The sequence below is a fragment of the Camellia sinensis genome, chromosome 11, assembly GCF_055761805.1.
Source record: "Camellia sinensis isolate YWXY chromosome 11, ASM5576180v1, whole genome shotgun sequence".
In the NCBI taxonomy this organism is placed as follows: Eukaryota; Viridiplantae; Streptophyta; class Magnoliopsida; order Ericales; family Theaceae; genus Camellia; species Camellia sinensis.
The window spans coordinates 42,450,001-42,522,089 of record NC_138971.1 but is presented as its reverse complement, the minus strand read 5'-3'; the positions used below and the strand labels follow the sequence as shown (position 1 = coordinate 42,522,089).

At 34.6% G+C, this 72,089-nt stretch overlaps 3 protein-coding genes across 4 annotated transcripts in view; 2 read left to right on the top strand and 1 right to left on the bottom strand.

Moving 5' to 3' along the window:
- Positions 1-985, top strand: part of LOC145802292 (alpha-mannosidase I MNS5-like) — a 1,166-nt gene extending 181 nt beyond the window's left edge. The window contains exons 2-5 of the mRNA XM_082894979.1: positions 1-66; positions 147-208; positions 395-495; positions 639-985. Of these exons, the coding sequence (XP_082751105.1) occupies positions 1-66; positions 147-208; positions 395-467 (201 nt within the window). The 3' untranslated portion in view covers positions 468-495; positions 639-985. The remainder of the gene's footprint in view (positions 67-146; positions 209-394; positions 496-638) is intronic.
- A 19,206-nt stretch (positions 986-20,191) lies between these two features.
- LOC114255808 (putative clathrin assembly protein At1g03050) lies at positions 20,192-22,610 on the top strand. The gene is made up of 2 exons (XM_028195357.2): positions 20,192-20,750; positions 21,439-22,610. Exons 1-2 carry the CDS (start codon positions 20,192-20,194, stop codon positions 22,371-22,373), a joined length of 1,494 nt encoding a protein of 497 aa, XP_028051158.2. The 3' UTR covers positions 22,374-22,610.
- A 2,084-nt stretch (positions 22,611-24,694) lies between these two features.
- Positions 24,695-68,769, bottom strand: THO2. Of its 2 annotated transcripts, XM_028195356.2 has the most exons (33): positions 68,303-68,769; positions 67,981-68,106; positions 62,860-62,901; positions 56,608-56,667; positions 56,446-56,508; positions 54,154-54,234; positions 52,369-52,440; positions 52,242-52,289; positions 52,047-52,115; positions 51,755-51,888; positions 50,812-50,887; positions 50,185-50,378; positions 45,300-45,380; positions 44,878-45,085; positions 44,529-44,771; positions 44,367-44,447; positions 44,153-44,272; positions 43,935-43,994; positions 42,224-42,351; positions 39,117-39,213; positions 38,904-39,032; positions 35,640-35,743; positions 35,120-35,300; positions 34,612-34,793; positions 33,787-34,393; positions 33,556-33,660; positions 30,575-30,730; positions 30,378-30,458; positions 29,755-30,198; positions 29,327-29,438; positions 28,239-29,245; positions 25,657-25,958; positions 24,695-25,077 (listed from the first exon to the last, which is right to left on the bottom strand). In XM_028195356.2, the coding sequence occupies exons 1-33, from the start codon at positions 68,435-68,437 to the stop codon at positions 25,008-25,010; spliced, it is 5,598 nt and encodes a 1,865-aa protein (XP_028051157.2). In that variant the 5' UTR covers positions 68,438-68,769; the 3' UTR covers positions 24,695-25,007. The 2 variants fall into 2 exon arrangements, with proteins under 2 accessions (XP_028051157.2, XP_028051156.2); XM_028195355.2 differs by having other exon boundaries at positions 28,239-29,438.
- Between the last annotated feature and the right edge of the window lie 3,320 nt (positions 68,770-72,089).

Sequence of the window (72,089 nt, the reverse complement as noted above, 5' to 3'; positions counted from 1 at the left end):
CATGATGAACTAAAGCCTCTAGCCAAAACATTCACCGACTCCCTTGTCGAGCTGGGAAATTTGAAGGTAATTATTTATTTTTGAAATCTTTTGCAGTGTTAAGCTTTAAATGGATAATTTAAAATACCTACTATTTCAAATTTTAGCTCGAACATTTGCCACAAGAGTATCATGGATCTGCCCTCACACTTGTAGAATCGCTATCCAGGTATGATATACTCTTTCTTAGAGACAACGTTCTTAAAAATCAATGTAGTTATATTTTTATCTTATATGCCCTTCTTATGCTGTCACCAAATATCTTTTTATTTCATTTCATTTCCATATTATTACTGATTATGCCATTGAAGTATTTGTAACAAAGTATTATGTTAATACTATTTCAGTTTCTCAGCCTTGTTATCATGGGGAACAACACAGAATTTGAAAGGGTTGTTCTTTGGCTTTCTGCAAAATCTAACTTTTGATGTTGATGCGAGGATAAATCTTTTTGAGGTATTTTAATTTTTTTCATTTAGGATTTAGTGAAGTTGTTTGACTGAAAGTTTCATTTAATGTGGCCTCAGTTTGCTAATGAAATAAAGCTTGAGCAATGTCACTTTTTCTTTTTCTTTTTCTTTTGTTTTATTCTTTAGCAGGGAGTGCTAAATCAAGTTGCATTTGAAGTATCAGATTGTGTTTAATGGTGTTTTCACTGTTGTGTACTGCAACATAAGAGTTCTTGGAGGACTTGTTTCTGCTCATATTCTTGCAATTGATTCTACAAACAGGTTAGTCCAAAGAAATTATAAGAATCAACTTCTTATCCTGGCTGAAGATTTAGGGCGGCGCTTTCTACCTGCTTTTCATACCCCCACTAGATTGCCATATGCATGGATTAACTTGAAGGTACTTCTTATATCATGCTTAAGTTATAAGACAAATTCCAATTCCCTAATTGTTTACAAATTGTGATGTATCCAAGATGTTTTATTTAACCTGGTAAAGTAGCTTTGAATTTTTTGTATCTCTTCTGAATCATCAATGGTGCTTTGCATTTGCTGTAGTAGTATGGTTTCAAATGTTTGCATTGTGTTAGTGTTAATGTTTAGGAATTTTGTAGTGTATACTATGTAGAACTCATGCCATATTGACTGTACGATGATATTTCCATTGTGTTGGCGTTATTTGTCACACTTAAGTATCTTATCAACATCACTTATATATTCATAAGTTTTTATCCCTCTTCTCTTGTAAAAACTTGAGGTTTACACTGAGGTTGATTTCTATAGTTGAAAATAATTTCTTTAAAAGTCAGCCTCAGTTGAGAAATCTGTGGCCACCACATAAGAAATTAGGATTACAAACTGTGATTAACATACCAAACTGTATGAAAAACTTGAGGTTTACACCGTCGTTGATTTCTATAGTTGAAAATAATTTCTTTAAAAGTCAGCCTCAGTTGAGAAATCTGTGGCCACCACATAAGAAATTAGGATTACAAAGTGTGATTAATCAATAGCCTAAATACTCTCACATCTTTCTACGGCAAACCTTTGGAACTCCATAGAAACAATAGAGGATAATCTGCTCAATATGATGATTAAAGAACATGGTCGTCCTTTTACGCATAATTCGTTGAAAACAAATGAAAAATAATCTCTCTAATCTCCTGGGATAGCTGTACCCTTTCAACCATACCGTTGATTTTGAAAGCACCTAACTTGACAATCTAAGTTGCACTATCTTACTGTAGAATGGGGACAATAATAGAATGGCAATGGCCAATGTAAGGCACCAAACCATATTCTAACTACATTTCATTAGTCTAGGCCCTCAATAGGCTTGGGCCATCTCTAGTTCTTGAGTGCTCCTGTGCTATTGTTTAGTGTCAAAATTAGAGTGAAAAATGTTAAACTCTAGTTCTTGAGATATTGTTTAATATCAAAATGAAAGTGAAAATGTTTTGAAAATATGTGAGAAAGAGTTTTACAAGTTACAGACAAAGTGTTTCTGAGATTGATGAAATTTGTTGTTTGTTTCTGTTGTTGTAATTTTTTTGTGGTAATCTAAATTGAGAATATGAGCTATGCAATAATAATAAACCCATTTTATAATGACAAGAGAGTGACAGCGGCCATTGTTGATGTTCCTATCTAAATGTATCAAGGGTTCAATCCTTCTTTTTACAAGAGAGTGACAGTGGCCATTTTTAATTTTTTTCAATTTTCTTCTTTGTTAGATGATAGTTACAAGGATCTCCATTTCTATTTGTGCATCATGTGTGTTTTGAACTTCTAGTTTATGTACTTAGAATAATGATATATAAACAATGTTTTTATAAAATTAAATAAAAATATTCATAATGATGTAACTTCTTGTAATCATTTTATTTTCAATCAAAATATCCATAATTATTTTCATAATTTTATAAATGTCATTGATAGATTATTGTGGATCTAGTTTCTATATAAATTTTTTGTTTATAAATCGTTTTTCATATAGATATATCTATATTTAGGATTTAAAGCTTGATTTGGTAGGAATAGAATAAAGATACAAATACTAATCCAAGAAGCTAGAGTGAGAAGAAAATTTGAAAAAGATTAATGATTTCTTATAAGCTTTGTCATTTTGTTTGGATGATGGAAATTTAGCTTTTGTCCTTAGAGACAATTTAAGTATTATGAAAATTATATTATAATACTTTTTAATCTCACCGATTTTATTAAATTTTATTAAATTTGGTTAGGATTATTTCTCTCCTTCTAAGATGACTTCACATAGAATTGTGAATGTATGTCACATTTGCGTGTGAATACATGCCAAGTTAGTAGTGAAATTAGCCAACTATATGCAATTAAAAATTGGCAAAAGATCCCGATCTATTATTACTATTTTGTTCATTTCAAAAAACAATGCTAATTGAACCCCTAAATTTACTTAAGCTCTCTTCCATTACAGAGTATTTTTCCAAGTTGTCGTCCATTCACAGGTTCATCTTCGCTTCATGTCTACTGTTCCAATAATGGACAAGAGTTGGATGATGATAACGGATAGGCTAAAAAGTAAAGAGTATGTACAAGGTGTTCAGTCATTTATTGAGTTCGCTACGAAGAATTTAGGGCCACAGGATGAAATCCGTTGTCCTTGTGTTGATTGCTTGAACAGCACGAAATTACCTCGACATGTTGTACGGTTGCACTTGATTCGAAGAGGAATCGCATGTTCTTATCGAACTTGGGTCCACCACGGGGAACGTGTTCCTATGTTTCGTGCTCATCCTATTATGCGAAACAATGATACTCAAACCGACCGAGCTAGAATGACAACCAATCACAAAAATGTGGATGAACTTCCAACCATGTTACAAGAGATTTACATGAGTGGTCTCATGGATGATCATATCGACGAAGAATGTACTTGTTCGGAGAGGCACAATTTGTTGAAGTTCATGAAGTTGTTCGATGATGCTCAACGTCAAGTATATCCACAGTGTCAGAAGTTCTCCATCTTGTCCTTCGTAATTAAGATGTTTCACGTGAATGTGTACAATAAATTGAGCAACAAATCTTTCGATATGGTTATGCAAGTTTTCAAAGACATTTTACCAAAGTGTGATGAAAATGTTCCATGGACCCTTTATGAAGCGAAAAAGTTCTTACGTGAGTTGGGTTTGGGATATGAGGTCATTCATGCATGCAAGAATGATTGTACTTTATTTTGGAAGGACAACGTCGCATTGGAGAATTGCCCTACATGTACGGAGTCTAGATACAAGTTGAACGACAAGACGGGTAAAAAAATTCCACACAAAATTTTGAGGTACTTTCCTTTGACACCAAGATTGAAGAGATTGCATATGTCGAAAAAAACAGCTACATATATGAGATGGCACAAGGATAAGCGACTGGATGATGGAGTATTGCGACATCCAGCTGATGGTGAGGCATGGAAGGACTTTGATAGGCTGCATCCTACATTCTCTGCGGATCCTCGGAAGGTACGGCTAGGGCTTGCCACGGATGGTTTCAATCCATTCGGACATATAAGTACATCGTACAGCATGTGGCCCGTAATCTTAATGCCTTACAATCTACCCCCATGGAAGTGTATGAAAGATCCATTTGTCATGATGTCATTGCTTATTCCCGGACGATCCACACCTGGAAGGGACATCAATGTTTACTTGCAACCATTAGTAGAAGAGTTAACTAATTTGTGGGAGCATGGTGTGCAAACATATGATGCCTCAAACGGCCAAATATTTACAATGCATGCAGCAGTCATGTGGACCATCAACGATTTCCCTGCATATGGTTCCTTGTCTGGTTGGAGTACAAAAGGTTACCTGGCCTGCCCTAATTGTAACATTGATGCATCATCTCAAAGTTTGCGAAGTAAGATTGGGTATATGGGTTTACCTGAGAACCATAATTGGCGTAGAAGTAAGCTATTCAACGGTGAAATTGAGAATCGGTCCAAACCTGTGGAGTTATCGCGAGAACAAATACTGCAGCAAATTAATTTGGGGACGTACAGGCCGTATGGAAAGCATCCAACCAACCAAAAAAGACAACGGACTGAAAATCCAACTCCGAACTGGACAAAAGGAAGCATTTTGTTCGACGTACCCTATTGGAAAACACTTAAACTTCGACATAACCTTGATATTATGCACATAGAGAAGAATATATGTGACAATCTGCTTGGGACACTATTAAGCATTGATGGCAAGAACAAGGACACCGACAAAGCACGTTTGGATCTGGAGGACATGCGAATATGAAAAGAGTTACACTTGATAAGGCATGCAAATGGCTCTTTCCAGAAGCCTCCGGCATTATACACATTGTCCCCGGCAGAACGAATAGGGTTTTATGATTTCTTGCAATCAGTTAAGTATCCTGATGGCTATGCGGCAAATATATCCAATTGTGTCACGGCGAAAGATGGTAAGTTAGTTGGCCTCAAGAGTCATGACTGTCATGTCCTTCTACAACGACTTCTTCCCATTGGGATGCGAGGATACCTTCCTACTGAGATTGGGACCACGTTGTTTGAGTTTGGAACTTTTTTCAAACAGTTGTGCTCAAAGACATTGAGGGTGACTGATTTGGAGAAATTGCAAGAACAAATCGTACTTATACTTTGTAAGCTTGAAAAGATTTTTCCTCCTACTTTTTTCGATGTCATGGTCCACTTGGCAATTCATTTGCCTTACGAGGCTAGGCTTGGAGGGCCTGTTCAATATCGATGGATGTATCCTATTGAGAGGTATAACGAGTCAGAACTTTTTTTTTTGTAATTATAGTTCAATATGAACATACTGACGATCACGGCGATGTTTACATGTAGGATGCTCAGTCTGCTTAAAGGATTTGTGGGCAATAAAGCTCGTCCAGAAGGATCCATTGCGGAGGCTTACATATCGAAAGAGTGTACGATGTTTTGTTCAATGTATTTGCATGGAGTTGAAACGGTGTTTAACCGGGAAGAAAGGAACTACGATGGGGGTGACAATGGCCCGGGATTGGCGATTTTCACTCAAAATCTTCGTCCTTTTGGTCAACTCCCAAGGGCAATTGATGTGTCTGTAGCTAACCGCGAATTGGCTCATTAGTTTGTCCTACACAATAGTTTGGAAGTGGACGAATATCTAGAGTATGCTTCTTCATCATATGTGCAACATACATTTTCTACATGGTTTTTATTTTTTAAAGTCTTCATTATTCTAATTACTTATGACTTACATCGTATTAACTAAGGAACACAAGCTCGTGTTGCAACAAAAATATGGAAGTTCATGCAACATTGCAATGCGACAATGCAAAGAATTCCCTAAATGGTTCAAACATCGCGTAAGATTATGTAACGTGTTACTGTTAAGTGTGGAGATAACGTTGAATTATTCTAAGTTTGAATTGACATGACATGCTTTCTTGTGTAGATGAACCAATTGCGAAATGAAAACTCACCCGAAGCAACCGATGAGATGTGGTCATTAGCCAATGGACCTAATGCCTTAGTGAATACATATTCGGGATGCATTTGTAATGGCGTCCGATTCCATAATATCGACGGTGATAACCGCCGTAAATGTCAAAATAGTGGGTTGGTAGTGGAAGGCGACCACGAAGGCCAGTTGATAAAGTTCTACGGCTACCTTTGTAAAGTGTGGGAACTGACATATTTGTTTGGACATCGGGTTGTTTTGTTCCAATGTGAATGGTATAACACCGGTAGTAGTCGAACTTTGCGCGTCGAACCACGTGTGACAACTGTTGACATAAGAAGTCGATGGTATAAAGATGACTCGTTTGTGTTCCCAAGCCAAGTTCAACAAGTTTTCTATGTTCCTGATACGAAGTTAGGGCCGAATTGGCGAGTCGTAGAAAAGTTTCAACATCGAAAAATTTGGGATGTGCCAGAGCTGGATGTGCCAAAGTTTGATGAAGTGTTACAAGATGATGAAAATAGTACTGTTGTACCAACTGAGCCTATTGATGATGTTGTTGTTTTACGTCGGGATGACATTGAACCGCAAATTATTTCAATGGAAGTTTCTCAGTCCAATAAGCCTGTACAACCGGAGGGTGTTATGGATGATGCGTTCATCTGCGATGACGACGATGAACTAACAATCTCGAGTGATGATGAAGAAGATGAGATGGAAAGTGATTTTGATACAGATACGGACCTAGAGTTTTAACTCAGTTTGTTTCTTTGTTCGGGTTGTTTTGTTGATGTCACAGGGGCAATTAAGAATATTGATGAAATTGTAATTTGAATTTCATGCCTACTCTTGAATTTCATGTAATTTGAACCTTGTACTTTTAATTTCCTCTACGATTTCTATGCACTGTTAGAGCAAATTGAAAATCAAATTCATACTTAGTTTAGATTTTCCATTTGGACAGCTGTGTTGAGTGGCTGCTTTTCCCATAATCTGTGAAGATTTGCACAGCTGCTCTGTCTCTGTTTGCTGAGTTTGACAATTCGCTGCTGTGTGCTATGTGCTGCTCTGTCTCTGTAACATGCTGTGTGCTGCTGTTTGGTTGTTACATTTTGCTTTCAAAATACTACTTTGCAATTACTTTATGTTGTTAGATTTTGCTTGGTGTCAATTCTTTTAGGCTAACATTCTTTTAAGCTAAGTAGACTGCGTGGCTATGGGATCAAGATGGAATTTCACCCGGAATAGTTCTCAAGGGGGCACTTTGATTCTTTTTACTATGTGTTTGCACAAAATTTTGAGCATGTTATATTTTTTCCTAAAGTGCACACAATTTGTGAAGCAAATCAACCATCTAGTTGCTATTACTTTTGAGGTCATTTAGATATACAGTTGTTCTGTCCTAAGTTCCTAACCTAAATTAGTATTATTAGTCGGCACTGCAATGGACTTCTGTTTTCTTGGTGGGAGATTTGCAAAGAACATTTACAAACAGTGTGTTTTAATTAATAGAGCAACAGTTCAATTCTTTACTGGCATGCGGTTATAGGAAATCCTTAAAATAAGATGCAATGCTGTGTGGACACATCAATCTTCACGTACGTGTTATGTATAAGACAAGATTGCAGATATATGTGCTACTTTCTTTTCTTATAACTTTATTTGGCCATTCATTATCTGAGGCTGATCTTTTCTTTTCTTAATGCCTTTAGTTTACTATAATTTTGCTGATATTATATACATATATATATATATATATTGCTGTCAATTAACTTCGGGTCTCCACTTATGTATCCCTGCACTAGGGTGGAAACATTTAAAATGATGGCCTTCATTTCAAGCCTAGTAGATATGATATCATTTTTCAGGCCTAGCTAATGCTTGAAATTCAACTCAGAGAAGCTCCCTTTGTCTTACTTTCCTGTTCTGTGACTTTCAGTTTGGTGGCTCCTGGAAAATAGTTCATAACCACCCTGTCTGTCAATGATATTCAATCAATCAACAAGATGAAGTTATATGGACAGTTTCTCTCTATTTTTTTTTTTCTGAAAGTAGTTCTAGAGCAGAAGATAATAACATGCACCCTCATTTGTCTATTGTTTTCATGCACATTGCCTCCATGAAGTCCCTGCCTTAATTCCTAGCAATACTATCTGGGGTTGGTTTGGAGTACAATTACAATCAGACTGCAAAAAACTATGACATTAGAACCCTAGTAAAGTTAGAACCCTAATTCTATAATATAATATCAATATCAACTTGATTCTATTAAAGTTATGCTTCTTCTTATTTTTAATTAAGTTGCTGCACTGATCCTTGGAGTTCTATAAGTTGATATTATATTTAAAGGAAAAGGAAGAGTTACAGTATTTCACAATACCCTCAACATAACATATATATTATGGTATATAATCTTCATGGTTTATCAAAAAAATATCACTGGTCTCGTCCTATCAAATATATGTATATACATACATATAATATATTTATAAGGTTTAATGGTATATAATCTTATCCCCATTGATGACCAACTGTAATGGTTTTACAGTTTCAGAATGTAGAAGAATTATGTAGATGGCAAATTGAAGATTAATGAAACCCAATTGTAAATCCTTTGGAACTAAACATGGTACCATTATCTAGATACATGAATGTTTACCACCAACAGGATATGATGGTGACCAACACTCATCCTATGATTTTTTTTTTTTTAAATAAGTATTTTCGAGAAATTCCAAAGCCGTAAAAGCATCAATTGTTCCCAAAACAAAAAAGAGATGAAGTTGTGTGTGTGTGTGTGTGTATGGTACCCTTGGCTTAGGCCTTACTCATCCCATAAATTAGCCCCTAAATCTGAGCCTTGTGTTTTACTCAATTACCTCCCCTCTGTCAAAGGCTATAGATGCCTCAACCTTCTTATTGGTAAAATTGTCTTATTTAGGCATGTTAGGTTTCAAGAGTCTACTTTTCCCTTTTCTTCTATTACTTCTCTCCCCACCCCTCATCTGTCCTCTCTACAGTCCTTCTTTTGGTCTCCCTCCCCTACCTTGGTATCCTCTTCCTATCAGCCTACTTCTTCACCTACCACTACTGTTTTCCCTCCACAGCATTTGTCCACATCAGTTCAGCCTTGTCCTGCATCTCAGCCACCTCACCACTGGTCCTCACAGGCTTACTTCTCAGCCTACTTATGTGCTTCCCTCAGACTACCCTACCGCTTATCCTCCCACACAGGTTAATCTACAGTATTCGCATGTCCCTCAGTCTCATTTTTCTTCTCCAACACATGTTTCTACTTCACCTCTTGCCTTCTTTCCTATTCCCATTGATTCTTTTGCTATGGTTTTACAAATCTATGCATAAATGTACATAAATAATGTACATCTGTTTACTGCTTTGAAAACTTTATTAGTTAATGTACTTGGTATCAAAATATGTAGTTTAACTGTTTAATTCAGTGATGCATGCAGCTTTTAATTCAAAACTTTATTGTTTAATTCAATAATGTACATCTGTTTAATTCAGTTTAACTGTTTAATTACAATTTCATATTATGTAGAGTTCTAAATTTCTCTTTTTTTAACCTTTCTATTGTTTATTTTCTGTAAGTTTCAAGGAACAAAGGATAAAAGAAGTACAATTGTAGCTGTGGATTATGCTCATAGAAGCTTCTTTCATTCCTTTCTTATGAGATGGCTGCTTCAGTGACTTTGGATATGTTTTAATGTGAGTAATGATTCTAATGTCTTTAATATTCTACAGAGAGTGGGTAATGAATAAAGATATTTGTTTTGCACTAATGTGTATTATGGTTAGGCTGTCAGACTAATACATTTTATTTTATTTTTTTGTAAAGAGAATGGAAGGAAATTGAGGCATTTTCACATCTACTAACATTCTTATCCACATGTAATTGTCACAGAGGATTGGGGCTTCTTTGTGCCATACTTGATTGGGAGCATTTCTGTAGTAGTTTTGGCTGTGGGAAGCATTTCACCTGGGTAAGTTGTTAGGCATTAACTACGTTATTTCCTTACTACAGGTTGTCTTCAATATGTCAACAAACCTTTCAATTTTGAATTACCATGATGTTTAAATCAGAATATTGTATAATTGTTAGCTCAGTTGGGCACTTTTAAATTGCATAATGAATTATTGAAGAAGAGCACAGTTGAGGGTTGACAGAGAATTTCGGGATCCTTGTTCTAAAGATGGGAAGGGTAATGTTCATTATTGGCTATATTACAGTTAGTTCATTAATGCTTCTCTCCACATTACCTTTCCCTCCACAAATCCCTTCCCAAATCCAAAATCCAAACACATCCTTAGGCTAATGAAGGGCATACCTTTGACCTTCTTGTTTATCCAGATTTCTGCCAGCATCCCTGCACCAACTCCAGCAACAATCCATGCCCCGTAAAAGGCAATTGCAGAGGGTAATGATCTCCGAGGAAGAAAATAATAATCTGGGATTTGCCTAACCTTTCTTGGAAGCCGTTTCTTAGTAACAGGCCCTGCACTGGGCTCATTATGGATAGAATCACCAATACTGTTCTAGTCCATTCCTTTCAATTGATCTGTTGGTTCTTCAAATCCCATAGGAGAATACTAGCTTCTACATGGCTAAATTACACATAGCAGCAAAAGTTTCTGACTAGTCATCAGAATTCATAGTACTAGGGCCCTGAATAGATTCCTAAGGTAAGAATTATGGATACTAATGAAAAGAGTAATGCCATACAAACAAACTGATGTTGTCCTTGAGTTGTTCTTATCAATGGTTTGTTATTGCAGGCCACAACAATTTATTACAAATTTTGTTGTTAATAATAATTCCAAAATTTGTTAGGGTAATGAGTATATTAAATGAACAATGGACAACTGAGAAGTTTGTTTTTGTATCATCATCATCATGTTCTCTTAGTTTATTAGTTACCATTGATTAACGAGCAATTTATAATTGAGTAGACATTGTTGTGTCATTATTGCAGCAGTTACACTACTAATGTATGCGATGTTTATTACTCATGTATGTTTGTTACGTAATGTAGGTACAATGGTTCCGGGAATCAAGCGAGGCGACGTAAGAGAGCAACAAGTGGCAACGTACTATCAACGTCTGAAGCATGTGCACAGGAGATTGGCACCCCGACGACGTTCTCTGATGAGACGCAACCACCAGATGATACACAAACTGTGGTGGAGGAGACGCAACTAGGTGGAGTGGGTAAGAGCATACTATTTAGTTGTTTAAAAAAAATTTGGTTTTGTTTTGTTTGTAATGTTGACTACCTTCCCCTTTTTGTACCAGGGAAAATGAGGTCAACTCGTGTTCGGGGACGTACATTAGGCAAAGGCGTGCAGAAAAAAATTACTAGGAAAAAAGGGGAGAAATTACACGTCTATGTCAATCGGGTGTTAAACGTAATCACAGGAGGAAATGCCACCCCAGCGACGAATGAGTTAGGCCTTCAAATTAGACGGTTGTGCCCTCTTCAGAGCGTGAAGTCATGGATAAAAATTTATCAAAGTACAAAAGATGCGATCATCCAAGCGGTGCTAGTATAAGATTCATCTTGCCATAATGTCTTTATTATGTAATTTGTAATTGTTTAAATTAATTGTTCTACTAATTCTCTTACTATGTTTGTAGGACAAGTTTGTTATCGGCGATGATTTTGATAATGATGAACAAGCTCAACAGATCCTCGATAGGAAGGCATATTTGCTATACAAGGATTGGAGGTACAATCTAAAGCAAGAGTTCCTCGAACTTGAGGAAAAGGGTGTTGATGAACCCTATAGTCATCCACCTAGTGGAGTGAGCTTGGAGGACTGAAAATACCTTATTGATGTTGCTTGGAAAGACGAATCTCACTTGGTAACAAATTAATTAGAAACCCCATTATTGAAATTAATTTATGTGCTAATATGTAAAACTTTTTCAATAATATATGTAAAACTTCTTCACTGAAACTAAGTAAAGCATGGTTTTTTTTTTTCATATTTTTTTAGAAACGCTCTACGGCTGGTAAAGCAAATAGGGGTATGCTCCCCTATAATCATACAAGTGGATCGCGATCATTTCCTATAGCAATGTCACTTATGGTGAGAAGTTAATTTAGTAATGTAATGGATGATTGATTCTTCTTCATTTTGAATATTACCATGTACTAATTCGTCAATGGAATTTTTCCATACGTAACAGGCAAATGAGGATGGAGATATAGATTTTCCCGAATTTTATAAGAAAGCACACAAGTCCAAGAAGATGGGAGATTGGATTGACCCCAAATGTGGTGAGCTACATGTGAGTATTGAATGTTGAAACCAAGTGTGATGCATATCAATTAATAAAGTTGTTTTAAATTCCTTCTCCCATCTTGACTTTATTGTTTTCTTGCCATTACAAGATGATATGGTGAATCTACAACTAACAGCCACCGATGCGGGGTTGCCATTGACCCACGAAGAAATATCAAGGCAAGTGCTTGGGGAAAAAAAAATTACTTGCGTGGATGTGGGGTAGGCCCACAACCCTCTTCCACAGCTTCTAGTGCGGCACGAGCACGTGATAAACATATGGAGTCAATGAGAGCCGAACTAGAGGTTCTTCGTATGCAGCGTCAAAGTGATCACGAGGAGTTGTTGAATGAAAAAGAGGAGCATCAAAGAGATCGAGAAGAGCTATTGAAGGAGAAAGAGGAGCAGCAAAGAGATCGGACGGAGCTATTGAAGGAGAAAGAGGAGCAGCAAAGAGATCGGGAGGAAATTACGAGGGAAAGAGAGCAGCTGATCAAATAAGTCGATGAAGAAAAAAAAGCACGGGAGGCACAAGGTGTACAACTCAATCATCTGAACGACGTGGTGTCACGGCTCACAACCCTCTTGCAAGGTTCAGATGGTCATCCTACTATTCAGTAAACAGAATTTTCTTAACAAGCTACTGCAACTTCTACAAAAAATATGGATCATATTGGCATAGAATTGTTTTCTAAAGTTGGTATGTAAATATTTTTTCGTGATGTGCTTCGAATAGGTTTTGAGGCATAATGTGAGTAGACATTGCAGCAGCCAACTTGGTGTTTTGATACATTACAGAAAGGACCATAATCTGATTTCCATAAGGTAACCAAGTCCAATTGAATGTCATTTCAGATTTAAGAGTAATTGAAGAAACCAAGAGAAAGTAGAATGAATTTTGATTTAGTACAATATAACTAGTATAATATAACTAGTACAAAGGAACACTTGTGGTTGAGGCTGGCCACAACAGATTATCAACCTAATTTGGCCTAGTTACAGGAGCTGATGCAAACATAGTTTTGATCCTTAAAACGTCCACATTTTCCCAATCATAAGCTGCCTTCTAAGTGTGCCATGCATTCTAATCACCTTATCATACAATTTCTTTGGTTCTTGGTTGTTTTCCAAGAGCTTATTGACTCATAAGAAGTATATTCAAACTAGAGAATGAAATCAAGGAAATCGGTTACAATATAGCCATAGGAATAAACAACCAAATTTCATTGAAGTAAGGGAGAAAAATCCATGAATCCTCACCTTGTTGCCTACACTTGCATCCACCTGTACAATTGCAGATGCACCTGTGTTCAGGCTAAAATCAATTAAAAGTGTTCTCCCACATGCTAACCAGGTGGTGGATTGGCTCATATAAAAATGCCATAAACATAGCCGAAAAAAGGCCTTCGAGGGCCGAAAATTGAAAGCAACCCCCGAACCACTGCGAGGATGGCACGGGTAGCTTCCTTGTGTGAAATAGGACCCGTGGGGACAGATGGGACGTAATTAGCGCGTGTACGTTGGGCGTTGGCGTGAAATGCGCCATGAACTTAGCCGAAAAAAGGCCTTTAAGGGCCAAAAATTGAGAGCAGCCCCTGAATCACTGTAAGGATGGCACGGGTAGCTTCGTCATGTCAAATAGGACCTGTGGGGACAGACGGGACGTAATTGGCACGTGTACATTGGGCGTTGGCGTGAAATGCGCCATGAACTTAGTTGAAAAAAGGCCTTCAAGGGCCAAAAAGTAAGTGCAGCCCCCAAACCACTACGGGGATGGCACGGGTAGCTTCCCCGTGTTGAATAGGACCTATGGGGACAGACAGGACATAATTAGCACTTGTACGTTGGGAGTTGGCATGAAAAACGTCATAAACTTAGCCGAAAAAAGGCCTTCGAGTGCCGAAAATTGAGAGCAGCCCCTGAACCACTGCCGGGATGGCATGGGTAGCTTCCTCGTGTCAAATAGGACTTGTGGGGATAGACGGGATGTAATTAGCACATGTACGTTGGGAGTTGGCGTGAAAACGCCATAAACTTAGCCGAAAAGAGGCTTTCGAGGGCCGAAAATTGAGAGCAAGCCCCGAAGCACTATATTGATGGCATGGGTAGCTTCCTCGTGTCAAAGACGACCTGTGGGGACAGACGGGACGTAATTAGCACGTGCACGTTGGGAGTTGGCATGAAAAACACATAAAGCTTATACAAATATATTAAAGCTTATATATTAAAGCTTACAAATATATATATGTTCTATAAGCATCTCTGTATATGTACAGTTATGAATAAAATATATATATGTTTACACATTAGACTAAACTTGACTTGGGGTTTACTTGGAAATTTCTTTGCACTTTCAATACAACTTTCGGCTAAGTTTATGGCAATTACAATTGACATGCTTGCAATTTGTGTTTTGTAGATGGCTATAACTTTTTGTTTACAATGGAACTAATGGTGTAATTTTTGTTGTGTCGATGGCTTTTGGCATTGACATGTGGATCTTCTATTTTTTTGCCCGGAAGATAATTCACACTTATGCAAAGTTGGGAAGTTTTTTGTCGTCCTATACTTTTTATGTGGACTGTGGATGCATCGAACATATAATTTTTGGGGGGGTACAAACTATTTTTGGAGCTTGTATTAATTGCTCTGGTGGTATAGCATCAATGAACCGTGGAATTTGGATGCATCGTACATATAATTTATAGTGGGGTACATAGTATTTTTGGAGCTTGTATTAATGGCTCTAGTATTAATTAATATAGATTACCTTTTGTTGTGGTACATATTACCATAGTAATTTGTACCTTGTCAAATGGTCATTACAATGCATAGTATATAGTAAAAATGTTGTGTATAGAGGACATTGTTTTGGTAACATATTTGGAATGTATGACATTATTTGTAATTGAAATATATATGGTTGGTTCGTACATAAGTTTACATTATTATTTGTAGCTGGAATATATATAGCAGGTGTTCATTTTTGTTTTATGGTTCTAAGTGAAACATGCATTACGGAATAGGTGAAAATATATATAGATTGTATACGTACAAGTTGCGCTGGATACATACAGGTTCGGACAAAATTTAGTAAAATGAAACAAACAAAACAATAATATAAAATGACGCTTTTGGTGACAAATCAATTGGTAACTAAAAAGAAATAAATCTTTTGGTGACTAAATATTTAGTAGCCAAAACGAATTAAAAACAGTTATGGCGACTAAATGTTTAGTAGCTAAAACACAAACGACTTTTGGCGACTAAAACTTTAGTAGCCAAAACAACTTAAAAACAGTTATGGCGACTAAATGTGTAGTAGCTAAAAATCAAAAGACTTTTGGCGACTAAATATTTAGTAGCCAAACAACTCGAAAACATAATAAAACAATTATGGCCGACTAAATTGTTTAGTAGGTAAAATCCAACATATTATTGGCGACCAACGTTTTAGTCGCCAAAACATAATAAAATAACTATAGCCGACTAAACATGTAGTAGCTGAAAGTTGCACAATTGACGACTAAAAATGTCGTCGCCGAAGATATTTCACTTTTGGCGACAAAAACTTTTAGTAGCTAAATATGTGAGTTAAAGGAATTAATGAACCGTTTGGGCGACTAACATTTTAGTCGCTAATGTCACTTATCAGCGACTAAGGCTGTTTTCGTCGCCAATACCTATTAGTTTTGCCTACTAAAAGTTAGTCGGTATTTTGTACTACTAATGGCAACTAAATGTATTTCAGTCGCTAATTCCTTCGGCGACTATGTATCCCGGACAAAGCCAGCGACCAAATTATTTAGTCAGCAATGTGTTTGGGCGACAAAAATCAATACTTTTGGCGACTAATTTTTTAGTCGCCAAAAGTGTATTTTCTTGTAGTGAGTTTCAGGATACTTAAATTTTTAAATGTATTTAAACTATTTTCATCATATAAATTGTAAGTACAAAAAATTAAAAAAAAATCATAAATAAATAAATAAATAATGAGTGTTATTATTAGCACTCCATTAATTATTTTGAAACCCTCAATTTTTAGGGGTTTTTTTTTATTATTACAACAATAATCTCAAATAAAATTAATAAAAATGACATCATTAATTTTGAGACACCCCATCTCACAATTAAACTCACACACCACTACATCATGAATTAGGGTTTATGAGAGTACCCACCTCCATCACCACCTATCCATCTTCCCCAAATCTCACTTTCAAAATTTACTCACCCTCAAAACCTTGAAAACCCTTTGGCGATAATATTTCGGCGATAAAGATAGCAACCATCTGATTACCTACACTTTTCTGGCAATGATAATGAGTGAAAAAATTTCGACAACCACAACTTCATGAGACGAGAGGAGTGCAACAATAAAAGTTCAGAGGAAGTTCATAGCTTTGATGGTGTTCTTAGGTCAGAGAAGATTGACCTTATAAGGGTAAGTTTCTTTAAAAAAATGGCAAAAATAATAAAATTTGTTCGTCATTTTTTTGGGACTGAACTCCCGAACATATGCTCAAAATTCGGGAATACAAGTCTGAATATTGTTTATTTTTCGGGAACCAGTAACCGAACATTTATTATTTGTTTGGAAACCGGTAACCGAGTATTAATCACCGAAGAAAAGGATAAGGCGGAACAGAGAGAGAGAGAGAGAGAGAGAGAGAGAGAGTAGAGGCCGTAATCACACTTAACTCTTCTTCTTCTTCTTCATAAGTTTTGTTAGACTTTTTGGAAGAGAGGTTTTTTAAGGATGGGGGGTGTGCATTCAATTGAATGGGTGGAATGTTTTCACAAAGATAATTTTGGTATTATTTGGGGAGAGAAGAGAAATTTTAAAACTTTCAAAATTTATAAATGAAGATCCAAAATATAATAAATGGGGTGCTAATACCACCGCTCAAAATGATATAAACAACTCATCTAATCTAAGGGGTTGTTTGGAATGACCTAAATAAGTGCATTTTTTATTTTTTTACGAAAAGATATGCAGAAAAGTAGAGAGATGATGTGATGGAAAAAAGATAAAAAGATAAAAAATGTGTACTTATTTAGGATAACCAAACTTGGCCTAATTGTAGCTAACTGATGAAACTGGTTCAAGGTTAGGCGGAAAAACATTCAAGTTGAAAAGTTTCAAGAAAAGCCAACTCATTAAACTGTCAAGGCTGAGTGATTATTGGGTGATTTTATAGTAGTGCTTCATATCATTTATTACTTCGACACTTCTCAAATTATCTTAAAAAGTTCAAACAAAAATTATTAGGTCTTACAGTTTTAATCAATAAATATTAAGTTTGGACATCATGTGCATTTTCCCAACATCACCACATAATTTCTTGGGAAAATTACCCATAGGTCCCATGGGAAACATGTGATCTCCATTTAATCCCATAACTTTTTCACTACACCCAAAAGTCCTTTCCTCTCTCTCTCTGCTTTTTGCTTCCCTTTCTCTCTCGCTTTTTTTTCTACATTTTTCTGTCACCGTGCTTGTCATGGAAGAGGACCACCGGTGATCATGTCTTTCTCCATTGATCGGGGTTCATTGATAACCACCAAGCATTGAAATCAACTCCGACGAAGAAGATGATATATTTTCCGACGAAGAAGATGATATATTTTCCGACGAAGAAGATGAATGGATCTACTTAGATCTGATATAGATCTACTCAGATCTACATCAGATCTGAGTAGATCTACACAGATTTGGTTAGACATTCGTCTTTCCCCTTCGATCTCTTTTTTTTTTTTTTTCACTCTGCTATACACTTCTGTTTTTCTGTTCTAATGGAGAAAATTTTTGAATTCTGAACAAGCAGTTTTCGAGTTTTAGTTACAGGCGGTGAAAACTGTAAAATTTTGCAGTTTCAAATTTTTTTTTTGGTGCTGGAATGAATCATGGTTTAAAACTGTAAAATTTTGCAGTTTTATAACATTCTTTAAAACTGTAAAATTTTACAGTTTCATAACATGTTTTTTAATTTTTTTTTTTTCCGGCAATATTCTAGACATTCCGGTGAGTCTCCGGCGACCGTTAAACGGAAGTCCGACGGTAGTAAGATGTGAACAGTGTCTATAAATTTAAAAAAAAAAAAAAGGATTTTTTGGTAACAATTAAAAATGTGTTGGACTAATTGGTGCAAGTATTTTGTTTTGGGATTAATTGGGTTTTGAACTTGTTACATGGGACTTATCAGTAAGTTCCCCTAATTTCTTTTGTTAGGACATGTAACTCGACAACGTATTTAATGGTCCTTAGACATAGCCAGATGATGTCCTAAACTGTAATTGGCGAAAAAAGTAGAGTTCATAATTTTGTATTAGATCATAAGAAAACAGTAAAACAACATGATATTTAACGATTAATGGATGCATCTCCACAACCTAATAATTTTTTAATAATGCTATAGAAATACCCAAATTTTTATCAAATATTTTGCTTGTGAAATCCAATTCATTTACAATATTTGATAAAAATTTTAGAACCACATTTTTCATAATTTTTCCTATAACTCGCCTGTTGACTGTGTAACTGCATTGATAATGCTTCTCGCTGTCAAGTGTTCTTCTAGCTTATCACGGAAACTTGTCAAATGTAACTTCTTAATTGATCCATGAGTAATTGTTAGATGTAGGTTTAAACAATAGGAAATTAATGAGAGCCCCATTTGGTCCCTTGTCAAGAACTCGTACAGCGTACAGAAATATAGAACTCATATAATTCAGACAAACAGATAACTACTCTCCTGGTTAACACCCTCCACTAATACCTAAGGATATTCAATAATATATAACAGAAAAAATATACCAGAGAATGACGTGATTACATCAAAATTTAGCATTTTATAATAATGTTTATTAACCAAAATGTCATCGAATCACAAAATAATTCCCTCTTTGAAAATTAACAATACCATATACTTAGTCTTTATTGAATAATTATTCGGTAGTCTCACAATATTATGTGATATTACTTGCGTTGTGTTTTAAATGAAGCATGCGTCAAAAAAATTTATGGATGAGACATAATGACTTACCTTTGGTAGATGACTTAATATGTGTTGTTGTTTTTCAGTTGTCGGGAATATCATGTGCTTTGGGAGTATCTTATAATTTTTAGTTCTATTTGCTCCACATAATTTCCCTCCACTCATTAAGTAATTATTTAGTAGTTCTCAAGTATTATGTGACGCTGCTTATGTCGTATTACAAATCAATCATGTAGCGAAAATTTTTATATAGATAAGACATATTGACTTTTGTTAAGTAACTTAACATTGATATTTCTCATTTGTTTAAAATATCATATAGTCAATATCAAGTGTTCCGAGAATATCTAATGATTTTCAGTTCTTATATTTACACTGAAATTCATTACAAAATTGGATACAACCTTCTCAAATGAGTGTAAATTTTTTTTAAAAAAATCACTTCATATAAAAAAAAAAACAAATATATATGATTCTGTAATAAAATTCAGTATAGACTTTTTCAATAATTTTTCTCTCTTGAGCCATATTGGCCCTCTGCGACAACCACTAGGAAACGATATTGCTGATCTCTCAACAATGGGAATCCGGACCCAAGGAATCAAATCAACCAAGTAGGTTCATTTATATATATATATATATATGGACATATCAAAGACTTATAACGGTTCCATTTCCATTATCATTTTTCTGTTTATGAAAGTTGTCATCCCCAACAACCAAATGACAACTTTTCTTAGAGTCTCTCCGTTCCTTCCAATGATCCAAATGTTAACAAAGTCTACAAATACATACAAAAACAAACTATGTACCACCAACTCATGCCGTTGTTCCTTATGCTTTTCATCCCCAAACAAAACCCCCTCTAACTCTTCTCCTTCCCACAAAAGCATATACTCTCTCTCTCTCTCTCTCTCACAAGACAAGTCCATTATCATTTATTTGTGTTTTCAACATGCAAAGAAAGTTCAGGCAAGCCTTCACAGCCATAAAAGAACATGGATGTGTTAGCTATGCAAAAATCGCAACCATCGGAGGCTTCTGCGATCTTGATCATGTAGTTGTCAAAGCAACGTCTCCGAATGACTTACCTCTCCCGGATAGATATGTTCATGAGCTCTTGAAGATCTTCTTGGTCTCTCCATCTTCGTTCCGAGCTTTCTCACTCACCTTCACTCGCCGGTTTAACAAGACTCAGTGCTGGAGAGTTGCTCTTAAGTGTCTGGTTCTTCTTCATCGTTTGCTCCGATCATTACCTGAAAACAGCCCATTTAGAGCTGAGTTACTGTGGACTCGTTCTAATGGGTTGTTGGGTCTGTATCCTTGTAAATTCAAAGACTCATCTTCCTCAGCTTCTGAAGATTTTACTGGGTTTATCAGATCGTATGCTCAGTTACTCGATGAGGCTCTAGATTGCTTATCGATCGATAATAATAGAGCGGATTATTATGAAGACGAAGATGAAGATGAAGATGTTGATGATGAAGAAAAAGAAGTACCTCAGACCTTAGAAGGTAATGTTGGAACTTTTAACTTTATTATAACTCATAATCTTATTTAATAAAATCTGAATTAATGTTTAAAAAAAAAAAAAAAAAAGGTGGAGTGAACACCCATTTGAAAAATAAATGATGATCTCATTGGAATTGTATAGTATGAGAAAACAAATGGTAATATAAAAGTGATCAAACAAAACCTAGTCACAATAATATCAAAGAATACTTAATTAAGAAGAGGGCATACACATTACCATGGTTGAAGCACCCATAAGACTACTAATTTGAAATGCGGAGGTGCTTTGCGTGGGTCGCAGAATTAATTGAGATGCGCGTATGTTGGTCCGGACATCCATCATAAAAAAATAAATAAATGACTACTAATTTGAAGTAAGAAAATTGTTGGTATGTGTTCCATGAGACAATACATGCAACATATTACATAAACGAAGTTTTTCTCATAAAATGTCATCAAAATTTCGCATAAAATAAAAATTTAAGGGCAGTTTATATTCGTACTTCTTATAGTTTTTTTTTTTTTTTGTCAATTTGATTATTATAATTTTAATTGCACTAAATTTGCCCTTGAATTTTTTACATGATGCCAATTTAATCTAATTGATAACAATCTTTTAGAAATTGGATTGAAAAATCAAAGCGTAAAATAGTTCATTCACTTTTGATGTAAACCCTAAATTTCCCACAGGCAAAATGAAAGAAGTGGGTAGACTGCTGGAGCTCCTGCCACAGCTCCAAAGCCTGATAGACCGAGTCATTGACTGCCGGCCAACCGGGGCAGCTTCCCGGAGCTTCCTCGTCCAATCGGCAATGAAACACATAATCCGAGACAGCTTTGTGTGTTACACAAGTTTCCGGCAAGACGTGATGGTCGTGCTTGACGATCTCATCCAGATGCCCTACCGGAGCGGTGTAGCCGCCTTTGGTATCTACAAAAAAGCCTCGGTCCAAGCCATCCAGCTCTCCGAATTCTACGATTGGTGCAAGTCCATGGGGCTCTGTGGATCTTATGAGTACCCTTTCATTGATCGAATTCCTCAAATTCAAGTCCAAGCCCTCGAAAATTTTCTCAACGGAATGTGGCAGTTGACAGAGTCTTCTTCGTCAACTGCTTCGCCATTGACGTCTGCCTTGGAGGGGTCTCCGCTATCGAGTTTTACAGAAGATGAGAGTGAAAAACAAGAGGTTGTTGAGGATGAAGATAAGTTATTAGCAAAGAAAGTGGAAGGAGGTGAAGAAATGGAGCCATTGATTCAGTTTGATCATGAAGTTACCAATAATACTAATAATGATACTAGTTGGGATTGGGAGGCACTTCTTGAAGCTTCCATTAGTCCTTCAACAGGTTTAGTTCCTAGAAACAACTTTTTCTTCAACCCTAATGGTCATGACTATGTATACGGACACAGGCATAGCTGTGACTATGGATACGAATACGAACACAGACATGGATATGGACAAGTGCATGGGCATAATTTGGGAAATGGACAGTGTGAACAAACAAATGGATGGCAGACGCAGATATACAATCCATATGCTCTAAATCCTTTCTATCAACAACATAACATTTCTCACCACTATGGATCATTTGCAACCAATCCGACGTACCCGTGGGGGCTTTGAGCATGGTTTTAATTAATGGGATCCGTATCAATATTGACAATGCAATCATATATCAGGTAATAACAACAAGTATCGGTTGATATATAGCTCAGTATCAAAATTTGAAAGTTTAAAATCCCAATACGTATCAGACAATGGAGGGGGTTCAAAGTTGGACTGATATGTTGTCTCAGACAATGGCTTAATTTTTTCTGGTGGAACAAACATTAATTTATGGTGTCCTACTTCAATAATTATTCTTGTTGGGGTGTGTATTTAGGGTTTAGCTTTGTTTAATTAGTCATTAGATTTGTACTATTGATGAGATGTTATATAACCCAAAGCTTTTACTTATTTTTTTTTTTTTTTTTTTGTTCTTTCTTTCTTTATTCTTTGTTACTAAGTCAAGAGATCTTTATTCTATCTATAACATAGTGAAATAGAGATTATTCACATTGTCTACTTTGAAGGCAAGTGTTATTATTGATACAGAAGTGTATTGGTACTTAAATTTGTTTGATGCATTAGTTTTCCTCATCTTTTGTCCGTTAATTCTGCTTAACACTAAAACCAAATTCAAAAATAAACTCCAAATACACATGAATGAATAGGATTTTATATAGGCCTTGTTCATGACTATTTAACTTTTTGATTATTTTAACTTGGCTAAAAAAATTATATTTGGAAAATTGATGGACTTTTTTTTGTATGTGACCTTGAAGATTATAAAATAAAAAGTGAAATGATTATGAGTTGAATGTGACATTTTGTTTTATTGACTATTTTAGCCTATTTTATTTTTTAATGAACTATTTTAACCCAACTATCTTCCCAAACAAGGCCATAATTTATTTTTATTGGGCTCACTTTGAAAAATATTATGCATCTATATAAATTTAGTGTTTGTCTAATTTCTGTATTCCTATTTGATCAATGGGGTGATATTATTGAAGAGTACAAACTACAGTCCAACAATACTTTGCAAATCAGAAAGATTGATATCTTACGAATTTTGAACGAATATGAGGGGGGTCTAGGTTTTCAATGAGTCCTTTTAAGGATGAGTATAACATGTAAAAGCTTCATACTACATTTATTAATTTACATAATTAACACTTCATTCAAAAAGCTTTCAAAATTAGGCAATTATTCAATAATCTCATTGTCTACATGATATTTTAAATTAGAGTCAGTTGCATAAAATTTTACAGCTGGCAGATGTAGACTCACATTTGCAAAGTATTTTATATTATTTTTTTCAACAAGAATATTGGCAATTTGTACCGTGATTGTAACAAATGGCATTTAATTAAAAATATGTTACATAACAAATGACACTTGCTTAGATATATATATTCAATCACATGCTACTGACAAACAATTATAATCAGTAGTGTCATTCCCATTCTAAATATAGCTTTTTGCAATGTTCTATCCACAGCAGAAACAAATAGGAATAGCATAGTTTCACTGACCCTAAATTTCTGTCATCAATGTCGCAAAACACTTCCAAGGATCATTAAAAATCTTATGGTACAATAATTTCAAAAAATGTTTTAATGAATCGGAAGACAGAATGAGAATATAGGATTTCCATGCTGAAACAATCTTACAAGCACATCAACAACTTTACATGCTACAGAAACAGATAAATAAAACAAAATCAGCTAACAAGAAGATACTTCTCATCTTGAAAGTGGAAATGTATTTCATAACTTGATTCATGAGTCAGAGTACTTGGCATGCCTGCGTTTCCAAGTTAAAGTATGACCAAGGTGGGACACTCAAGAATGTCGTTTCTCCAACATTTAGATGAATAAACACTATTCCTATTCAACCCTAATTAATGGGTTGAGGCTATAGCGGTAGAATTGCGGCTACTTTTGGTTGTCAGGTCTTTTACCAGAAATTTCTTCAAGCTGTTCCAGAAATTTCTGATGATTACACAACTTATCCAAGGCAGCAAGGGCATTCCAATAAAGTTCACCAATAGTAGCATTGTGAAGAGAACGATTGAAGTAGTCTCATCACCAAGTGGCTCAGGAAGCGGAGAAGCCAATTCAATAGTATAGGGTTTAAGGCATTCCGATAGAGTTCACTAATGCTGTGTTTGGTTGGAAGATTTGGGGAGAGATTTGGCAAGAGAAAGGGAAAAGGTGTGTGAAACTAGGTGAAATGTAAGTATATTTTATTTACATTTCACCTAACTTTTCCTTTTCCCTTTCCAAATCCCTCCTTAAATCCTCCGACCAAACACAATGTAATAGTAGCATTGTGAAGAGAAAGATTGAAGTAGTCTCATTCCCAATTGGTTCAAGAAGCGGAGAAGCCACTTCAATAGGTTTTTCCTGAACGATTCTGTTCGAATTTGATGTGAATTTCATACAAAAATCAGACACCCGTTACAATGCACGAATCACCGACCACTCAAATTTTAATCCTTAATATTATACATCAGGCCAAAAATCATGTAAAATAACTTGCTCAGTTAATTGCCCTATGAATGTAGTAATACCAATTGGAAATCCATTATTTGCTTGTTCATGAAACACAACAGCAAATAAATGGAAGAAGCGTCTGGTAAAACAACGAATGCATTTCACAATCCAGCCAGCAGTTGATGAGAAAGTCTTCTTCAACCTCCGTGTTCTAACATCACTTCCGGTGCCGCCTCTTTGGTTCGGCTCTCTGCCTCTTCTCATCATCCCAATCTCTGTCATATGTCCTAAACCATAGTAGTTAAGGAATAACTTCTGATATGTAATGGCAATTACCAGTGAAACAAAACAAATCTGGCCAACACAAATGCCACGTACAAAAAATATCATTTGGTGACAAATATCATTTTTCTTCAATAAAAGACGAACTAAGAAACATCAAGACTTCTAAGGTGGCATGCCGACGCTCATCAAACAATTTCCAACCGCATCTCCTACTTCTAAAATTTTTCTAGACTCGAAGAACACATGTTTCTATTGCTTAGACACATGAAATAAAAGAACTTGAAATCAAATGATAAAAAAAATAAATTAATAATGATAAATTTATACATATGCTACTCGTCTATACTTAATAAATTATTATATTTTAAATAAATATCCATGACATAATAATTACTTATCCTTATATATGTCATATCATAAAAATATAAAACTTTATATTTTGCACGTCCCCCACGTATCATGTCCTACATATTTTGATAATTTCTGTGTGAACATGTCTATGTTGTGTCACATGTCCATATCTGTGAATCAACGTGTTCAGACCAACATGCATGCATGAATAGAAGAATATTCAAGGATACGGTTCAGTATCACGGCGAGTCATCTTGCTGGTTGCTTCTTTGCCATGAATCCTCAGGCCCGGTTCCTCCAAGTAACCCGGACGCTGAACCATGGTCCCCTTCCTGTCAGCCCTGTCTCTTCCATCATATGGCTGTGACATACCAATATTTACAGGAGGAGGTGGTGGGGCTGCAGGTGAATACTCACCAGCCTCGGGCAGATGCTCCCTTTTGAGTTTTCGTCTTTTAGACACATTTGCATCCATATCCTCCTTCAAAGGGTTTGTTTTCTCCCTCTCCCTTTCCCTCTCTTTCTCCTCCACCTACATGCAGCAGTAAGAAAATATAAGCAACAAACTTTGGACGAATATTTTAATATTACATTAGCAAGAGCCCCAACAAAGGTCAAAGTTAATAAGAGTATCCGCCCAAAAGCAACAGTAACCTGTTCAGAATCAAATATCATAGCAGTGTAAACCAGATTTACTTTGTAATAAGCTGTATAGAAACAATTTGAATAAGAAAAGTTAATATTCCATTCCATCAATCAATGACTAATAAATGAACGGGCAAAACACATTTTACCCCTATGGTTAAAATATAGCCAAAAAGTCCCCATGTGGCTCTAGACTGAAGTGTCACCGTTAGTTTTTCTATCTAAACTAATGAAAGGTGTGTCACACATACGATTTTGTAGAGGGGGCTTGGTTTTCTGAAAAAATAAAGTGAAATTAATACAAAAAGAAAATTTTAACCCCATCTTCTCCAAACCTAAAATTAGATTAAGATGTTAATTAAAAAATAAATAATAAAAAAAGCAAAATGTAATTAAAGATTGATTTAAAATAAAAAATATAATTGAGGATTGATTTACAAAATAAATAATGATTATAGATTTATCTAAAATAAAAACAAATTAAAATTAGATTAAAAGGTTAGGAATTATAACAAACAATTAAAGATTTAGGATTAATTGATTTAAAATTAAGCCATGGTGCATACTTTTTGCAGACGATATCGTGCCAGTGGATAAGACTAGAGAAGGAGTTAATACAAATTTGGAGATTTGGAGAAAAGCTCTTGAATCTAAAGGTTTCCGGATAAGCAAAAATAAGACAGAGTACATGAGTGTAAATTTAGTAACAGTAACAATGAAAGCAGAGGAGCAGTGAAGATTGAGAACCAAGAATTGCCTAAGTGTGAACATTTTCGTTATTTAAGGTCGATTATCACAACAGCCGGGGAGATTGATGCGAATGTGACCCATAGGATTAAGGTGTGATGGTGTAAGTGGAGAAGTGCGTCTGCGGTACTGTGCGATAAACGAATACCCACTATACTAAAAGATAAGTTCTGTAGAATAGCTATTAGACCAGCGATGTTGTATGGGACGAAGTGTTGGGCAACCAAGAAACATGTAGATAAGATGAGTGTGACTGAGATGAGGATGCTAAGGTGGATGTGTGGCAAGACTAGACAAGACAGAATTAAGAATGAGTATATTTGGGAATGGGTAGAAGTAGCACCGATAGAAGATAAGTTGAGAGAGAATCGATTGAGATGGTTTGGTCACATTCAACGGAGACCAACAGAGACAATAGTGAAGAGATGCGATGCTGTAACGGTAGAGGGGAGTGTTAGGGGACGGAGTAGGCCTAGATTAACGTTGGCTAGCATTGTAAATAGAGATATGGATCTACTTAATTTGACTAACGAAATGGTCTTTGATAGGGCCGCGTAAAGAAGAAGGATTCATGTAGCCGACCCCATTTGATGGGACTTAAGACTTGGTTTGATTTGGTTTAGAATTAATTGTGATCTAAAGTATAATTAAATTAAAAAAGTTAAGAATTACAATAAATAATTAATTGTAATTTAATTGAATTAATGTTAAAATTATAAATTATATGTATAAGAGAGGAGAGAGAGAATATAACAAAATGAGGCATAGGGTTTGAGAGTATTACAATCATTTCACATCTATAATCAACGGGATTAATCTTTGCACTTTGGTAAAAAACCACATGAGAACTTTCTAGTTATATTTGAACCATAGGAGGATAAAGTGCTCCGGTCTCTAATCACAAGGGGTAAAATGAATTTTGCCCTAAATGAATTAACTCAGTAAAAGGTTCCAGCCTAGTTGATCACTAATTAACCAATAGGTAAACCGATGTATAAAATTTATTATTTTATATATTAAATCATTATGTAAAATTACAAAAAAATAAATAAATATATTTGAGAAGGCGAGGAAAATTTAACATCGATCAATTATTTTTACTGACATGAAAAATGAGATGATTCAAAAGAAAGTTTGTGTTTCTTTTTTTATTATTGGTACATCAGAGGTCGTATCCTAGGGGAACAAGCAAGTCTTGCATGTGGCAAAACTTAAACACTTAACCTCCTAGTGAGGTACTGGGGTTCAAGCCAACTGAGCGAGCCCCAGTTGGTTGGGGTTTGTGGTTTGGAAGTTGTGCTTTCACACATATTTCTTTAAAGGAAATTTTATTTAATGTATTATGCACATAGAAACATGTTTGATATGCCCTTGATGTACACTTACTCTATGAGATATTACAGACACAGTGTAGACATACCTTTACTGATATCACCTCTCGCTCTTCCCGCTTTCTATCTCGAAAATCCTCTTCTCTTCTGCGTTTTGCATCATCCTGTGAAACAAATGTATTCTCCTCAGATCGTCTCCGTTCTCTATCTTCATGCCTTGGTGAAAGTCTTTGAGTATGTCTAGCAGTTCCAAACCTTCTGTCAGCATCCTCATCTCTTCTTCCTGCATTAACTGACTGGGGTACCATGTGAGGAGGTAATGGTGGTGGTGGAGGCAAGTTTTGCCCATGAAATCGATCATCAACATGAGATTTCTCTGCCGATGTTTCATTATAGCGCAATTTACTTCTATCATCTCTGATCCTTTCATCCTTAGCTTTGTCAGCCAGCCTATCAAAGCTTCTATCAGAACCTCTGTCTTGTCCTCTTTCCACAGAACGCTCTCTCCCATATCTTTCCATTGACCTATCCCTTGATTTTTCCATTATAATATCATCTCCACGGGACTTTTCAGAACGGTCTAACCTTTCCCTATAGTCCCTGTCATGTCTTTCGGTCCCCTTATCTTTAGACCTGTCCAGGGGCTTATCTGTAGCTCTACTGATAATTTGCTCATCAGATCCTGATTTGTCAACATCCACTGGAAAATGTTTATCAGCTAATCGGGGATCAATTGACCTCTCCCTATCAGAGAATCGAACTTCACCCTCTAAATCTCTTGAATCAGCTTCTCCTTTCCGACGCTTATTTAGTCGGTCCAAATCTTCAGCAGGGCTGGCTCTCTTTTGTGGTTTGTCAACAGGTTTTGAAGCTGTAACAGAGTTATCATGCCTAGGAGAATGAACAGGTCTTGAAGAAGGAGCTCTTTGAATATCAGAAACTTCAGCGCTATCATCTTTTACAGCAGAAATCCGCAAATCAGAAGCCTTTACAGCTCCACTCTCTACCTTTGGTTCACTGCCATGGATATCTAATGATTTTGTGGATGGAGTAGTTCCTTTAGTTGAAGTTGGAAGTACATTGCCATTTGCTGAACCTGCAGAAGAAATATTAGCTGTCCCACCTTGCCTGCCTTCAACTGGATGCGAGAGATCTCTGTCAGAGTTAGAAGGAGGACCTGATATTCTGCCAAAAGATTTTCCAGATTTACTATCATCTTTTCCAAGATCCTGTTTCGGTTGTTTTGAAAGAGATCCAGCAGGCAATGGGCGTTTTACAGGACCTCTCACCTGCCAACATGAAAAGGAGAGAACTGAGGGAAAAAATAAAGAAAACTCTGCTGAAAAATGAACAGATTACAAGAAAGCAATGCCCAAAATATTCAAGGTGATCCACAAATTTTTAACTTTGTCAGGAGATTTATGCATGTATGTAGTATAAGAAATAAAATGCATACATATGTTACAAGAACAAATAACAAATTATTATAATAATCATTGAATAAATGAGAAAAATAAATTCCACTGAGGTTGCCAAACTACCTTGCGAGAATGCCTCTTCATGTCTAATTGTCCAACAATAGATGAGTTTGAATTCAGATGTTACCTGAGATTCTGAGGATGTCTTCGACCCAACTTTGGGGACATTCTCATCCAATATTCGGTTTGTAGACTCATCCATCTGTTTCTGATTTTCTATTGATTTGGATGTTCCTGCATGTACAGCAGCAGAGGGCATGGAGGCCTGAGCATCTGACCCATTTAATAATGAGCCACCTTTAAGTTTTACATGTCCCAGATCCGGTTTCAGTGAAGCACTTTCTGTTCTTTCCAGCCTCCCATCAACAGGTTTGGTTCTCAATATCTGGTCTTTGACAGCATTTCCAGAATCTGGATGTTGAGTTCCTGTAGCAAAAACTCTTCCCCCAGTAGGTTCACTTTGAGGAACATTTTGTACAGAACTACCACCTAGCGATTTTGAAGCAAGAGAAGGGGCAGGTTTCAGTTCAAGAAATCCCATGCCAAAATCATCATCTGTGACCCATGAAGGCTGCAATTATCAATGAAAACAGATCAATATCATAAGCAATGAGCAAATGTCGATGACATTTTAAAGCTTAATAACAAATATCTTTCTGCATAAAAGAGCACAGGAGACAACATGTCCAAAATTAATATAGAGAGATTTAGTGGCATCCATAATCAGGGGAGTTTCATTTTGCGTTGTACCTTTCTAGCAGCCAAGGCTGCAGCAACGCCTGTAGCCAACACCTTGAGATCCTCTCTTTCATCGCTTTTAATTTTAGCAACCTGAAAAGAGGGAGGGAGGGGAAGAGGGAGAGAGGAGTGACAAAAATAAAAAGTGAATACACTGCTCAAGAAGATTACAATCTTATATAATTAACAATAATTCTAAGTAGTCTTACCCGTTTTTCAAGGTTGATCCCACTCTTTCGAGTGACAGGGAAAACACTAGAAATTTTTGTCAACATTATAAGAGCATTTCGGATCTCCATGTACTCAGCAGATTCCAAACACTGAATCAACAACCTTGTAATCCGCTGACTCCATTTCCAGTGTACCTTTTGGCAAAAAAATGGGTGAAATTAATCTACAACCAATTGATAGGGATTATAGTATTTAAATCATATTTAACACATGTCAAAAGGAGCAGCAGCACCAGTTATCGCAATTTCAGAAAAGAAAACAGCAGCAGAAAGTGTCCATCCAAAACATACTTTTATATGCACCATAAAGGGTTTTCCACATATCACAGGAACTATACTTAGAGCTCGAGAGCATATTGATACAAACTGAGCCAAATTGAATTTCGGTGGTCCCTGGAAGTTAAATTTGATGACCATCAAAACCCAGGGACTGTTATTCCATTGAGGTGCCGCCCTTTACCCACCAAAAGTTCTACAAGAACACTAAAAGCCTAAATACAGGTTGAATTGTAATGATAAATTATTCAAGAAAGGGATGATTTTCATTCAATGTTCCTATTCATTAGCATGAAGAAAGGAAGAATAGACCAACAAAAGGAAAGAAAGGACCTAAGTTTCTAAAAATGCTGCAATACATCATTAACATCCTTACATCACTTGAAGACAGTATCATATAGAACTTTTTGTTACTGTTGCCATCATAATTTTCAATTTTTTAAGGTTAAAATAGTACAGTTCTAACATGGAGTAGCCATGCCTGCCTAATGAGCTGTAGATAACCTAAAATAGATATGCAACTGCGGACCTTATAGCATTTGCCCCCATGCTGAACCAAAAGATATCCTAGTCATAATCCCATTGTGAACTCAGCCGTTAGAGCATTAACAAGGACAGAGTAAAGCACCAAGTGTTTACGGGGCTAGGGAGCTAAGAAAGTTGGGGTGATAAAAAAAGAAAAAAGGGGGAAAAACTAATGTCATGAATATCCACACAACCTCTTTCTACTGAAATATAAAATTTGGACAAGAAAACAGTAATAATTTCTAATCCTTAAGCTTCTAGGTTAGTCCCTCAAATTGTTTCATAGATAAAATTGATTGAGGTACTCACTCATCTAAAGTGTTAAGAAGTCCTAAGAAGAACACTAGGGAAAAGGCTTTGCAGTGGGGGCATTTCCTTCATGCAACTAATTATATTTGGGCAGTTGATGAACATGAGCAACTAAGTTTTTTTTTTAATCAACTAGAAAGTGTTTAATATTGACTCAGATAATTTCTTGTCATACTCTTCAAATGCCCAACCTTAGCCACACTACGGTGAAGAATTGATTTAATATGATTCAAAAATTGATTTAATATGATTCAAAAACTATATAGGTGATGGTAGAACCAAGTTGTTTGCCTTCAAGATCATCTTATGATTAAGTATTTGTTATGTTTTATTGCAATAAGAATCATTGGAGCATGCCACCAATCTCTAGTATTCGATAAATCATGTCACATCTTTATTAACCCAATGCAGGAAAAAAATCAATCAAGTTGATAGGTTCCTAACACAATTGAGAAAACAGGCCTCACAATTCAAAACCAGTAAACTAAATAAATGAGAGAGAGAGAGAGAAGGCATCATCACATATTTAATCGTTAAAATCTCTAATACTAAAATTTGCCAAATAATATCAGATAGGGATATTATCCACTCAAGCTCGTTGCAATTCCCCTTCCTAATTCAACTTTCTAACTTTCATACCACCCCATGAGAAATTTATGTCTTTTCACTTCCTCATCTAGTTGTAATGATTAAATGATCCTTCAATTTTATGAAGAGTCCAGACTTTCAATTGCAGTAATTCTTTCCAACTCATCTAGTTGTAATGATTAAATTATCCTTCAATTTTATGAAGAGTCCAAACTTTCAATTGCCGTAATTGCAGTCATATAACTTATATAACAGTCTGCAAGTAGAAGACTGATATTGATATTGTTGTTTCAAACTATTCTTTAATACAACCAAGGTAGAATTACCTGCAGTGAGATAAATTGAACTAGAAAATCAAGAATCGTATACCATACAAATATATACATATATATATAATATGACTTCAAGATTAAAAAACAAAAAACAAAAGACACAAAGAAAGAGAAGGGGGCAATCTTAATTCCATAGCCTATTACATAACTATCCAACGTGTATTGATTCAATTAAGATATTGATCACAATCATTCATTGATTTTGCACACTATTTTTCTAAACTACCAATAGAATCATAGAAACATTGCACAAACAGTGTAAACCTACATACTGTGTAGAGGAACGACAAAAATAGAATAAAACAAAATAAACAAAAAATGGACTTAGCATACATAAATTACGAGTGTCACGCAAAAGAGAAATGGAAGAACACTGCTGTTAGAATCAAACACACAGTTCATTGTAAAATATGAATCACATGGCTAGAAAATGTGTGAAAAAAACACTGCACATGTTTAAGCATTTTAGCATCCACAGTAATAACCGAAAAAAAAGAAGAATAAAAGAAAAGATGAGACATTATTCAACACAAGTCCAAACCATACATGACTGAAGTTCAAAAACTCAGGTGTGTGAGCAATTTTTGCTTCAATAAAGAAGAGAGATGCCCAAAAAAAGGTACAAAAGGCAAAGATAAGGCGACAATATCAGACGAAAGGAACTTGGGCCATTGACTTTTGAAGGATATAGATAAAGCAGTGTCAGCGCCAGAAAATATTACAACTTACAAGATGATACACAAATAATAGGAGCATTAATGAATATAGAATTTAACTACAGAAACTGCAAAAACAAAGTATTCAAGCCTAAACAGTTTTTTTCCAACTACTACGAATACAAATTTCACAATTAAGAGATTACACGAAATTTGCAATTGAAAACAATCATCATAACAACTATTCAGCACTTTAAAATGCCCATGAACTCACCTTAATAAATTGACTATAAGTAACACGAAGGCTGTTTGGATCTCTATAATAGACAGCAAACCCTGGCATGTTTCCACACTCACGTTCATATATTGATTCATCACTCTGCAAGGCAACGCATTAGTCAACACAAAAAACCTTTCAGAAAACTATGCAGGCAGCCAACCACATACATCAGCCTAAACATCATTGGACAATACCAACTAAAAAACAACACAAATGATCATTCACCTTCCAGTGGTAAGCAATCTTCAACGTCTCACATAAAAACCTCCCAAGTCGACCCACTTCATACTCAGTACAGCAGCATATCATAGGTTGTAAGGTTTTACATATCAGAACATCAATGTGGTTGACTGTGTTGAAAAATGGTGTTCCTAGAGAATGAAGAGTATGTACGAACATAGAACAATAAACAGCATCAGGCATACTGAAAGTACAGCGTGGAAAAATACAACGCTGGAGGAACTCCATGTTAATCTTCAAAGTATCCGGGCAGGAACTCAACCACTTATCCTTCTCACAAGCAAGCCGCCTTCGAACAGATGCAACATTTTCTTCATGTTTCTGGAGTTCACTAGTAAGACGATCCAAAGATTCTTGAATTCTTTCCTTGTCTTTCTTCCTTTTTGTTATTGCTGAGCTAGAATTATCAGATAGTTCTTCGAGAGCTTTAAGAGCAGCATGCTGCTTGACAATTTCAGACTCATAACGATTTCTAGGAACATAAAGATCATAAAGTGTAAGCCCCCAAAAAGTGGCATACAGATCTGGAGAAAGGCTGTTCCACGCTTTTGAAGGTAACATCGTTCTAACTGTATCAAGAAGATCTGACCACCTGCATAGAAGGTATAAATTTTTTGAAAGCAGGACAACATAGCTAGTCAAAAGGTAGAAATCAGAAAAACAAAAAAATTTAGAATATCTTGATACAAAGCAAGAATTCACAGTAAAACAGTGCCTCAACAGTACATAAATGTAAACCAAAAGTTTCATATAAGCCTAAAAATGTTACAAATATAAGCTGTTGAAAAAGAGTAAGGTCGGGAAAATCACGTTATAGGCTTCCGGGAAGGACCAAGATCTAGAACCAATTTGCCAGAAGAATCTGTGAGTTCAGATTCATTTTCCACAATTGAGGTCTTTGGAGCTTCAGTGTTATCCAACGGCCAGAAGACATCAGAACTAGTCTGGCACTTGAAGAGCCTCATTACAGGCCGATAAATTAAGAAAGCCACCTGTATCAGATATTAGCCCACAAAAAGAAAAGAAAAAACAATATTATAAATAGTGAGTTGAATCACATTACGAATTTTACCAAAATGAAATATAGCTGTCATTGGAAACTAAGTAAAATAACTGTCCTTGGACAGTTTGTAGAAAACACAGAAAAAGTCTTTATAAAAGTACCTAGGAATAGAATGCAGTCCAAAAGGTAAGTGAATAGAATGAATGAGGAGTCATTATCTAATCCATGAAAAATATGATATATGAAACTAGTAGAAAGAACTCCCAATACTTTAGAGAGAGAGAGAGAGAGAGAGAGAGAGAGAGAGAGAGAAACCTCGGCATCAAGGTGGTAAAGGTGTACAAGATCATCAAGAGGTGGAATCAGCTGACCATATGCTGTTGTTGGTGTCACAGCACTACACAGGAATTCTACATATTGAAGAAGGGTTCCGTGGCATCTATCAAACTGTTCACTAACCATCTTAATGTATTGCACATCTGCATTTATGACAACCCTGTAAAGAATAGTAGTCAGATAATGTTCTCAACAACTCACTGCATTTACATGAGCATCATTTCTGTGGCAGTCAGCAAAAGCTGACAAATGGTATCTAACTCCCTATCACTTGATAAACCTATCTCTAACTAGTAGGGTCCAGATTCAAGGTAATCGACTCGATCAAAATAAAGGCGGGCCTATTTAATCCATGTAGAAGTAACTACAAACTGGTTGACATAATAAAGATTCCTCATTTTGAACCCAAGTTTAGACAGAAATATACTTTCATTTGCACCAATCATAGCAGTTAATAGTGTTAGCTCAAGGAATTTTAGAAATATGTTGTACTGCTTACACAGAACGATGTTGGGCAATAAGCAACAGTAGTGGAATTGCTAACTTCGGTTCATCCTTTGGAAGCAATGAGTCCCTCAGCCTGTTAGTGGATTTGATCAATGCCTGCAAAGATAGTTACATGTTAACATTTCAAGACTTCAACAAACCACCTCAAGCACTAAGATGAGTTAATTTCTATTTGAAATACATTTTGAATATAAACCAAGATTTAGTAGTCAAATAATGAAAGGTATCAAATATAGTTTTCTACACTTTTCATCTATTTGAAACAAAACGAATGAACAACAACAACAGTTATAATACTATCAATAATATATATATATATATATTAAAGGACAACATCCAACAAGATATTAAAACCCCATTAACTAGATGGAGAGATCTAAAAGGTAAGAAAGAAAAAGTAATTAAAGATAAAATGTTTAAAGAAACATGGAGTTTGGAAGATGAATAACATCTGAAATACAATGCATTAAAAAAGAATATCAAAAGTTCTTGGAGAATCAAAAGAAAAATGCTTTATATCCAAAGGGACTTGGTGGTTGAATAATGAAATAAAAGTCATAGTAACAACAAAAATAAATGCTTTAAAAAGTGGCAAGAGGAAAAAGATGAGAAAAGAACATTTACAAACTTGCGAAATTGAGAACAATGAAGGAATATACTTTTATCAGGTTAGGTATATTAAAATAAAGGATTCAAGGGTGTAAGTGACGGATGAGAAGATTAGGCTGTGTGTTTGGATCCTGGATTTATTGAGGGAAAGGGAAAGGGAAAAGAAAATAAAATTACTCTATTTGTTTGGTTGTAATGGAAAGTGGAGTGGAAAAGAAAATAAGAGGGAAACAAATAAGAAAAAGGTTATTCCCATATTTCTCTTACTGATATGTGAGGAAAAGAAAACAGAAAAGAGGGAAGAAAATTTTATCGAGCTAAAAACAGAGAGAAACAGAGTCTCAAGCATTCGGTCATGGCTTCTCGCAGGAGACCATTGTTGATGAAGTTCAACCTCCAACGATCGTTCATAAGTAGCTATCAACAACAATTGCCAATGAGTTTTGAAGATCTACCTCTAGCAACAACCATCATTCATCCAACTCTCTCAATCAACGATCATCAGTTGCTTAATCCGCTAATCTTCAATCACAAAACTCAATTGAAGATTAACAACCTGAAGATTCCAATCACTCTATATACTGTGATTACTGTTTGCGGTAAATGGTATTATTTAATTATGGACAATGCAGAGGTGGTTGTTGATTTGGTGAGATTTTCATCATTGAGATGACGGCAACATAGTGGTGTTGGCCTCCCAAATGTATGGTTGATGCATTCATATTGCTTTTCTTCATATGAATTTGTGTTATTTCTCTTCCGTTTCTGCTCTTTATATTGGCTTCCTTTATAAATGGATTTTTTTATTGTTTCACTAATATATATATATATATGGTGGTTGAATAAGTTTCAATTAAATCCTACAGTGAGAAATGCCACAAGAGGGACAGAGAGAGAGAGAGAGAGAGGATTACATTTCCTTGTCAATTTCCCAACTCAACCAAACATAGCTTGGAATTTGTATTCTATCATTTCCTTTTGTTATACTTTTCCATTTCTCTTTTCCATTCCCTCAATGAATGATTCCAAACAAAGCATTACGGGGTTGGTTGATCTAGATATTTTAGCTTATGTCGAATTTGCAGAGGATTTGATAGCTTAGCATTTTTTCCTTGGGGTTTTGAATTTTGTACTCTTTGCATCATCTTGATGCTTTTCTAATAAATTTGCTTATTTATCAAAAAACAAAGACGACAGAATATAAGCTTTGTTGTCAAATAAGGGAGTACAACGTGAATTTTGCATTGAAGAAGATGAAATGGGGTAAGGGATTAAAATCATATTGTATTCCTATTGAGGCTTGGAATGCATTAGGCAAAGAGGGGTGTTTTGGTTAACAAAATTATTCAAAACAATTTTAATGACTAGGAAATGCCTAATGAGTGGGGAAAAAATAACAAATTTAGTTCCTATATATAAAAATAAAGAAGATATCCAAAATTGCAACAATTATAGAGGCATTGATAATGCATACAATGAAATTATGAGAGACAGTGATTGATTATCACCTAAGACTTGCAATAACAGTGTCAGAGAATCAATTTGAATACATGCCCGATAGATCAACTATAAAAGCAATATATTTACTAAGAAGATTAATAAAGGAGTACAGAAGGAAGAGGATGGATCTTCATAATACAACTGTCCTTTTGTCAATCCTATCAATCCAAACGGCAGCAAAGCAAAAAACTGAAAGAAACTATGAATTCACTTTGTTAAATACTAGAAGGCGCTACAAATGCAAGTGGAGTTCATTAACCCATAATTAATTTACTTTTAGACGATTGTCATCCAGTGGTTTATCCTACCAATTTGCGGGGAGTATAAAAAGACTTGGCTGTTGATTTTGGTGAAGATGGGTGTTTAGTGAAGAAAGGACTTGTATAGGTCAAAAGATGAAACATTAGTGATAGGAACTTTACTATTCTCGTCCAAATATTATGCCTCGGAGAGACTCCATTTTGGGGGAGCAGACTTGGAGGGGTAGAGTGCATACTCAGCTCATCGGCTAGCACTGTCCTCTTTTATACCTTTCTTTCTTTGTTTTCTGGTTCTACTAGTTGGTCAATGATGCGAGTGGGACAAACCTAAATTTTGGCATTACTTTCCCAGTGTGTTTGGCCTAGACTTGAACCACATTCTCAGTTTAACAGCCAAGTATGCTATAAGTGCTTAAATGTCATAGTTTGTCGCATGCTTTATTTTATGTTCTAGAACGCAAATATCAATTCATATTTCCCCACGCTAGAAGACTTAGAAGAAGAATATCTATAGAATTAGAAGAAAAATCTCAATAATATAAATATAAACTACGGAAGGTATCTTAAAAGGGTATTCATTAGTAAAAGAGAAAAACAAGAGTTCATATCTCCACCTCAAACATAACTTTCTTTTAACAAAATAGTATAATTTAGTATAAATTAGGGTTCAAATTGTTAATAACAAGAATCAAAATAAAACAGTAGGTTTTCCCTTAAAGAGGGTTCATGTTATGAGTCAAAGTGTCTAGGTTAATCACCAGTCTCCATTGTATAAATAGGAGCTGATTATCTTCTACAAACATAATATCTTATAATGAGTTATGAAATATTAAATTGCCTAAGAAACTAAATCACTGAAAGTAGACTCTCAAAACTTTACAAAGCACCTTGTTGTTTCGGGTCATCCCAAAAGAAGTAGCCTGATACCGGAGAGTGTCACTCCCTGCCATGGCATCTAACTGTTCCTCAGTCATGTTCTCTGTATATTGGACATTTGCCATTTGCTGGATAAGCTCCTATTCCAACCACAAATGTGCAAATTATAAAGCATGATGATAGAAGCCACACCATAAATGGCATAATTTAATGTCTGAAAATACCTGCAGAAGAAGAAGTTCAATTCCATTCCCTTTTTTCAACTGATTCACAAGATATTGGAAAAGACCTCTAAGTTCCATTGATGGGTATTTCTTGCACCTATAAACAAATCCAACCGCTATAATAATTTTCAAAGAAGTAATCATTCTCAACTTTGATTTTTCCATACATTCTGTTTCCACATTGCATCTTTCATAGAAAGTATGTCACCAATCAATAATGCAGTAAGTAAACACAAAAGAGGAAAATGAAAATAGGGCAATTATAGTTAGGTCCTAAACACTATGACTAGTTCACATAGAGAGGAAGCAAGATGCCAGTCATGATAGAAAATAATCCAGACAGACCAGCAATCCAATGCTTTGATTATAGGGATCAGCAAGGAAATCAACTCATACCAAATATTTTACTGGAGAAAGAACACACATACACACACACACACAAAAAAAAAAAAAAGGATAGACAAAGTAGAAAACAAAGTAACAAAAGTTTTCAAGGGAAAAAATTCAGCAACAAAGAAATATCATACAACTGTTCAAATAGAAACAAACAGAAATAGATAAACACACACACACACACATAATAATAATAATAATAATAATAACAACAATTTAAAAATAATAAAGTAGCCAAAACATTACAATCAACTTTTCCAGTAGTATACAATCTTTTTTTCCTTCTATTTTGTTGAGTCACGAATGGAACAATACAAGAGTTATTAATTGAAAAAATAGGATTTGAAACCAAAGAAATCCATGGATCCTAATGGAATCACAATAATAGAATTAGAAAAATCTCATCCACATTTGCTAAAGTAAATCAGCATTTGGTTGACCCCTAAAACCACTCAACCTGGTCAGGAAATTTAGATCATGTTAATGAACTCCTCAACTATTTCTGATGTAATAATAACATTTAATCCATTTTTAATATTATTTTAACTCAAAACCTAGATACACGACTAGCCCATCATCTTTTCTTTTCTATTTTAATTTCTTAGTTCTCAAATCTCCACCAGAGTGCTAGTAGTGATGTAAATTGTATCTACTAAAGATATCAGGGGTCTTGCAGCAAGTAGTTATAGTACACTAGGTTGCAGAATATGTGAGGAACACTAAATGATTGTACAATGCATTACCATAATGAACAATTTATATTTTATGCCCGGTTGAGAATTCTCCTTGCCTTTGGTGAGAAATGTCTCCAATAAAAACCTCTCATTCCTTGTACAATTGAGCAGCACTGATACCCTTGTGAGCTTTTTGGTTGATGAAGCTCAAGAAATAACACAACTCTCAACTTTCAAGCATCGCCTCTAGAGAAATTGAACTTAGCTTCAAAAGTTCATGAGCTTCGTTCTTTGTATACATCTCATACTAAGGCAAATGAGGAAGCAACATATATGGAATCTCTATCTTATAACTGCAGGATTATGCCAGTTATCAATGGCATTGCAGAATTATAACCTCACGACATCTGGATCTACCAATGAACCATCAAACAAATCAACTTCATGGAGTTACAATCGGAAAAGAAATACTTCTTTCAACTCTCCCACTTCTTAAACAGAACATATCCCCTCGATGCACAGGCATCCCCTGCTGAGCTTATCAAATGTGGGAATGTTATAGTCAGCAGCAAATTTAACAGAAAAAAGACAACTTTACTGAAATTTTCCAGTCATACGCCAAAGGAAATGCAAAATCGCAAAATGGTAATAGCCGCAAAAAGAAAAACAACAGTCACAAAAACTTAAACTATCCAGGAATAAGCACCTTCTATCTTCAAACTTCCAACTAAGTCTAAGCTTCAAAATAGAGCAACTTGACTTGGACACAAATTCCTAATTACATGGAACTCAGCAGAACATGAACATCCAAGTGCACGGCCATGCAGCCCAACAGGAATAGTTTAAGTATCTGTATGCCAATCACTTTGAGATAGATGTCTCCGAGTGTTCACCCCTCATCTCCCTTTTCAATAGTAGTTTTGAACCTCAGCTAAAAACATCAAAAGTATTTATGCCACTATACAACCCCTTCCAGTACATGAAGACCAACAAAGCACTGTCTGTCTTATTCACTCTGCAGTTTGTCATACTTGCACTCCACCACTTGCCTGCATGAGCTATTTGACTTCATACAAACATACCTAGGGCAAGATTCCCATAAAACCACCTATATTTGGTCTACAGGAAAACTTCCATCTAAGGACACATCTCATTTAAAACTTTTGAAAAAAGAGCAATTCTCTTCTTTGGGACTTCAAACCAAACATATACATGGAGGAAGGTTTAAGTGGAGTACTTCTCACTTGATCACTTGCCTTCCCTAACCCCCCTCCATTTTCTTCCACAAATCAAAAAACAAATGCCTGCCCTCCTGCAGATATCCTCTCCTTTTTCTATTCTTTTTCCCCCATTCCTGTTCTGATAAGCAATTTGTCAATCTTTGTTGCTGAATCTCATCTGACTGATGGCCCAATAAGGCAAGCGAATGTAAGAAGGCTGAAGCAATATGACCCATCAAAGGAGCTCATGAAAATCTGCACCATCAACTACATCCCCAGCTCCAGCCAACCTGCTTATGCTGAGGTTAATCTGCAACCCGCAAACTGGGGTAAATCATCCCATGTCTGTCTAAACTCTATATGCAACAAAGAATGTACATTATAATTATTATTTTTGTAATTTTAGGGTAAATTAACATTCTTTATAATTAAAATATATATATCATATCATACATCCACAGTCCACAACCAGAAAAATTCTTGACAAGCAAAAATTATAAGCATGTCGAGAAATGATCAAAATCAAATGAATAAAAAATATACATCATAAGAAGAGTAGCATTGGGAAAGGGCAAATAATGCAACCCAGCTAAAAATAAAACTAAGATTGAACCTATTAACAAACTATACTTGGCATTACACTCTAAAGTAAAGATCCATTTATTCCCAAAATAAGAAAGAAATGGCATATATAAGAAACAAACGACTTATCCAAAAATAAAAACTCCATTTAACTAGAATAAATTCCTAATGCAGTAATACTTTAAACAAACATTTAAGCACCAGTGTAAACTAGCCCAAACAAGAAAAGAATACATACAAGTGACCCCAAAATGAAGCCAGAGATTGAAGCCAGTCTGACAAATTAAGACCATCATCTTTTAGCTTCTCACGTCCACCTTGTGCCAAGCGCTCAATCACAACATACTCCAAAACATCATACTCAAGCTGTGTTGAAAACCATACATTTAGTGAAAGAAAAACAGGAACCAAAAACAACTACCCTAAATAAGTTAATTGTACTTAGAATGTTTTGATGAGAAGAAACAAGTTTAAAAAGCACATATTTGCAAATTGCAATGCATTAAATATCTAGATAAACATGTTTGAACTGTGATGCCAATAGAGAGTTCCAAAAGCAAAATCACATCACAGGTGATCCCACATTTTGATGAGGAGCAACTAGAATGACATCAGTAATAAACCCAATGGTCCTACACGAACCGCATGCAAAACAACTGACAAGCAAAAATATAAATTGTCAGTAATTAAAAAAACTATGTACTTCACCAATAAAAACCAATGATTTTCTGTACAGTAAGCATTAACTTCACTAGAGAACTCAATAACATTTCCATCTAAGTTTTCACAAAAGCAGCCAATTTTTTTCCCCTCGCGAGTCTGATTCATTAGAGTTTCAGAAAGCTCAATATAATCATGTGATAACAAGCTTTAATTAGAAGACAACCAACATTACTTATATCTTCGTAAACAAGAGATTAAATCAAAAGAACAAAGTTGTGCTAACATTCAGGACAAAGACGCACAACAATAACGGCTGCCACAGCCCCAGTGCCATCAATTTACTCTTACTGTCTCACAGGAGACAAATATGAGACTGAAAAATTTCCAACTTCTGTTAGAACAATGCATAATATTAAGTTGGATCTCAGTGTTTCCAGATTGATTAACATTTTGCCAGATTTTCTCGATGAATAGTCATCACATGGGCAAAGTTTATAATTTCAACCAGGCAAAAAGAACGACTTGTTTTAGTGTTCATTTTCTATTAGTTTGTCAAACATTTACATCATGGTTTCAAAGTAATTTGGAAAAAATTAAATGCTTTCATACGTACTCTGCTCATTCCTTCCATTTAGTTACTATATATGGAATTTTTTATTTTTTTATTTTTTTTGAATTTTTTCAATGTGAAGGAAAGAAAGACGTCAAAGAACAGGCAGAACCCTTTTCACTATATTCAATTATGTAAACCAATCCAAGTGAGGCCGCATTGGCAACTTTCTGATATTGTCACTATTTTCTTTCAACTTTCTAGAACACAGTTTCTTACAATGAAGCAAAAGTTCGTAATGTTTTCAATAGAAATTTATGACCTCTATCTTGATTTCATGAGATGTCATGTTATAACGAGCAGCAATGTATTAACATCCCTATTGCTAAACCCAGACCATCAAACTTACTGCCTTGAATACATTCTGGAAAAAGAACAATTCTCATTCAGCTATTTTTCATTCAATCAATTGGAAAAGAATACCCAGTTCATAATTAAGAAAGCTCATTATAAGCATTTGTGGGACTACCGTGAAAACCCAAATCCAAAGTATTGCCTAAGCAGGGAATGCCTATCTTCGAAATTTTAAACCTCATACCAGAGACAAAGAGGATTAAAAGATGCAGTGCATGATCACATTCTATCATGTAGAAAAAATTTGATGTATGAGAGAGAGAGAAAGAGAGAGAGAGAAAGAGAGGACGGAGAATGAAAATACTAAATAATAAATCCACACCTGTGTCAAGTACTTGAATGCATCTACCACAGGAGTAATCATATCCCTGTATGCCTCTATCTGTACATCACAATTCCAGAACATAAATGTTCTCTCACAAAATAAAATAACAAATAAATAATACAAAGATAATTATAATAATGATAATCATAGCAACAATAATTATAAACAAGCTCTACCAGCAAATTAAGTGTTGACCACCCCAATTAACACAGTACCTGATGAACAATTGTTCGAAGTACGGTCATTGGATTGGCATGAGCAAGTTTTGCAACCATTCGACCCAGCTGCTTTAGATTTTCCTTTGCAAGTCGTTTCAAGATTCTTCTAGTGTCTAACTGTGAAAGAGCAGGGCAAAGCAAACTATGCTCTTCAGACACAACACTGAAAGCAGTGAAAAGGAAAAAGAATTCTAAAAAGTTATTTTGTTACCTTTGCCGTTTGCCTAGCAGCCAAAACCATTGGAATCCGCTCATCATCTTTTTCCCATTCACCATATAAACGATACCTCGCCTAAGCAGACAACACACCACTAAGTAATATATATCTAATGAGATAAACATAAGTATCATACAGCTCCCACATAATGCCTACCTCATATGGAAGGAGATTCATAACTTCCCATATCTCCTGCCCGACTGCCGGATTTGCAGGTATCAATTGTAAAGAAGGAAGTAGACATGTTCCCAGGGCTTCCTCAATCCTTAATCTGGCTTCCTTCAGGTGAAAACGAGGATTTCGATTTCCACCAATACCAGTTTCAGGAATAAAATCTCCATTATCGGCACTAACAAGCTCAAGTGCAGACAGGTAATAGCTTCTCAGTACTCTACATACCTGCTTGCCGAGAAATCACACACAGCTCATTCTTGTGAGCACTAGGGAAAAAAATAATCCAAATAATAAAAAAATAAAAATCAATTCATAGAACAAAACAATGCACCTTCTGCAGCAGCAATGTATCACGGTAAAGAAAAGGTCCAGCACAAGAAAGCATCTGAAAAAGCTCTTTTGGAAGATTAATGAAGGATTTATGGACTGATGAATTTGTTTCCATAGAATCATTACCAGCTGCTGAAGGCAACCCCAAGCTCTGAAGATGTGTTTGCCGAACTAGGTCATATGCTGGAGATATATTTTTTTCAATGAGCCTGGACATGTGCAATGAAAGGTTGGAAATAGAAAACTCGTAAACTTTCAAAATAACCTTAAAGATATTGGAAGACAGCAGGTAAATTAAAGAAGTAGATTGCAAGTTTTAAGAATGGACACAAGAAGGAAAAATATGCAGGCAGATGCGAAACCAGAGACAGAAACGAATTATATGAACTGACAATCCAAATTCATCATGTAACTCAGACATACCTAAACAATTCATTACAAATTTGAACATGTTCCGCCGGGTTAAGAGGAGAAAGACGATCAAAAAGTATATGGGCATGATACCTGGCACCAAAAAAAAAAAAACATAAATATGACACCATATACTCGAAAAGTTTAGTAACTAAAACAGTTAAATTAAAAGTTGAATCAAAAATAAATAAATAAATATAACTGAAATACTTAATACAGACGGGCTTAATCATGTTAATGTTCCATTAAAAATCAAGTCCATCAGTGATGAATTGAGAAAAAAGATCGAAATACATGAAAATGTGTGGTACAAAAAATCTCTCTCTCTCTCTCTCTTGTTTGCATTCCGGTTTGGGCTTCAATATTTGATTTTATAAATTCCGACCTATGATTTCTTGTTTGTCCTTACTTTCTTCTTATTTTCTTTCATCTTTTCGATTTCCTTTGTTTCCCGCTTCTCTTTGTCTTATCTCTGTCTCTGTTTAGGGTTTCTCTACTTGGAGTTCTCCAAGGCTTTGGTCTGGTTCAATCTTTTCTTTGTATTAGGTTTTTCTTCCTTCAAGCTCCATCAATCTGGATCTTGAATCTCTAGATCTATGTTACCTAGAACGTGGATCGTTCCGGTACACGGAGCGGTAACGGGAACGTGGTACGCCACATGCTCTAAAATGTTATATATCACACTTAAGAATTTAAGGTAGTTCTAAAGTAATTTTCTTTTAACAATTATCTAATAAAAAAAAATTCTTCTTTCATATAGCAAATCATTTCTATGAAAATTATGACCCATTTTTTATTTTTTGTCTTGTTAAAACTTAACTCATCTTAGATTTTAGTTCATATATTTGAATTTTTTTTCTATTAAGTTAAAATTTAAGGAAATATATTGGGAAAAAAATTTTGGGGATCATGTTGGATCACTAAATTTACCGTTTTGGAACAAAAAGTGTAACCATGTTGTGGAACGCGTGTACCAATATGTAATTCGCTAGGATATTAGCGTTTTCTGGTAAGATAGCTCTAGATCGTGAGTCTTGAGTTGGTTCTATTTTTTATACTTTGATCTATGTTGTGGGCCGGTTTTTGAAAATCCAAATGTCTTGGTAAGTTTCGAGATGGGCAAAGGTTTGGTGGCGGAAACAGGGAAGATTGAACAAACTATGTGGACCATGAATAGGTTGGGCTTCGTTACGAAAAAGGGGAATAAGGGATTACAGGAGGAACTTTAATAATCTTATTACAGGGAAAGAAAAGGCCCAATATAAGGCTATTTGTATTCATTCAAGTAGAGCCAGCCCTGGGCTAAGGCAAGCAAGGCCTGTGCCTAGGGCCCCAAAAATTAGGCCCAATAAAAGGCTCCCAAATTCATAGTCTTGTACTACATTAAAAACTTAAAATGGCCCAATTTTGTTTTATTAATTTAAGCCAATTTAAAGGGCCCCAAAAATTTTGTTTGGGCCAATTGAAAAAATCACCGATTAAATTTTTTTTGTGAATGTTAGTTGTTAGCCCAATTGAAAAAATAAAATATAAACTATATGTATATGGGGGTGTTTGGGTAGAGGCTATTTGGCTAAAATAGCCAATAAATACAAAATCGGCTAAAATAGCCAATAAGGCAAAATGTCACATTCAATCCATAATCATTACACTTTTTTCTCTCACAACCATCAAATTAATTACCAAAAAAAAAGGAAAAAAAAAAAACCCTACCATCTCAAATGTAATTTTTTTAACCAGGCTAAAATAGCCCAAAAAAATCAAATAAAATAGCCTATTCCCAAATAGGGTATATGTATTAGTTGTTAGCCCAATTCTGTTTGGCCTATTTTTCTTTTTAACTCTCTTTATACGTGTTTTTAGTGAATTTTTTAATATTTTACGCAAAAAAACATATATATTTTGTAGATACACTTAATCTAGATACATTTAAAGTATAATATTTGTGATTTTTTTTATTAAAAAAAACTACCAAATACAAAAAATATAAATAAAAAACATACAAATTGCAAACTCAAAATTATTTTGAAAAGTCTAAACCAAATTGGGTGAAATTATTTTATTTATTTTTTTATGAATATCTAAAAGGCCCCCGAAAAATTATTTCGCCTTAGGCCCCCCAAAACTCAAGGTTAGCTCTGCGTTCAAGCTACGAAGGGAAGACTATACTATACAGTAGCCTTTGATGGTGGAAGGGAGTCGCGAAGAACTGATTTTGGGGAGAAAAAATTGAGACGAGTCGCATAGTAGATTGAAGTGCTTTCCCATGGAAAGGGATTTGGTGTAAACCCCCCACACTAGAACCACCCGCTCTAAACCACCCAACATAGCAGGGAAGGGGAAGCTACAAGCTATGTGCAGCTCCTGCTAAGAATCTTACCATTTAATTCAGATGAAACAAGTGCAAGTGAATTGATGCTGCATGTGTAACGAAGGATTGAGTTTCAAGAATGCTCAATTTAGTGTAGAAATGCATTTGATGTGTTGCCTTTGGTTGTGCTTCCATTGTGTGAAGTTAAACTGGAAAATGAAGGGGTTCTAGTCTACAAAACATTAGCAGTGAATGAGGAATGGAGTCTTTGGATGTGCTTGTTTTGCGTTAAATAGAGCAATCGGGCAACTCCTATTTGTAGAAGGAGATGGGGAGCCAAGAAAGTGAAATGGGGTCAGGCATTGGGAAGGTTTTTTCTCGTTTCCTTTTTTCTTTCTTTTTTTTGGTTGTACAAGGGTTGTGCCATCTGTTATAAGAATCTTATGATTCACAACTCGATTCACACTTCACGCATAGATCGACAAGGATCTATAGGTGAATTTATTTTGGGATAGAATCCATGGTGAATCGCACATTTTACAATCGATTCACGATTTGATTCACCATTTGCAATTCATGAAATTCTTGAAACTATCTTGTCCGACAAATTTAGACATTTTCACTCTTTTTTCTTTTCTTCTTTTTTCTTTTTTTGTTAGTGAAAATGGCATGATACAACTTTTAAGAGTAATTTGGACAAAAATAACCAACACCTATGCATAATTTATTATTATTTTGATGATAAGAGAGTTTTACCAAGATCTAATCGGATCTACTCAAACCCATCAATGCATGTTCTTGGTCCTTTTTTTCCTCATTTTTTCACTTAAAAAAAATATCATAATACATCTTCTAAGAATATTTAAGATTAAAGTAATTATCCATTGCTAAACCCAGCTGTTAAAATCAAGATCCTAGGTAGGATCGGTGAGAGGGTCTCATGGATCGAATCATAGGATCGGATCAAGAATCGTAAAATCCTACTTTCTATTTTAAAAAAAAAAAAAAAAAGATAAAAACACAAATTAGAATGATATATATTAAAAATAAGGTGAAAAATCACAAAAAAACTACGATCCTACCTACGATCCTACTTGCGATCCTATTATAACACCGATCCTACAATGAACTGGATCGTTTGAGCAATGTAGGATCGTAGGATTGTACAATCGTACGATCCGGGTCGTGATTTTAATAACCATGGCTAAACCAAACAAAAAAGTAATTATCTATTGCTATTTTACTAAAACAAATATAATTCAACATTACATGAGTTTGGTCAGCTTTTTGTTCATCATTTAAACCCAATGGTTCCACAATTGTTTTTTTTTCTTTTTTTTTTTGGGGGGGTCGTCAGTTAAACCCAATGGTTCCACAAGTGATTTTTTGAAACTTCTAAATAATAAACATACACACCTTTTAAAGTATTTTTGGTTTTAAGATAAAGAATTCTACTTAATTATTTCTTAGTATTATACTATGTATAAGATTCCTAAATCCATGTTTTAAATGTCAAGAGAGATTGTGTCTTCTTTTGCTATCAAGGCAATGTCTTCCCTCTTAAGATGGTGTAATCCTACCCTCCATATAAAAACTATTTTATAACAAGTTAAAATTAATTTTTTTTCACATATACAATTGTTACCATCATTTTTAATAGTTTAACTGAATCTTAATGATTCTCAATATGATTCGATACATGATTCACAAAATTAGGATTTCAATTCACGATATGATTCTCGATTTGACAACTATGGTTGTGCCCCTCAGCACATGCTCTAATATGATTTCTTCTTTGTTGCTAATAAAAAAAAAAAATTGTTCCATTAAAGAAGTATAAAATGCATGATGTGCAGCAGGATAAAAAAACAAATTGCCCATTTTGACACTTTTCAGGTCAGAATATCCTGCAACATGCATGCCACACAAAATATGTGTTGCCCCACACCCAAAAAAAGGATAAGAATAAAGAGAACAGCAAGAATAAAAATAGGAGGGGAAACGGCATTATGCAAGTTCATTTAACAAGATATTAAGAGAAACACTGTAGACCAGCAAAAAGAACAGCAGAATGGAAGATATATATATCACTCGACTTGCTCCTAACATTATTGCGAAATGAATATCTCGTACACAAACAAATTATGGCATCAAGAACAATGGAGTTGAAATTATCAACCTAACTTTGATGGAAGTCCTAATTCATACACAAGATAATGTAACATCAACACCAAAGCAAAAATAATAATAACAAAAATATTTAAAATATCGATGAGAAATAATGCAGCCATTAGGCAGCAGGCAAGTTTCACTTCCCAAAAACTAAAAATTAAATAAAGATATAAGATTAATAATTCCAAGCCGATAAAAATAGATACTACACCTCAAGCACACAAATCCTAACAAGCATAAAGGGAGCTGCACCAAACTATAACAGTACAAGTGCAATAAAAGCAAACATAGCAAAGAAGAAGAAGCAACGAGTAGTTGTAAATTACACACACCCACAAGAAAAAGACGAACAGATAAAGACTAAAGACAATTTTTACAGCGCAGAAGCAGCTGAATTTCAGACATCAAGCTTACCAGTCATTCACTGAAAGAAATCCAGTTAGCAAGCCCAAAGTTTGATTATTCTCAAGCTCTGAAGCCCGTTCAGTGACTGCCTCACTTTCCATGTCTAAAGCAGCAAAAAGATCTATTGTCACATCTCCTTGCTTCTCGTCATCCATAAGATCCTTCCCAATAGCAGCAAGATTTATTTTGCCAATTTTATTAGCCTGTAAGCCATACCACATAGAGAGAAAGAATGAATATATTAGGGTAACAAGATTTCCAACTCTAAATCCTTCTCAAGAAAGCCAAGGAAGAAAACTGGAGAGCAAATTATGTCGTGTCACTCGTCACACCCAATCTGTTGCTTCTTACAGAATGTAATATACTAAATGATCTGCGTGCACCCACATGTTTCATACCATATGAGAAAGAAAAAGAGCATACAACCATTACTTAAACATCTCAGTCAAAACTACATAAAGACATTTACACAGAGGCAGCGCACCCAAGGTAATCACGCAGAGAAAATTGCAGTGACAAGATAATGACCACAACAAGAAGGACAAAAAAATAAGATGCTGATGCTGATGACGATGATGATACCTAACTAATAACGTACAAACAAAGAATTCAATCACTTCTAATTTAGTTGATTACCTCATCAAGTCGCTTAGCAGAAAAAGTATTATAATGCTCAAATGCCTCGTCATCCTTGGGAAGTAAATGTGCATATCTGAAACGAATACAAAACATTTTGATAACAGAACTGGCAGCAAAATTAAGCTCACCATACAAAACCTCAGGGAAAAAAATAACAATATACTGTCAAGGATATAGAAACTTTTTTCTACAAAATATATCAAATGTCTGACAGCGAGCACATCACTTTTGACATACAAACTCAACCAAGCCTTGCCCCAACTACTTGGAACCGACTACATGAATCTTGTTTTGCAATTCCGATCTATCAAGCACCATAACTCCAGTTAAACAGCATGATACTAAAAGTTCAATGATCCATCAAAATACTATTTCTAGAAATACTACTTAACCCAACCAAATTCCTATTTAAAGATATTCAACCTTTTCCTTGAACCACACTCGCCCAAAGAGACTTCAAAAACCTTACTCCCCACACTGAAGGAATCTTTGACTAAGATTTTGACTCCAAATTAATACTTAGTTTAATCATCCCAGACACAGTACAACAATAGAACACAGTAGACATTACAAACAATTAACTATATATACTAATAAAACCCAATTGAGTAAATGCTCCTTCATAGTGGCCATATGTACTTAAAGTAGTCAAACATGATACAACCTTTGCCACAATATGTGCCACCATTTTTAGCATCATGATAAATAATCAGCCAACTTATCCTTTTACCAGAAAAAGAATTCACTAAGCTGCTCAACAAAGTAAAGTGAACATGAAGAACCATGAGACTACTAAAAATAAAAATAATAATTAAAAAAAAAAATGAGGAACCTAAGTTGAAGACAATCTTAGATGATTGTTACTATAAAAAGATTGATTAGATGAACAATAAATTGAAAGAACCATTACAAGGCCAGAATACGCACAAAAACAACTCACATGCTATCAAGATCAATGAACTCTTTCTTCACCAGTAAAGCTGTCAACTGATAGAGCCCAAATGGCACTGGGCAATTCACTTCCATACGCTGATAGTATTGAAACTTAAAACCAAGAATCTGGGAAGCATGAGACTGTAAAACATGGAAATAAAATAAGCAAAGTATAATCCATTCATTGAGAGTAAAAATACATGAACAATATGCAAGTACAACCAGGATTATCGGTTGTTCAAAAGAAAAAAACAGGGTTTGGAAATGTGGCATATGTAAAATATAAATTAAAACCATACCTTGGGAAAAATGGGAATCAGATCCAAGAATACACTGCTATCAGGCCGAAGTTCAAAACACTCCAATACCTGAGGTATCAAATACCAATCGGTCCCAAGAGATGAATTTCAAATCAAAGATTTCTGACAAATTACTAACTGCAATAAACTGCAAATAAGCACATTAATCAAAAATAATACAAAATGCCAACTTACAGTGTCAAACACGCGATTTGGATCCAGATCAAAGTGTCCAATCAGTGACTGCAAAACATTAATATCGCTTAGAAAATATCTGCACAGATATATAAATCTAAACAAACAAACTAGTTTCAACATGAACCTTAATTATGCCAACAATTGCTGCTGATGCATTTTGGGTTGATGCCTCAGAACCCTGACAAAGAAGCGTAACCTGCAAATTCAGAACAATTTAACATAAGCAGCTAGGGGAGAAAGGTTAAAAGAAAATTCAATGCAAACCAAAAAGTGATAATTCATGTCAAACAGTCAAATCAATGAATATAAGAAATTAGTCAGTGAATATAAGAAATTCTTAAGTATAAACTTTAAACAGTTAATTGAAAGATTGGGTTCATAAGACATACTCGATTTTAGTTGTAGGGATGCCAAAAAGTACCAATGAGAATATTTATGAAAAAGAAAAATTACCCGGGAGAATATTTACAAAAAAGCAACTACAATAACAAAGAAAATTAAGCGACTTAACCATGCTCATTTTCTCTTCACCTCTATCTCTCCTTTCTACTTTCTCATATTTTTTTAATAAATTCATGATTTTTTGTTGTCGAATTTTTTCGTTCAACAAAATTTAAAAACAAAACAAAACAAAAAGAAGAAAAAGAAGTAAATAGAAAAAATTCTTGTTAGATATTTCGAATAGGTGTCGAAACAACTAATTGTTTCAGAATGTTTCAGCATGTTTCAGAGAGTTTAGATAAAAACTCTGCAATTTTGATTTTTCACTAGTGTTTCCATGTCTATTTTCTAAGAAACAGAAATGTTTAATGTTTTAAGCCATTTGATGGAAATGAATTGAGATTATGTTCCTTTACAGATAAATAAAGTACCTAAAGGCCACCAGGAAGTTCACTTCTGACAAGGTAATATACTAATACTAATATAGGAGACTACAAACTACTAAGCATTTAGAACCCCTCACAAGCAGCAAATCGAATTCACAAGAATATACAAACACATTTCAGAATCAGGTCGTGCTTGAGCCCAAGCAATGTCTTGCATAAATTGTTAACTCAATGCTTCATATCGGTTCTGGTTTATCAAAAGAAAAGGTTTTTGGAGATCCGCCCAGGTTTTCATATATCTGGTCTAACCTAGAACTTTAGGACAGGAAAAAAAGTCAAAAAGGACCTACTGCTTGACCATAGCTGCAAACTCCCACACCCTTAGCCAGTACCAGGAATTAGTCTTCGGGTTACGAGTTATACAGAGTTAAAGACAAGATGTGGTGTCCAGTCATATTGTTAGGGATAGTTATGCCACCTATCTTTTTTACTTATGCCTTTAATAAGGACATCGACCAAGTTATCCTTATCCCGATCGGACATTCCATGGTCTTCTGTGTATTTCGTCTACACTTTTATGATACCCTCTATTGGCAATCATTCAACAGACTACACTTTTGTGATGTCTGTCACATGAATCATTGATAGAAAGAGAACGCTTTATATTACAAAATACCACACATAACATCTTCCAACAACCCTTCACTTTCTCAAACTTCATAGAATCAAAGCCAAGCTGATTCATCATTGTTTCAAAAAGTTGCTCAGAATTAAGTGGCAGCTATGGTGCGGCAATTGATCCATTGTTAAACCCCAGTATACTATTTCTTCACCACCGTACATATTTGTGAAACTAATGGTCAAATCAGGACCAGAATAAAATAAATGAAGATCAGTTACTTAACTGAAAAACCCTCATGCTTTATTTGGGGTAGAAAAGAAGAATCATCATAACCAGAAAAAAATTAAAAAAGCATGCAAGGCATCCCTTACCGTGAACTTCTCCAACACTGCAAAGAACAATCAAATAGAACATTAAACAAGTTTATACCAGAAAGAAAGCAATTAAGAAGTGAACATACCAGCTTGGCGTAGCCCTCACTCTCTTCCCGAAGAAGGTTAAATTTAGTTTGCTGATAGAGCAAACGAGTGTTTACTCTGACCTGAAATAAGCAGCATAAGAACGTTAGAGGCAACCAACTAAAAACAAAAGACCTTCATTTCAAATCCATTACAAAGATCTCATTAACTCAGTTATAGATGTCACAATACAAGATTCTTGGCCAAAGCTGTTCGATGTAAGGAGAAACAACTATAGACTCACAACGAAGGTTCTTCAGATTTTCATTGTAATAATTGAAGAATCTGGAAAATGTTGTCTGCCTCTCACCTAGAAGTGAGAATGAACCAAACCAAGCAAATATTATGCAGCTCGAGCTCGGGTTGACTAAATTTTTTGCTGAATAGGCTTGGCTGATTTCCAATCAAGTTTAGCTAATCCAAATAAGCTTGTATTCCCAGCAAAGCTCAAGCCCAAGCACAACGGACAAGCTCTTCTAAACATCTTACCTCAAGGAACGATGATGAAGAAGAAGCACTAATTACATATCAATGCTCAACCAACTAATGTTGTGTTTAGTTGAGGGATTTGGGGAAGAATTTGGAAAGGGAAAGGGAAAAGGTGTGCAAAACTATGTGAAATTTAGGTATATTTTATTCACATTTCACCTACCTTTTCCATTTCCATTTCCAATTCCAAATCCCTCCTCAAATCCCCCAACCAAACACAGCATAATAGGTTCTTGAAAGCATGGACACACCTCCTAGGGTGGCACGCACAACAATGCCGGACACATGCCATACATTGGACACACAAGGACACGACAAACAAATATGTAAATGTTTCTTATTATTTTTATATTCCTTTTACAATTTTACTAACAAACATGCTCAAACACACACATGACATGCACGTCTACAGAATGGACATGCCTGAGGCACATTTGGGTCATGCCACAAGTCAAAAAAAAATATTCAAAAAGGGGCCCACAAAATAAAATAAAAAAAGAAAAATACAGATTCAAGAAATACGGAATAAACAGACCAAGAAGCCCCTTACCCTCCTCAATGGTGTTTTACACACACACGCAGAGAAAGAAGACAAGAAAAAAAAAATGGCCCACTGAGCTAGACAATAAGAGGCAAGAGCACTCCAGCAAACTGAGTTGAGTGCATTAAAAGTTTAATTAAAACCACCTTAGCTCTTAATCTTTCCTTTCCTTTTTCTACCTTGTTTCCAATTTCAGCCATTACCATTCTTTTCTTCACATATTTCACACTAAAATTGTTTAAAAATACATACTAAACTTTTCTAATGCTTTTTAAGACACTGACAAATATTACTTATTCATGAACAGTGGGGAATTTTCAAAATGAACATAGGATTTGGTGCCGCTACTTCTTTTCTAAGAATTAAACATAAGAGACGAATATCTTCTTATTACTTTAAATTATACCCAAATATAGATTTATTTCTCACCATGTTTGTGACCTAACTCTCTTATAATTTCCATGTTGGCATGTTTCTATCATATTGTATCGTCTACCATATATTTGTGCTTATTAGAACATGGCATGTTTCTATTATGTTGTGTCGTCTACCATATATTTGTGCTTCTTAGAACATGTTGAAATTAAACTCAGATCCAAAAGGATGTTCTTGGGAAAAAATATATGTACTAAAAAAATAAAAACAGTTTGCATATGCACATTATCAGACAACCTTGGAACTGAAAATGCTGTAAAACCAGTGTTACCACAAAATGCTAATACCCTAGCGAATTATGTTTCAAAATGCATGTTCTGAAACATGGTACATTTTCATTCAAAAACAGTAAATTTAGCAATCCAAAGCAATCCTAAAAGTTTATTCTAATATACTTCCTTAAAGTTTCTTTAGAAGTACAAAATCAAACATAATGAACTAGAATCCAAGGTTAGTGAAGTTTTGACATAACAAAATGTCAAACATGAGTCATAACGCTCATAGAAATGTGTTGCTACATGATTATTTTTTTTTTTGGGGGGGGGGGGGGGGGGGAAGCCAACATTTTATTTGATATCTAATTGTTAAACATAATTACTCTAGACTAAAAGTACCTTAAATTCTTAAAGTGTAAACTATACAAATCTATCCTTATCGTACCACAATTTAAAGCATGTGGTGTACAGCATTCCAGTTCCCTTCCTGCTCCACATATGGGAATGACCCACATTCTAGGTAACATAGATATATCACAGCATTCAAGAACCTTAGCAGTCATACCACCATAACTAAATTTAGGGTTTCGGGTTAAGGCTTCAAATCTGCATACCTCTTTAGACTTCAAATCTGCAGCCTTTATCTTGATCATTTCAGATTCCCATAAAAATTCTTCCTGCGGCACATAAAGCATATATATGTAAATTTTTTCACTTTTTCCCTTCTGCTCTTGAATGAATAATGCAGGGGTGTAAGATTTAGAGCAAGCATTCACCTCACAGCGCTCCTGAAAAAGCCTCAATGGAACTAATGCAGACTCCACCAGCCATTTTGCCTAGAGAGGAGCAAACAAAGAAACAAGTACAAAGTAATGTCAACAAATAATAACACTACAAGGAAATGAAAACACAAAACAATGGAACAAGCAATCCGTAGGAGCATCCTGAACCTTCATGATATTAAGCATATGACTAGGTACAGAAATGAAATTTCAACACGAGAAATACTTGTAATGAATTAGGAGGTTGAGTTTGTAAAAATAACAGCTATCCTGTCCATTGTGGCTTACTTCTTGAAAAAAATCCTCTCCATCATGGATTTCTCTGCTGTAGATCCCTTTAGAATGGATTTCTCATCCTCCCATTCTTTATTCTTTTCTTTACATATTTTTATAACGAACTTTCCTTTACATATTTTTAGTATGTGTATCTATATATATAAGAACTGCTTAGTCGCTTGAGGTTCGTCTTTTCTTTCCGATTTTGCCCCTTCATTTAGAATAATTTACTAATGGTGGCCTATATGTTGAGGGAAGGTTTTTTCGTAATTATGCAAACATTCTTGGTCAATTATGCAATTACAAATACACCCACAAGGTTTGTTTAGAATATGAATCTATCCTATAATACTAGAAATTACAACTATCGTTTGTTTAAATACTGTGGGGGTGGGGGGGGGAATCAATCCTCCTCTGCAATAATAATTTATCAAAATTATTTATTGAAAAATATTTCTCATAATATTAAAAACTGTTAATTGTCTTAATGATTTATTTATTAACAAAATGGTTAACTAAAAAATATTTTTTATATCATTAAAAATTGTTAATTTACTTATTAAAAAAAATTGGTCATTTGTTAGGCGAGTATAATTTATGTATTGATAAAATTAGTTATTTGTATACATATATTTTTTCTTTTGCTTCTTTATTAATTCGGTGAATTATCATAGTAGTTTTTTTGTTAGATGGGAGAATTATCTAAGTATTTGTTTTATATTTATCTATTGAGAAAAGCTACCCACCATAATTTTTTTTTTTTTTTAATAAATTCAGAAGAAATGTTAAAGACTCATAAATTCTTCCAAAATGATACGGTAATAGAATTTGAGTCTATATCATTGGGTGTATAACAAATCAAAAAATGATACATATCATACCATATAATTCTATTATATATCTAATGATTTATTCAATTCAATTCCATAGAACAATATTTTAATTTTTAAAAGATTATCAAAATAAAAAATTTAAACATACTATAATAATGGCCCGCGCCTTGCACGGGCATTCATAAACTAGTATATACATATATAAGGAGCACACAATGAGCAACACATATCAAGAAAGTAGACTGAAAACTGGAGAAACAAAAATTTTGAAATGATTTGAGTTGATCAAAGGCAAGAGGAAACCTTCTTCCATGAAGCTAAAACATCATTTTCCTTTAAGTCTAAAGCACCAAATCTATCAGACCCGATGATTTCAAGACTCACATAAATCACAAGGCATTTATGAAAACTGGATTATGAATAGTGCAATTGCATCGATCTATACATGAATCGAGAAACAAATTGTGAATCAAATTGTGATTCATAAGATTTTGATAGCAGAGCTTCCACCTCATCAAAGTCATTAGTTTATTATGCTCTCCCCAAATAATCCACATCAAGAACCAAGTCTAATATTTGTTCCCTAATCCATTGGTTTAAATCACAGCAGGCAAATAGTGCATTTTTTCTCTATAATGCCACTTTTCTCATCTTTTTACAATATTTTGTAGTTGTCATCAAGTCTTCACAGATTCCAGAAACATAGCCACAAAGAGAGAAGAGAGGAAAAACAGCTTCAAGAGGTGACGAGAGAATATGCACCGAACGAAAATTGACAAAGGTGTCTACTTTCACCTTTTCAACTTTTGGGTTAAAGGTAGATGCATCAGCATTTTTTTATTATTTTTCAGAAAATTGAGCAAAAATACACTCATTATGATCATATAATACACTTTTAAAAACATATTTATAAGCTTAACAGAAACGGGCTACAATTTTGTAGGAAAATACTAAAATGATGAAACGAGCTATGAGTCTACATGTCACAGATATTCTCAATGCATTACGGCCAAGAAGGTCTGTGTACTAGAAGCATTACAGAAAAACCAGGAGATTTTATAAAAGAGACACCAACAGGGTGCAACCCACATACAAAGGAAAACATATCATAAGCTATACATCAAAAACCTATAAAGGCCTCTAAAAATCAAAAAATTGGTGTAAGGATGGAGAAACCACAATCGAGAACCAACTATACAAAAGAGACAAAAATCTACTCTTCAATTAAAAATAGCTCTCAACCATCAAACGTTTTTCAAAATCTCTCTCCCCACAGCACCACCAAGGGAACCAAACCCCATGCCTTTTTCCTTCTTCTCCCTACTCGCAATAAAAACCAAGAGCAAAGCAATTCCCTCACCATCCGTAGGAACACCCACTCCAAGCCAATCAAGAGGATTAGCAACAACCACATTTCCCTTACCACCTCACAATAAATTAGAAGATGGTTTACCAATTCTCCTCCTTTCTTACACATGCAACACCAATACACGTGCACTTGCCTTCACTTAATTAGGTGGTCAATAGCAAGAATCTTGTCATGTGGTACACACCAAACAAAGAACACCACCTTAGAAGGGGCTTAGTATCCCATATTCCTCTCCAAGGAAAAGGACATCCTCCATGACCCAAGAATAGAAAGATTTCACCGAAAAAAGGCCAGAAGAGGATCTTGTCCATCAGATGGAATCTCCTCCATCACAAACACGGGTGGCATACTAACAATTAAGAAGATCCATCAACTCCCCCCTATGAAGCACGGATACTCCGAAATAGGCCACGTACGCGTATCGGATACGGATACACGCCCGATACGCGAGGATACGTATCAGATACGGGAAATGAAGTATCTGATTTTTTTTTTTAATTTTTGAATTTCGGATACGCGAGGATACAGTCAAGATAAGGTACGGATACGGTGGGGCCAAAAAAATAATTTAAAAAACTTAAAATGGGGTGAAATTGTAAAATATGAAAAAAAAGATGAAATAAAACACAAAAAAAAGAAAAATAATAAACCAAACTCTCTCTTACCTAGGTATTCGACGCAGCCGCGAAGGAGGAGAAGCAGCTCGCCGATCGTCTCGAACAGCAGCTCGCCGATCGTCGATCAAGTTCGCGATCAGGTTCGTCCCTCTCTCTCTCCCTTTCACTCCCTCTGTCTGCCTCTCACGAACTCTCTCTCTCTCCCTCTCCCTCTCGATCTCGCTCGATCTGTCTGTCTAGTTTGAGATGTCGATCTCATCTCCCCCCTCCCTCTTCGTCGATCTGTCTCTCCCCCTCCCTTACCTATGTTTGTTTGCATATTTATTTGTATTATTTTAATTTTTTTTATTTTTTATTTTTTATATGTAGACTCTGCAAATCACGTAAGATGTTAAAAAAAAAAAAAACTTATATATTCGGTTTATTGAATCTGATAAAACAAACAAATAAATAAACTTATTAATAAATAAATAAATAAACTAAGATAAAAAAAACTTATTAATAAATAAATAAATAAATAAACTTATTAAAAATAAAATTTGTCAACTTATAAAATTATAAACTTTGTACACTTATTAATAAATCAAATAAGGTAAAAAAAATTTATTAATAAATAAATAAATAAATAAACTTATTGATAAATAAATGAACTTTATAAATTTTTTTCCCTTAATTTGGGATTGAATTGCATTATGGATGTTATAGGTGATGCTATATTGTTAAAATTGTTGAAATTTAATTGAATTGATGAATTTTTTGTTATGGGTGATGCATTATGGTTGTTATGGGTGATATTACATTATATTGTCTTTTGTTTCAAGTTTTATTTTTATGTATGCTACATTACTAAAAATTGTTGAACTTTTATTTTATGTATGTTACATTACTAAAAATTGTCGAAGTTTTATTTTTGTGTATGTTACATTACTAAAAATTGGGAAAAAAATATTTTTATGAACGTATCCGTATCCGTATCCGTATCCTACTTTTTCGAATTTTGATGTATCGCCGTATCCGTATCGTATCGTATCCGTATCCGTATCCATGCTTCCTAGACTCCCCCACTTTCTGATCATTAAGCTTCCCTTCTCAAAGCAATGTCCTTGTTTAAAATAAGGTAATCACTAATAGTTGCCTTGCTATCAAGAGCAACACGAGCCACATTAGGGTAAGCATCCTCCAACTTCACATCTCCATGATTCCAAAACTTCACCTCTCCCTGATTCCAAAACTTCACCATCTCTTCGTTACCTATCACAAAATAAACATGGCTGAAGAATGAGAAAATTTCAAACACATTTCCATAAACTCGACCCATACGACATAGTAACCTCCTTCAAAGTCTATCATCCCCAACTGCTAACCATATTTACACTACCGTTCTCTAATATCTCTCCCTTGCACAAGCAAATCTCCACAATCATTTACCCAGCAAAGCTTGATTGAAAATGGCAAACGTGTTAATGCCGAAAACCCCCTCCCTCTCAACGGGGTGCACACCATATCCCACTTCACCAAATGGTACTTGAACTCTTTGCCATCCCTTCCCAAAGAAAGTCCAATTGTAGTTTCTCCAGTCTCTTAACAATATACAACGGAATGGTAAAGAGAGAAATAAAATTAGTGGGCAAATTGGATAAGGTGCTCTTAGTCAAGGTCAACCATCAAGGTCAACCCGACACCTCTTGAAAGCTATTGCCTCTTCCACCCAGCAAAAGGCAACAATTATGTAGTAAAATACTTAAATGGTGAAATGAGCATGAGGGGCCTATTTGGTGTAGCTTATTGTACGCTAAAAGCTAATAATCAAATAGCATAAACTAAAAGTATTTCCCCCCTAGCTTCCAAGTAATTAGTTTTTCCATCTTAAGCTATTTTTGTCTCATAAGTTGTAAACAAAACCTGTAACTAACACTTTAAGCTATTTTTGTTTCATAACTTGTAAACCATAGTGCATCTCATAGATATGTTCGATGCATTATGGCCAAAAAAGTTTCGTGTGCTTGAAACATTACAGCAAAACTAGATGAACAAACATGTTTAGCAAAAACACTTCATGAATCTTACAGATATTTAAATGCATTATAACTAAAAAAACATAATCCAAATCCCAAAAAAATGCATGTTCTCAAACACGAAAGCTAATTCCCTAACACCCTAAAGGTGATCAAAACTTAAAAGCTTTATTATGTAGCAAAATACTAAAATGGAAAAATGGGCATGACAAACCTATTTAGTACAGGTTATTGCAAGCTAAAATCTTGTAATTAGAAATAAAAGCTAAAAACAATCCTGCACCAACTTCACAATAATCAGCTTTTTTGTAGCTTACACTATTTTGTCTCATAAATTGTAAACATAAGTTTTACCAAACACTCTGGGCCTCTGGCATAGATTTCAAAAAAAATTATAAAAAATATATATACATATTTCTAAGCAGCCCAATAAGATGCAGCAAACAGATTTTCTCAATGCATTACTACCAAAAAGTTTGGTGTACTTGAAGCATTAAAACCAGAACAAAAAACATACTTTTAACAAAACACTTCATGAATTCATAAATCTTACGGATATTTCAATGCATAACTATATAATAAAAAAAACCATAACCCAATCCCAAAAAAAGAGAAAGATGCATATTCTTGAAAAGAAAAACTAATTCCCTAACACCCTCAAGAAGATCAAAACTCAAAAGATTGCATTTCATCCTTGTTTTTTCCCCCTTCCCTTTTCATTATATGTCTCTCCTGCTTCCACTTCTTTTTCACTAGGATACAAATCTGATTAACTAATAAGTATGGTTTAACTGAAATCCTTCTAACTTCAAATTTTCTTAACTTTAGCTTGGTATGAGAGTAATAACTTTCATGATTTGAATTGATGTTGCATTTATAATCAAGTGCCTTTCATGAACCAGCACAAAAACACTAGAGCCAATCCCAAATTCCAAGATTTAAAGCCTCAATAATAAAAATATACCAGTACCTAAAGTGATAACAATATATGACAAACACACAGTATATAGAAAACAAACCTGATAGTCTTTTCATGCCAGAAATGTTGACAACATAATTTCAAATGTAATAACTACAATAGGCAAACAAAAGATATCATCTATAAAGGTTCACTTGTTTTTTGCATGTACACTAACCAATTTAATGAGACGAGCGCGATACTCTCCAGGCATCGTAAGCTGCCAAAAAAAAAGGTGAATTAACACATAAGTAAAACAAATTTTTGTTAGAAACTTGTAGACTTTCATGGAATATACTGAACAATAGTTAGTCATTTAACAAAAGCATCAATAAAAGTATCACAAGAAACACCTTTCATAGCTTTCATGGCAAATTAAAAAAATAGTGAACCTGAATGCGTGTTCTCCCACACCTAAAAATGCGTATTTTAAATAAAAATAACCATCTTTTACATGAAATAGTTGTGTGGCACATGTTGTGCACATGCGTCTCCCATTACATTATCTTCCCTCTCTCTTACCAACAAATTCAAAAATTGGAATCATATTGGGATAATTTAAGTAAATTAAACTTCCAATATAAACATTTCACTTTCAACAGAGAGGCACATCCACTAGTAAGTTGTATTTTGTTATAGTATATTATATGAGTTTAATGCAATAAACATGGTGAAGGAGTTCCCTAAACAATGACTAGACAACAAATAATCTGTACTAAAAGTTGAATCCCAATCATTGCACAATTCAGAAAATTTCATATTGCCAAATTTTTTTTAATGAAATTACACTCAAAACAGCACACAATCACACCAAGAAAGAAAATAAGCTCTTTAGTTTCTAGTTTTAAAAAAACCAAAAAAACATTTCAATGCCGTTTGGTAACATTTACAATTTACTATTTTAAGTTTACAGAAAACATTAAACATGTTCATGTTTATTTTGAATAAAAACAAAAACAAAAAATATGTTTGATACATGTGTTTTAAAAACTTCTTCTGAAAACAAGTGAAATGGATGGCCTGCTGGACGTGGTTGTCCACGGTTGGCAATGTTGGCCGGAGGTGGCTGTCGGTTGCCAAAGGTGGTGGTCGACTAGTTAACATAGACTCTTCAAAATAAATCAAATACCTGTGTCGGACACCCGACACTCGAATAAGGGTAAAGGATATATGGCAACTACTTTTCAATGGGCACTTCTTATATAATTGTTTATAACGCTATTATTATATGTACATATTGGTGTATAATTGCTATAAATGTCTTTTTAACAATGCAAGTTACATATAGCACCATTTTATCTCACATATTTGATTAAAAATATGACATTTTTTTGGCTGAATCCATGTACCATTAAATTTATGATTTAATGAATCCGATCTCTAGATACATACCCACTCCCGACACCCGTATCCGAGTCCTTATAGCATAGGTGGCCAAAGGTGTTGCTGGTTGAGGGAGGTGGTAGATGAAAGTGGTTGCCACTGGTGAGAGGTAGTTGGCAGTGGCCACAAGTGGTTGTCAACCGTGGGAGGTGGGGACCAAAAGTGGTTGTAAATGGTTTTCTGATCAAAGGTGGTTTTCCAGCAAGAGGAGATTACCACCTATGAGAGGTGGTTGGCGGTGGTGCGAGGAGGTTAATGGCTGAGGGAGATGGTGGCCAAAGGTAAGGTGGTGGTTGGCAAAAGGAAGTCATCATCATCACCAATGGTAGCCGGCAGTAGTGCTAAGCCGTAGGAGGTGGACAGAAAGGGTTTGAGAAAAAAAGGAAGAAATGAAACAAAACAAATTTAAACAAGTGAAACCAACTTTTTTGAAGTTACAAAAATTTAGTAAATTTTGTAAACTATTTACCTTTTTTTTTTAAATAAAAATAAAAAACAAGCAAAATTTTGTTTACAGTTTTCAAAATTTCTGCAAAAATAAACAGAAAACTATAAATATAAAAGTAATCAAACAGGCCCTTGGCATCCTACATATTTAAACTATTTAACAATTGAAGTAGTATGTGACCATGATATGAATTTATTGTGATATTCTACAAATTAACAAAGTTCTATGGTATTAGTCCCGTCTAAGGATGCACTCTTTGGTTGGGAGACAGTTTCATAGAAAAAATTTGAATACAAACAACCTAATTAAAAGAAGAAAAAATGATCCCTAATTGGTGTTGCATGTGTAGGAGGCGAGCGTGGAAGGACTATCTTATTTATTGCCAGGTGGCATTAGAAATCCAATCACTTGTGCTGTGCATTTTTTGTGTATCTTCAGCATTCCAAAAATTAATGGAAGAATTATGTCATAGTGCGATTGAAGGTATGGTAAAAAGGAGAAGAGAGTTATGGTTGCTATCTCTATGATGTTCATAATGCGGACAAACCTACATTCTTTTGCGGATAGTGAGGCACCAATCAATGAAGTGAAAATTCAATTTTAGATTATATTATACATCCAGTCTAGGTCACAAGGAAGGCGCACCTTTGCATAGTTTTTTGAATTTTGTAGACAAACAAGTAGTTTTAGATTCCATTATCTTGTAATAGAATCTTGTAGATTTTGTGGACTTTTTGTGTCTAGGTGACGCAATGTTATACACATGGGAACTAGATAACATTCTGGTAGACTAAAGGGATCTTGAATCCACGACAAAATATGAAACCTTGAATCCACAACGAAGAAAAAAGTTATGAATATTAATGATAAAAGCAGTATTGTCCCTAGACTTACATGGCCATTTATAATAAACTAAGTCTCGGAGACCAGGCAATCTTAGAGACCAAGAAATCATAAAATTAGGAAATAACCAACTAGACTAATTCATTGAAAAGAACCTAAAAATTAAGAAACCTAATATTCTAAGATATCCATACTAAATTACAAGTCACCTAAAAAATTACTAATTCCAAAAAATACTAATCACTAGGCCTTTTGCGCTTCCTTTTTAGGTTATTATGGTGTAACCTCTTCTATCATTTTCATACATGGGTTTTATCCCTTCTTGTTTCATTTTATGAAATTTACTTATCAAAAACATAGCAATAAAGTATCAGTGTTAATTGGTCAAAACACTGAGCAAAGTAATGCTCAAAAGGTTTATTTGAGTGTTCACCTAAGAAACACAGACACTCCTAAGAATATGGCGCATCCGTCTTGTGTTCGTGTCCAACACACACTCGTTGGACACCTCCCGACATGTGTCCGACACTAATCAAAACATGTTCGAATTTTTATAAGATTTTTTTGAACTAGACACTCTTCAGACACTCATGTCCATTGCTTAAATACACGTGTCCAACAATTAAACACGCATGAAACTAATTATAAGTTTGAACTAAATAATTTAGGATACAATAATAAAAGAAAAATTAATGTAAATTTATAAAATAAGTGTGAATAATAAGCATTATATTAAATTTTTTTTATTATCTTTAAATGATATATTCATGCATATGACATATAATAAATAAATAAAATTATATATTTCATGTCTGGCCCCCACGTGTCGTGTCCTACCCTGCATTTTTTTTAAATTGGCATGTCGGCGTATCCGTATCGTATCCATGTCGTGTCGTGTGTCCATGTCCGTGTTTCTTAGGTGTTCATGTGCATGTTCAAATACAATTTGATATTTATTAGGTCACAACTCACAACACTATTCTCAAGGTTTATGTGTTCAGCTCCCTCACTGATGATCACTCTTGAAAGTAGTTTGAAACTATAGCAGAGTTCCACTGCTTTACTTATCAAAAAAGCAAAGTTCAGGGTTGCATACAATTAGATTCATAGTGGGCATTAGCTATGAGAAACTTGTCGGTTTATGAATTAAAAGGGTGGAAGAAAGGTTGTGGGGTTAGTAGATCTAAATGGGCTACAGTTGACTAGTTTAAAAGCAATAATATACTGGAATTTCAAGAAGTAAAGGTTTGAGCACTGACCGAAAGAGTTAAAAGAAAAAAAAGGACAGGCCTACAAACCTGGGGTTAAGGAATGAGAAGTAAAGAAATTAGGGTTTCATTGAGCTCCAAATAACAAAATCCAATCACATAAAATTAAATAGAATTTCCAAAATCAAACACTGTTTAATAACAGTGTTATCAGTACACCAGCAACTCATACTGCTACTTCTTACTTCTCACATCATCTCCAAAACAATGATATCAAAAGCAATAGAGCTGCCCAAAAGGGGGAAACACAGATTACAATAGCAAAAGGGTGGAAATCGCAATGGGTAATTGGTAAATATAGAATTCAAAGACGCAACCATTATTTATCTGATTAACAAAATTTCAAAAAATATATCACTCAAATCTCCTACTCAAGAATGTTGAAATTGCTCCATTGTACCATTACATACTTTCAGTTTTGATAAAAAATGCTTCGTTATGTTTTCATAATGCCATCACAAATAGCACTAGTAGCCTTCTCTCTTTCTTTAATTTCCCCAATTAATTTTTGTTTGCACCATTCTATAAATCTATTAGGCACAACCCAAGAAAGAAACTATAGTGACAAAATTTCACACACCCCACACTCTTCAAAAATTAGGGTTTCATAGTTATTTTGGATTGAAACAAAAAATCTGATCACAGAAAATTAAATATAATTTCTGAAATTGACTACTTCTCAATCAAAGTTCTATCAGCACACCAGTAGCGCACATTGTCTCCAAAACAATGATGCAAAAACCAATGGAGCTGCTCAATAAGAGGATAAATGGATTACTAGTTAGGTGGAAATTTCAATGTGCATATGGAAAATTCAGAAATAACATGCCTTTAATGATACAACCATTATTTTATCTAATTAACAAAAATTCAAAAACTCTATGGCTCAATTCTCCCACTCCTTTATAAGCATGTCAAACTTGCTGCGATGTACAATTAAAGGTTTTCAGATTTGGTAAGCATTGCACGTTATATTTTCATAATGCCATCATAATTAGCACAAATACCCTTCTCTTTTTCTTTAATTTCCCTGATTAATTTCATTTGCACCATCTTATTTATCTATTAGCTACAAGAAACAAACTATAGTGACACAATTTCACACACCCCACACTAACTCATCCCCCCCCAACCCCAACCCCAAAGTGCCAATCAAAAGGCAACACGGCAAAGTCCCCATTCGAAGGCAGTGATACCTACAGTTTTAACTCCAATCCATGAGTCACCAAAACTTAAATGCACATGAAACATATAATTTTCTAAATATTATGAAAATAAAAAACAGTTGCTGTAAATCAAATTAAACCACCTATTAATTGTGATCAAAACAAAAACAAAAAACAAATACAAAACTCACATCTTGAGCCATTTGGGTCACAACATCTGCAAAATTTGAACTCATTTCTTCATCTGAGACTTTATCCAAAAAGTCAACTGAATCCAATGCCGCTTTACACTTCTGAAATGGCAATTCACCCCGAACCTAACAACAGAAAGGCCAATAATTTAATGCAAAAAATAAAAATTAAAAAAAAAAATTCCATGTAATTACATACTGGGCTAAACCCATTTACAACCAGAACAAGTATAATATTCTAACTATAAAATCACACATGATTCAATACAAAACTCAAGAAAACACAAATTAAGAAAAACCCAATTGCAGGAAGAACACATACCACGGTCCAACAAAGCTCATACAGAAAACGAAGCACTGGGACCGGGTTGGGGGCCTTGAAGCTAGGGTTTCCGTTCTTCCATTCCCGAATACTTTCTTCTGTAACGCAAATACACTCCAGAGGCGGAAGAGACATGCTCGGGGATTGAATAAGAAAAACAAACCCTAAGGTTTTTGGATTTGGGGGAGGAGTGAATCAGAGAGAATGGCGAGAGAGTGTTAAAATCGTAATCTGAGAGGATTTCATTGATGGAAAAGAGATTGAAAATGGAAGCGTTTTAGGGTTTCAGGCGACTCGGTGATCGAAGTAGCGGTTTGGGAACAGAACGCAGTTACGAGCTATTCTCTCTTTGGTTTATTTGCTTTGGCTTCGCTATTAATTGGAGTGATGATGTTATTTCAATCCTAGGTTATGTTTGGATAGCAAGAAACAAAGAGTTTTCTTTATACATATTCTAAAAAATTAAAGTATTTATCTAAATAACTCATTTTTCAAATTATTTATCAAATTAATCTATTTTTTTTAAAAAAAAGTTCAAAATACGAGTTCATCATGAAACCATATGTTCAAAATACAATTTCATATTGACTTGACTTGACTTGCTGATGAAATCATATTCAAAATACGATTTCATATTGACTTGACTTGCTGATATACATACATGGATCATATTAATATAAAATTGAATGTTGAAAATACAATTTCACTACGAAATCGTATTTTCAACTTGCGATTTTTAAAAGTGAATCAGTTTAATAAATAATTTGAAAAGTTGGTTATTTACAGAAATAGTTTAATTTTTTGAAATATTCACCCAAAAAAAAAACTCAAGAGACCAAAGGAAATTAAAAAAATAAAAAAATTACAATGCAAGTTTGAAAATTTTAATTATTGTGGCTTCATTTTGTTTTTACTTTTAAATATTTTCTTCTTCTTTTTTTATTTAAAAAATGTGAGATTATCATGGAGGAATATTAGATATTTGATTTTTTTTTTTTTGGTTTTGGAATTTGATTTTTGACTTAATTATGTAATTAAGAATAATTTTTTCATTCAATTGGTTTCAAATGATAAAATCATAAAAAATCGGAATCATATTTTCATTTCTCTCAAAAAATTTATCATCTGAACCAAGTCTTAAGATTCACTTCATTTTTCTTTGTCTTTGTTCATTAAACCAAACCCAAACATTAAAATAATTTAATTTAATAAAAAAAAGCCTCAACTCTCAAACATAAATTAGTGAACATTCCTAATTTTTTATTTGTAAAAAGCAACAATTAGAGTAAAAAAAGACTAGCAATGATCCTTGGTAGCATAGTCAATCTAACCGGACCAACCTTATCATTTTAAGGTTTGAAATTAGTGTTTTATCTCATTTGGACGGGCGTAGATGGATTTTGTCCGTACTTGAAAACTCATTTCATCTCGGCTTAGGTTTGCACAAGTACATTATAATTTATTTTAATATTTAACCTTTCGAACATGTAAGGGTCATTGTAAGAGATGAATCGTGACCTCTCAATAGAAATAAAATTTGATTCATTAAGTTGCTATATTAACTTTATTATTTTCTTTTATATATAAATTATTTATTTCAATTTTATAATAGATTGCAAAGACTAGGCTCAGACATGATACTAAGGCCTCGTTTAGCAAGTGTTTTTTTTAGTCAAAAAATTACTAAAAAAATCAAAAAGTCAATAACTTATACCAAAAAGTCAAAGATTCCATTTTATTTTTACTTTTTGCACAATTTTTCGTAAAAAGTCAAAAAGTCATCCAAGCATACTAGTTTTTTTTACATCACATTTTTGCTAAAAAGTCAAAAAGTTACTAAAAAAGTCTGTTTCCAAAAGAGGCCTAAAGCTTAACTCTGAGCATTTTTATATATAAATTATTTATTGCAATTTTATTATAGATTGCAAAGACTAGGCTCAGACATAATACTAAAGCTAACTCTGAGCTTGGAAGGAAGATTTTAGGTCTGACATTGGGCTGAATTAGGCTCAAAGCCAACATTTCTTCGTATAGAGTTGAGCGCAGTTGAGCCCATCTCCACTGTGCATGGTCATCCATGGAGGTGGTTGAATTGGGGGCCTTTTGGAAGGATAGTAGGAAGATGGTAGGTATTGAACTAACACAAGAGCACCAAAAGTAGGGGAGATGAGTGATGAGACAATATTGAGGAGAAAGAAAGGGGTTTAAGCTTACCAAAGGATATGACATCTGCTATGCTTATATCCTTTTGTGGGGTAGATGGCATATGATATTCGATCCCATTGAAGGTTAGGCATTAATAGAATTGCCTTGAGTAGAGTGCAATGTGTTTGATGCAATTAATATAGGTTGTGGTGCAATTGTTTAGGCATTAATTTAAAATTTTGACTAAGTTGTTTATCTCATTGGATCATCAATCGATGTTGGTTCCTATCTAGATGAACCATAACCTACTTTCTCTTAAGGGGTGTTTTGAGAACTTGACTTTTAGTCACTTTTTTTTTTGTTTGTAGTAAAAGTCAAAAGTTGATTTTTTTGTATTTTTTTCATTTGGAAAGTTGGTTTTTAGTCATTGATGAAATCACAATTCTACCCCTTATAAGTTAAAATGTGATATATGGGTGAAGTTGTAAATATTTTAAATTGAATGAGGATAATTTGGTCATTTTATTATGATTTGACATCATAAACAAATATTAATCAAAAAAGTCAAAAGTTACTTTTTACCAACTTCCCAAATCATTTGTCTAAAAAAGTCAAAAACTTGATTAAAAGTCAAAAAATTACTTTTTACCATCTTTCCAAAATAGACCTAAGTATATATATGTCTGTTTTGTAAAAATTGCTTATACTCACAGTTCAACCAATGATAATTGGTTACAACTATCTTGTCCATGATTTTGCATTCACACACACATGGTTCATGATTCTTCACTCAAAGTATCACTTCAAATAGTTGACGATGGTAACGACGATTGAAACTCCAACGTGTCACATAAAGTATCAAGTCTCCCAGGACTAGACTAACTTCACATTTGTCAAATTTTATATGATATATTGGGCGTATTTGGGAATTGAGGTATTTTAGTTAGTTTTTTTTTATTATTTTAACTTAATTTAAAAAATTATATTTGAAATGATAGTTGATTTTTTATTATATTTTTTTATAATTGATTTGATAATTATGAGAAAAAAAGTAAAATGATTATGATTTGAATGTAACATTTTATGATATTGATTATTTTAACCTATTTTATCTTTATTAACTATTTTAATCCCAAAAAAATAAAAAAAACAACCAATCCAAGTTCCCAAACACCCCATTGTTATTTATTCATTCCCTTGGTACACTTACAAACCAAGACATTGCTTTTTGTAGAAAAGATTTGAAAATATTGAATTAAAAACAAACTCATAATATAAGCATATATATAAGAGCATGTTTGCTTGGTGGGATTAAAGGGTGGGATTAGACTAATAGTCTGTTATTTGTTTCAAATTTTTTGCACCGGACTAATAGTTCATCTGGGCTATTAATCTCAAATCTGTAGGACTATTGTATTCCATGGGGTTTGGTAATATTTTTTTGACCATTTTCCAATAAAAACAAACACCACATCACTACTACCACTGCTTCCTTAGTTTTAGTAGAGAGAGAGAGAGGCGGGGAGAGGAAGACAAATAAAATTTTGCTAGAAAATAGTTCACAGTAGTCTTCACCATCATTGATCAGCACAGGATCAACAAAAAAATTAATGATTTATTCAATGATAATTTTCGCTAAACA

Coding starts and splice junctions, on each gene's coding strand:
- LOC114255808 (XM_028195357.2), top strand. CDS start 20,192: ATGCAAAGAAAGTTCAGGCAAGCCTTCACAGCCATAAAAGAACATGGA. Junction 20,751..21,438: donor AGTACCTCAGACCTTAGAAG/GTAATGTTGGAA, acceptor AATTTCCCACAG/GCAAAATGAAAGAAGTGGGT.
- THO2 (XM_028195355.2), bottom strand. CDS start 68,437: ATGTCTCTTCCGCCTCTGGAGTGTATTTGCGTTACAGAAGAAAGTATT. Junction 44,448..44,528: donor TGAATCTCCTTCCATATGAG/GTAGGCATTATG, acceptor TTGTCTGCTTAG/GCGAGGTATCGTTTATATGG. Junction 34,794..35,119: donor TTTACCACCTTGATGCCGAG/GTTTCTCTCTCT, acceptor TATCTGATACAG/GTGGCTTTCTTAATTTATCG.